Raw genomic sequence first — 72,089 nt, 5'->3', positions numbered from 1 at the left:
CCTAGGGACTTCCATTTAATTTCATTTGATTTGTTTTATCGTCCTTTTCAAGAATATATATGGTTTAGGGGTGGGGATCTGAACCGTTTACAAGATAATAGTACATTCTCAAATTGAACGGGGTGGGGGTGACCCCCAGGAACTTTTATTTAATTTCATTTGATTAGTTTTATTGTCCCATACAAGAATATATATGGTTTAGGGGTGGGGATCTGGACCGTTTACAAGTTAAAAGCATATTCTCGAATTGAAGGGGGAAGGGATGACCCCAGGGACTCCCCTATATTTCATGTGATTTGTTTTATTGTCCTTTAATCATTTCTGAAGACTACATGTATCTATCACTTACAGTTTTCAAGTTATATTCATTTGAAAATTTTAGAAAATAAAATCCCATAGGGTTCTATAGTAAACCCCTCCCTTCTTTATGCCCCTCAAAATACCCCTTCATAGACCCCAATGCACAAATGAACGATTGATGGCTCACCTAGACATATTAGTCTAACATTTTATGAAACCCTAAGTAAATCTGACAAGTAGTTTTGGAGAAATGCTGCGGACAAGTTCATTTTTAAAGTGGCGGAAAAAGAAGAGGAAGAAGAGGAAGAAGAGGAAGAAGAAGAATAATAAAAATAATAAGAACTGAGCAAAAACAATAAGTCTCCAAACTTTGTTCGAATAGGTAACGAATAGGGAATAGGGAATAGGTAACGAATAGGGAATAGGGAATAGGTAACGAATAGGTAACGAATAGGGAATAGGGAATTGGTAACGAATAGGTAACGAATAGGGAATAGGGAATAGGTAACGAATAGGTAACGAATAGGGAATAGGGAATAGGTAACGAATAGGGAATAGGGAATAGGTAACCAACTTGACGTCCATGAATGTGACAAAGAGACAACAACCCGACCATAGAAAAAAACAACAGCAGAAGGTCAATAGTACGAAAGTACATGTATTGGTTTTGGTACACATTTGTTTTTGTTCACACCAGCATGTGTTTTAGAATACCTGTGTATAATTGACTACATAATAGAATTATGGCCGTTAGAAATGGTGAATACCCAAATTTGTCAACACGAGAAGGTTATTTCATTTAGAGAACATTCCGAAGAGAAATATATGTTTAGGGTTGAAAATTTTGGAAACACAAGTAAACGTTTGAAAATAAATATATGTCTTAAAATTTCTTGTATAGGCCTACATGTACAACAAATGTAGAATCTTTTTGTAAAATATTGATGGCACTAGATGGTGTTTGTTAATAATATATGATATGTATAATATTACATTGCGGGTATAAATCTCCGAATTAATCTGTAATTATAGGCATCGTATTGCACGTACCCATGGAGTTCTGCCTAAAGCTGAGTAGTATACTCCGTACAACTGTCTTGCTTGTAATACTCTCACCAACCGCATCCCCACTTCAACCCCTAATCATAACAGTCTTATTTTTTTGTGAAAAGTGATGGCTGAGTTTTGTAGATAACATATAAAGTAAGATCACAAAAATACTAAACTCCGAGGAAAATTCAAAACGGAAAGTCCCTTATCAAATGGCAAAATCAAAAGCTCAAACACATCAAACGATTGTATAACAACTTTCATATTTCGTAGAAAATGGATGATTGAACCTGGTCTTATAGCTAGCTAAACCTTTCACTTGTATGACAGTCGCATCAAATTCCATTAGATTGACAACAATGCGTGAACAAAACAAACAGACATAATAGGTAATAAATGTCAAAAATGCAGCAGTCAACATTTGTTATAAACAAAATGGTAAATAGACCAAAGCATATTAGCAAAAAATTAAAGACAAGAATATTTCATAAATTTACTATAGGACAATATAAACACAATCACGAGATGTATAAGTACAGAGCCACGTCATATATGAAACAAAGAACCATCAAAAGGCATATAGACAAAGCACATAACAAAATGAACGACAAGCATCATACAAGTTTTACAATAGCACAATAACGGTACAGAGCCACGCGATATGTATCGAAGTAGCACCGAAAGGCATATAGACAAAGCACATTAGCAAAAATGAAAGACAAGAATACGGGAATATCATAAACAATAACATAACAACAGAATGTACAGGTATCTTAATCACAATAAAAACAAACAAATATTTCACAAAGAAACACAAAAAGATGTATGCATGCAAATCCACCTAAGAACGATCGAAAGACCTTAAGCACAGGGGCCGAATGACGATATTAACATTGACTCTAACGCAGAACCGCGCACTTGATGTCTTTCTTCTTCTTTGTATTAGCTTCCTATAGACAGGAACACCTCTAATAATATTAGAGTATATATAAGAGTAATTGTTTGGAGAATTTTACATTTGCTTTATATAGCTATGCACAGCACACAATTTGTAAGGTTGTTAATATATATATATGTTGTTTTTGTTTGTTGTGACTTTTGAAGTTATATATACAGATTGCTTTTAACTTGTTTATTCTTATAAGCATATCTTATTTACATGTGACGATGATGTGTGTATCTTATGCATGTCAGTGCCAATAAAATTATATAAATAATAGATGCTTATATGGGCGTAATTTACATAGGGAGTTTATGATGTTAAAAAAATGCAGCTTGGGCTTACATAATATGAGGAAGGCGCTACCTTAAATGCCAGCTTTATACATGTACATATTTATGATATACCTATAAGCTGTATTGCTAAGTATCAAATAAATACTAAGACAATGTCCTATATATTGATTGATTGTTGGTTGTTTAACGTCCAGTGGCAAATATTTCATGCATGTTCAGAACGAATGTCCCAGGCTACATTAACATATTGTTTATGTCTAAAATAAAATTATAATTTCATATGGAAAATGTTTAGGGATCGATCATTGAACTTGAAAGGGCAGAAGGGGTTATGGTATTGTTCCTAAAAAAATATCCTGATTCCCAAATTGATAAATAAAAAATCTGTTCAAGCAGAGGACAAAAAAAATATTTTGAATCCAGACCTTCACCAAAAATGATTTTATCTTTCAGATATGCAAAATAAATTTAACTTTTATATATCTAAAAACATTTAAAACTTCCCAAACCGCACAGATAAGTCTGTACACAGTAGTATTTTAGGTGATAATGGCCATATTTAACAATTTGTTATGATAAACCTTAATACTAGTGTTAAATTTTGACTAAATAATTTTAATTGATAGTGCTGAAAAAGGCTTCCGTGAAAAAAATCTGACTCGAATAAAAAACATTTGTATTCCTGATCATGTTGAGTTTGTGAGTCTCGTGTATTCAGAGTCAGTTTTATGTTATTTCTTGCATATATGTTTTTTTTTGTTACATGTACATGATGTAGCTTACTTTTCAAGTTTTTATATATATGACAGCAGAATAAAATTGAGAATGGAAATGGGAAATACAAGCATGTCAAAAATTTGCTTTCGAGTAATGCTTAATCATGTCATAGTTGTTTTCGAGAAGACTTATTTGGTTTCCACACAATAACTTGAGAATTAGTGAATGGATCTCTATGAAATTTTACTAGAAGGATCAATACACAAAAGGAAGATTAGAATTGCTTTTTTGGTTATGGTACAACATTTTGGGGTTGGTTTTTTTTCAAAATTTTGGGTTTTTCTTCCAAAATTTAACTTAATTACATTGATTTTACTGGTCTAGTATATATACATGTAGATGCAACAAATACTGATTTGGCAGGAGATGCACACAAAATAGGGTGTTTTAAATATTTTATCTGTAATTGGTGCATTTTTCCTATGATGTGTACTTCTTGATAATGTCGACGTGAGTATCATGATAAAGAAAATATATTTGGTAAGTATATATATATTCACAATTGATATGCGCCAGTGCGCTGCAAAAGGATCTTCTTTCCCTTTAATTACCAAAATTGCACATGTTTTTTTCTCTCACAGAAACACATGAGTTATTTGGTAAATAAAACACTTGTCATTGTTTGAAACTTTCAGTAATAAAAATTTAGTTTAGCCTGTTTGAATGTTTCACTTATTGTATAAAAATTTTAACAGAAAATGTACAAAACACTTGATAAAATTGCATTATCTGCAGAATTATTGATAACTTTCCTCACTATATATTCACAAGGACATATTTAACTAACATATTGTCTATGCTATTCTGATCTGAGTTTTTATTCATACATACATGTATAATGGCATGACTGGTGCTGTTCCAAGTTGTCTTCTTTTTCTGTTTGTTGAGAAGTATTTGTTTAACCTGTTCAGTCACTATAAAGTGTTACAATTCTTATTTAGACGCAACACATAAATAGTGACCAAAAAGGTACCGCTTTCACATGAGAGAAGCTAGAAAAAAAATTAAATGTACACATTTTCAATATTTTTGTAGGACTAACTATCATATGAAATTAAGGAGTTAAAGACTTCTGCTGAATAGAAATGTTTGAGGCCACAATTAAAAATATTTTGGTTTGCCCAAACCCTACCCAAGGTTGAGACAGTGTGTAGGTAGGTAGGCATTTTTTTTTTTTTTTTTTTTAAAGAAATTTACGTGTTGGATGTTTATTAGTCTTCATGACTATCTGATTAAAAAAAAAATTCTTCAAATGAGGACAATAAAAGATTTTGAGTAGGCAGCTTTTTCCTGGGTAGGTAGGGTTTGGGCAAACAAACATATATTTTTTATGGCCTGAGTTCACCTGATACCTGTTTTCAAATTAGTCCATATTGAAGTTTAAAGGGTTCAAAATTAAAATATGTTTGATTTCAACGGACATAAAAAATTTGGTGTTTTTTATATGCTAAATATACATCTGTGGTCGTATCAGGTTGTGCATGGGAAAGCATGCCTTTAGGTTTGTACTTTTTTTTTTTTGGTCATGAAAATAAATTTGCAGTTATGTTGTGAAGTTACTAACATGAGAATACCCAAATTGCACCAACTTTTTTTTTATGTACCAGGCAAAAGTTTTTTCTTTGCTTATTTTGTAGACTATCCTTGTTTACAATATAGTTACACCAATTTAATTTTGAGTCCATGTAGAGTCATAGAAATATAGGTTTGAAATGACCTCCAAACAATCCATGATACTGTAATGAGGTCAGTACCAAAATTCCATACATCATTACATGTATGGTTAATTTCAAATCCTTAAAACTGGAATATAAACAGATGTTTTGTGTTATTTATTCAAATATTTCAAACAATTTGACATTATTCCATGCTTCAACTATTATTTTTTGAAAAAAAGGATGCTGGTAACAAATTTAATTTTCTCATTTTAAAAAGATAACTTTACATGGTGAAAGAAAACTTGTATGATTTCTGCAGGTTTTTTTTTTTGCTGAATAGGTGCAATTTGGTAACTGAGTGCAATTTTGGTACTGTGAAGTTATATACATGTAACCATAAGTGTGTATTGCTAAATAGGTTGAAATATGAACCTGATAGTAATACAGTGATAAAGTACTTGGTAGAGTGAAAATGTTATGATCAGGTTTAAACTGATGCATAAAATATATACAAGGGACTGCTGCAGCTTGAATTTTAAAGGATGTAGCCCACATACTTCCAAGTAACATGTCTTGTATAATTATATACCTATCAAAGTCATGGTATTCTCATGGGTTATCATAATCTTCACATAAAATCCAATTTTGGACAATATGGGAGCATACAATATACAGTACTAAATGTACTACTCAGACTCAAGTCTCCTTTTATGATTAAACTTAGAGAGAGAAAACAAAACAGTTTCCTTCTCCTGGTAGATATCTGATAAGTGACATAATCAATAAAAAAATTTGTTGAGAGTTTGTCAAAGGAAGTACCGAATTAAAAGATTGTGAATTATTTGAATATTTTTTTTTTTTTTTTAAACTTTTATTATTTAAGTTGTGATTTAGTCTGTGGGCTACCATAAGCGGATTCAAAAAGGGAGGGGGGTGCTTTTTCGTGGGAAAAAAAATTGTTGATTATGTAGGGAATCACTGAAGCATGACTGGAGCGCCCTGTCAGCGTGCTCCCCTTATGAAAAGTTCTGGATTCGCCATTGGCTACATGAACTACCGTGATCACATTCAACAGTATAACCAACGTCATTATCACTGTTCCTTAATGTGTGGAATTATGTGGCAGATGAACATAAGTAGTCCTGGTCAATCAGTGCACCGGAGTTTACTCCGCATGCCGCATGGTCATAATTTAAAAAAATCCGAAATGTATTGCTTGCAGAGGTTTTTTCAGTGTTCCCATGGCTGGACGGAACTTTTACGCTAAATATGTTATCGTTAATTATGATTTTGTGACTTTCAAATGAAGTACCTGTGATTATGCAAGTAATTTGTTTTGACCTCACTGATAATGGAAAGTTGAAGCAGACGATACATGGCGTCAGATGATGTTGTCCTAACTTCGGTAATTTCCGTGGTACAATAAAATTTAAATAAGCTACACATTTTAACAAAATTTCTGAATTATTGTTTTTGTAAACAAACAAAAATTCATGTCGTATTTAACATCGAAATTATTCCGATCTGTCCCGTTTTTTCAAGCTCGCGTTGAAACGGTAAATTTGGCCGCCATTAAATAAAATAATCGTACGAGATTTAACGAGAGTGACGAAACTTTTCAGATGGGTCGTGTAGAGAGAGTTATCGTTCTTTATTCCAAAACGATGCTTCTACCATAAGTGCCAGCTAAAGCTGGCATATTAGATGAATTTGAATTTGGCAACTTGTTAAAATACAATGGATTACACGATAAAAAATTTCTAGTCAGTGTACCATAAAAATAGGATATTAGAAAGGATAAAAAAAAAGTGACTAAAAGAAAAATTAAGATTTGAGATGGTGATATTAAAAGTTAAATAAAGGCAACAGTAGTATACCGCTGTTCAAACTCATAAATCAATGGACAAAAAACAAAATCGGGGTAACAAACTAAAACTGAGGGAAACGCATTAAATATAAGAGAACAACGACACAACACTACAATGTAACACACACAGAAACGGACCAAGCATCAGACAAAATCCCACGAGAATAACAAATATAACATCAAAACCAAATACATGAATTTGGGATAGACAAGTACCGTGACACGTCTTATCGCAATGTGAAATAAGACTTTATCTGATTCACTTGTAGTTTTAAGATTACTTTCACAATAGCATGATCGCGCGTCGATGGTATATATTGTTGCTGTGCTTGTATACGGGTGATTTTACCTTCATGTTGATATTATTATCAGAATATATCATTCAATGTCCTTTTTTCCTTTTTAATAAATGCAATGTATGAGCGTTTGTTTCAAAACTATGCACTAGATTAACTGTCGCTTTGTATATATTCATTGTCACATATTATTTGTTGTTTAATGCATCCATTACTTCTATTCTCTTTGCATGAAGTTGGAATAATAGATTTCTAGCTTTTCCCTCTATCTTGGTTATGAGTTCACTACTTATGTTCAGCATTTCTTTGAAATTATTACAACCCAGTATCAGTCGTGTTATTTCCATCTTTAATTGGTTCAATCAGCCGGACAGCAAATCCCTGATTTGTCCGTTAAAAACCCGGATTTATTATTCGAGAATCAAGTGGAGATAATTTAAGAGAATGTCGTCAACAGATGTCGCTGCATAGAAAAATAATTCCCCGCGGAAGACGATCCGGCAGGAAATCGTGAATTTGTTAAATTATATGAAACTAAACGTATCACGAGCGGTATGCATGATATGATAATTTTAACAAGTATTTAAAAGATATGAGAAGTCAAATAATTTCATCGTTGAATCAGAAATTCAAGTCATTTATTTTCAGCCTTCAGAACCGCCATTTTTCAACATCGACTGTCATTGACAAATATTCAACTCTGGACGAATTGACACAAACCCGTTTTACTTAGGAAAAATAAATATGATAAGTTTATATTGATAAACTGGAGCATGGAGAACAGAACTGGGGTAGTCACATGACGTTACCCTTCCTTGTTTACACACGAGCACAATTCCAGTACACATCACAAGTTGGTAAGGCCCTGCGGGGACTCCCTTCTCTTTTTGATGAAACTGCTCTGCTCTTGACTAAAATAGCTCCGAAATATGACAGACTTGCCACTAATGAAAAGACAGTCAACATGTCATTTGAAATGAACAAAATCTGTTATTTTTTGTGTAATTTATTTCCCTTTTTCATGCCCCAGTACACAAAAATACTAAAAATGAACAACTTTTTTTTTAAACTTTTATATAAATCACACAAATGTTATGAATTAAGCGCATTAAACATGTAATAAAATATACACAAACCTCCCAATAACATCCTTTTAGCAGTGCATTATTTTTTGGGAAGTCCAGGTGTAAATTATTGTGACACTTGTGAGGTTTGTCCTGAATCAGTGAAAGAATGACATGTCCAGTGTAAACATTCTGAGATCAGATATATCATAGATAAATAACAGAGGAAAACAGTTTGAAGAGAGTCAGATCCTTATTTTGTAGCTTTCAGATGTAATTTCAAATGAATGAAGATGATATCACTTCATAATATAATATTGCTTGTGCTTGTTCCCTATTCATCTTCCAGGTTCTAGCAGTCATTCAATAATTGTTCCATAGATGATTGTTCAATCTGCATCCAGTTTACCTATTAGTAAATTAATCTCTATTAATGGATACTTAGTCTAGTTCATTCTGTTTTTTACAATTATTAAGCTGCATGCACCTGCATTTGATGATTGAGGATTTATATATCAGGTCAACATGGTATTTTTTTTTAATTCTTCATTATTACACATAATTCAGTCTATATTTATATGTTACCAGAAATGGGTTATATATCATATGTCTCATATGGTATATATTATTTGAGAACATTTAATATGTCAATATATATTATACTATATATACTTTTTTAATCAGTCTCTCAATACAAAATGAAATAAAGCCCTGATTTTGTTTTTATTATTTATTATTTTTTCTAAATTTTTATTACTTTGTAATATTGCTACTTACAAACACATAGAAATTACATTTTTGGTAAAGCCTTCTTATAGAGTACTTTGATTAATTCAATTTTTAATCAAAATTGTCAAGGGTATATATGATATCCTATCGCCAGTGACTAGAAGTTGTTACATTTCAGTGTTCATCATTAATAGGCCTCACATATTAAAATAATTACTTGCATAGATAAACATATTTAAAATGGAAATAAACATTTAATAAGTTCACAGATATAACTGACATTGGGTCTTAACTTAACAGAAATTCTCTAAAAACATTATTCTAGAATAGAATATATAACAGCAAAATTGTACATTTTATACCCATAATCTTTATAAAATATATTTTTATGTAGATCTACTAAGAAACAATATGTTTCTGCATCACTGAATGCTGAATCAAAATGAAGAATTTATGTGTATTCAAGAATAATAATTTATGATTCTTCTAAAAAGTATGCCATGAAATAATTATTTCCATCAAAGTATATATATATGACAAAATAGAGGTATACACATGCAATCAGGGAATATTCTGCAACATTCCCCCCTTTAATGATGGAATTTTAACACCAAAGCTTTGGGCAAGTATTTTTTTTTCTAACAATTTACTGGTCCAAAACACCTCACTTAATTTATGTAAAAAAATAACCATATAGAAAACTTGTTTTTATATTTCTTCTGAAGCTGTACTGTAGTAATATATCATGTATATAATTTTTTAAACTGAATATGTAATAATATTTGCAATTTCCCCGATTTCTAGATGATTATCAGATATTTTTATGCAATATGTAATTAAATAGTGATTTACCAAAGCAGACATACATTCTATTATACTTTCTCTCACTGTTTGGGTCTTGATACCTGACAGGTGCCCTCATTCCAATGATTAATTGTAATATCCAAGGTATTTTTCATATTTACACATTTTCCTTCGCACACTGATAAATTATTGGATATTTTACCCTAGAATGAACTCTTTCACTTACTAAAATTGAGCGAAACGATTATTTTCTCTCGTTTCTGATCAGCCGTCCCTTCAACAACTTTTCATTCGAGTTATCTTCCTTTGGCCGGTCGCTAGTTTTGGGCCTGTTGAATTGACACAATACCGTTTTACCTGGCGAGTTTTTGTATCAATAGGCATTTCATGTTCATAATATCAGGAGGTATCATCCCTATAAAGGAAAATACGTTACCATTCCGTGTGTCATTTCAATTTACATTTATTTACCGAGAAGTGTCACGGCCGCGGCACGTTTTTTCACCTTTCCCAATCAAATAATCAAGGAAATTCTATTTTTTCATTCTTAAATGAATAACGTAGTTAAAGTTTGAAACCTGCCGTATTTAATGATGTATTTGGTTAAGCATGCTAAATACACAAAATAGCTTTACGCCGTCGATTTCGTGGCGTCATTGCCGTTGCTAAAAAATGCCATTTTTTGAACTGAAAATCACGTGACCAGAATAATAAAATCGACGCCATTATGAGATTTGCTGTCCCGCTGAATACTATCCAGTATTTCCTTTTCCATTTCTACATAATATTTCTCTCTTACAGTACTTAACACTGGACCAGAGGTACCCATATGAATACATGCTGGTACAGGATTGGGGAAATGTTCGGTAACGTTCGGTAACGTTCGCCGAGTTCGGTAACATATCTGAAAACTACTGAATTCAGACTGTTCGCCGAGTTCAGTAACATGTACAAACACTTATTAATTGCTTAATTTAGTATTATAATATTTTATCTGAACACTACTTTGTTCGCCGAGTTCGGTAACTTCAGTAACCTATCCGAACACTAATGAATTCAGTCTTTTCGGTAACTTCGGTAACCTTTCTGAACAATACTTTGTTCGCCGAGTTCGGTAACTTCGGTAACCTATTCAAACATTTATTAGTATGCTTTATATTGTATAATAGTATTTCATCCGAACACTACATTGTTCGCCGAGTTCGGTAACTTCGGTAACATATCCAAACACTTCTGAGTTTGTTTAATTTGGTGTAAAAGTAATTCATCCGAACACTACCTTGTTTGCCGAGTTCGGTAACTTCGGTAACATATCCAAATACTTCTCAGTTTGCTTTATTTGGTATAATAGTATTTCATCTGAACACTACATTGTTCGCCGAGTTCGGTAACTTCGGTAACCTATCCAAACACTTCTGAGTTTGTTTAATTTGGTGTAAAAGTAATTCATCCGAACACTACCTTGTTCGCCGAGTTCGGTAACTTCGGTAACATATCTAAATACTTATGAGATTGCTTAATTTGGTATATTAGTATTTCATCCGAACACTACCTTGTTCGCCGAGTTCGGTAACTTCGGTAACCTATTCAAACATTTATTAGTATGCTTTATATTGTATAATAGTATTTCATCCGAACACTACCTTGTTCGCCGAGTTCGGTAACTTCGGTAACATATCCAAATACTTATGAGATTCCTTAATTTGGTATAATAGTATTTCATCCGAACACTACCTTGTTCGCCCGGTTCGGTTACTTCGGTAACATATCCAAACACTTCTCAGTTTGCTTTATTTGGTATAATAGTATTTCATCCGAACACTACCTTGTTCGCCGAGTTAGGTAACCTATCCAAACACTTCTGAGTTTGTTAAATATGGTGTAAAAGTGATCACAACACCTAATAAATTTTATATTTGTACATTTGATAAAGTGTATAAGCACTTAAAGTTGCTAAACATTAATTGCTGAATTAAAGTGTTTTTCATATGGAATCTTTCCTCAGTTATTTTTTAAAATTTAAATTAATTTTTAAAGTAAACAAAGATTATTAATTTTATGAAAAGAATTTTATAGTAATTATAAATACATTAAAATAAGACTTACCAAATAAATCCCAGTGATTACGTTATATTTACTGTACCTCTTTTATTACTGCCATGCTGTTATATATCTGAATCCTTTTTTAAATATACACTAGTGCTATTTATTTATGACTTATTTGCACTTTATGCATATTCAAAAAAATATCAGAAAGTTAGATTTAAATTTAGAAATTAAACACTACCATGTAACATGTTGTTTGTTGTTGATTTATTTTTTATTATGACTCATCTTCCGGTTACAAATTTGGACATTTCGCCCCTATTTAAAATGTTATTATAACCCTCCTCCAGATTATATCTAAAAATGTTTTTTTTTCTATTTATGTCCAACAATTCTTTGCTCATTCTTAATAATTGTATCGTAAATGCTGTGTGCTTAGTGTTTGGTGAAGTAGCAAATACCTTTTATAAGTCTCTAATTATTATTATTAAAACAAACTAATTTTATTTTATCGCGAAGTTGACTGAGTTGTGAACATATGTATACGTACTTCTATTGTTATTTTTTTATTTTTAATCCTACTCAGGTATTCACTGATACTTTATTATTTTAAATATGGCACTGGCTCCCCAAAATATGTCCACATAACTGAAAACGATGCTACTTTTATTCTCTCATTGAAGTACGTAAGGCTCGACGTAAGGTTAGCATTCACGTGATTTCACGTAAGGGGAGCCAGTGCCTTTAAAATGTAACATTTAGTTCCGTATACGCTGTCAATTGATGCCACTGAGTGGAGGATTCAGGCGGAGGGGGTTCTGTGGGTTCGCAAATCCCTTTATTTTTGCAAATTAATGCATTTTTATAGGGTCACATGTTTTGCACCTCACCACGTCCTTTGGCCATGTGTCCCCCCTTAGAAAATTCATTCTGTGGGTTCGCAAATCCCTTTATTTTTGCAAATTAATGCATTTTTATAGGGTCACATGTTTTTCACCTCACCACGCCCTTTGGCCATGTGTTAACCCCCCCCCCCCCCCCCTTTAGAAAATTCATGTATAATCCCCTGGACGTGTTCACTTTAGCGACGCATATATGTTGTGGCAAAGAGTTATTTAATGGCGCAGTAGGCTGTGGTCAAAGAGTATCGATACAGCTTTGTAGGTTGAGTTAAATATGAACTTCTTTTGTGTTGTTGGGTTGGTTTTTTTTTGGGGGGGGGGGGGGGGGCTTATGAGACTTGATGCAATTCAAAAAGGACCAGTTTGACTGACATACATTTCATAATTCATAGTTAGCCTGGTTCCTTTAATTGCAGTCAAAAGTGTGAAAACTCATACAGCATACGAGACTAACCTTGTAGTCATAGATAACTCTATATTTATTTCTAAAGAATTTGTTAATGGTAATTTATTCAGTTTCACATTGAAAGGTATGTCACTGCACATGTTGACTCCAGTGTCAGAAGGAGTATATATATGTACTTTAAAATAGTTGTGCGGATAAGGCATCAAGCAATTGTATATCTTTTAAATAGTTATTAAAGTTTTGACGATGTGAATTTATGCATGGATGAAATTTGGGTACTCCTCGTACAGAATAATGGGTAGTTTGGAGATTGATTCAAACCCATTTTTGTATGACTCAATATGGATTAAAAATCTAATTGGTGTACCTATACAATAAAGAAGGATTGGGCTACAAAACAAAGTATGGACATTTTTTTCTTGATCATAAAAATACGTAGGTCGAAAAACTGTCAAAATAGGTGCAATTTGGGTACCGTCACGTTAAGTGACGAATCCGGGTCTGTTCGCAGATGGCAGTTAGGTCCGCTGCTGTATGCCCTGAGGTAATCGGTGCCCTCAGGTAATCGTGGCAATAGTGCCCATATGCCGCATTATTATGCGTAGTAATAACATGATCTAAAAATAGAATAAACTAAAAATACATCATTGTACTTTCTATTTCGACTGACAGTATATGTGCGAAAAATAGGAGAAAACAGGAACACATACAATTTTTTCAATTAGTTACGACAAATAATTCACGAAAAAATCCAAATATTTGGTTTATTTGTGATCATTGCAACGTGAACAGAAATTTATTTAGTGAAACGTAAATGACTTAAAATAATTAAAAAGAAAACACTTTTTTGAATGGCTTTTAAACTTTTATAATAATAGTTGTCAAAAACTGGGTTCATAGAGATTTATGTAAATAAATGTATATACAATTATTTAAACTAACTATTAAAGAATAAAAGTTATCCACACATGCCTAAGGCGCAAACATTTGATTTTCTGGGGGGGGGGGGATTTTTTTCCTTCGGCGAAAGACAATATTTTTTGGAGACAGGTCGAAAACATTTTTTTCTTCCATTTCAATTTTAGGATTACATATAGTGGCAGAACAATTAGTAACAAACTTAAAAAAAAAAAAAAAACCCATAGCCCCCCCCCCCCCTTTAAATGAAATGATTGCTGCCTAAGTTTCGTGAATGTCCTATTGAAACTTTGACTATCATTGTGTTTGGTAATATATGACACTTACATATGGACAGATTACGCATATATTGATTTTGGTTACTTCTTTTAAAGTAACATAAGTAGAAAATGATAACATTTAATAGATAGGTTATTAAAATCAGTCTATCTTGTTCGACTGCATGAGAGGCAGTGGCGGATCCATTCATTGTAAAAAAAAAAAAGGGGGGGAGTCCCCAATCCAGGACACAAGGAGGGTGTTCCAACTGTATGTTCCCTTTCAAATGCATTGATCTAAAAAAAAAAAGGGTTCCTATCCTTAGAACACCCCTGGACCCGCCACTGTCCATTGTTCAACTACTAAATTGTCTGTTTTACTTACTAGTACACTTGGTAAAATAAAAAACCTGATAATAAATTGTTCAAATAAGGCCTTTGAAGTAACATAAGTAGAAAATGATAACATTTAATAGATAGGTTATTGAAAATCAGTCCATCTTGTCCGACTACATGAGGGGCAGTGGCGGATCCATCCATTTAACAAAGGGGGGTTCCCAATCCAGGACACAAGGAGGGGGTTCCAACTATATGTTTCCATTCAAAGCATTGATCTCCAAAAAAAAGGGTTCCTATACCCAGAACACCCCTGGACCCGCCACTATCCATTGTTCAACTACTAAATTGTCTGTTTTACTTACTAGTCCACTTGGTAAAATAAAAAAACTGATAATAAATTGTTCAAATAAGGCCTTTGAAAATAGTGGAATTAATTACTTTTGGAGTGTCAAAAACTCGTTGGAAGTACTTGATAAATTGCATGCATATATTGGTGATTTTAAATCTGTTCAAAGTTTAGATTTTTCTACCCTATATACCACTTTGCCTCATATTCTTATTAAGAAAAAAATCACATCCCTAATTAACTGGGCATTTAAAAAGTCGGAATGCGAGTACATATGTTCAAACTCTTTGCGATCATTTTTTAGTAGCAATAAACAAAAGAACTATGTCAATTGGACATGCTTTGATACTATTTATGCGCTTGAATTTTTATTTGATAACATTTTTGTTCGCTTTAGAGATTCCGTATATTGTCAAGTTATTGGAATTCCAATGGGAACTAACTGTGAACCAATTATTGCGGACCTGTTTTTGTATTGTTATGAGTTACAATTTATGACTTAAATTAGCAAAGACCCTTAAAAACAATATTTGATACAAAAATTTAACAATACTTTCAGATATTTGGATGATATATTGGCTCTCAATAATAACGACTTCCGTATGTATACTAAAGAAATTTATCCTGTAGAACTTACTTTAATTAAAGCTAATGATAACAATGACCACTGCCCTTTCCTCGATCTTGATATCTATTTCGTAAACGGGAAGATTAATACAAAAATTGTTGATAAGAGAGATGTTTTTTTTCATTTCCTATTGTTAATTATCCATTTGTAGATGGTGACGTTCCCTTGTCTTCATCTTATGGTGTTTATATATCGCAACTTGTACGATTCTCTCGTGTATGTAATAACGTATTAGAATTTAGAGAGAGGAATTTATGTATTACTAAAAAATTATTACACCAGGGTTTTTCGATATCACAAACTGGTCAAAAAATTTACTAAATTTTATCATCAGTATAAGGAAATAATTGGTAAATATAACTCAACATGCAGACATCTCATCATTCAGGTATTTCACATCCATTTTTTAAGGAAGTATTTTATATAAAGAACAAAAATGTCAGTATTCTCCTCAGAAACTAACGAAACCTTTAACTAGACTTATTAAAAAGGGATATAGTTACGATACTGTTGTCAGGTCATTAAAGATTGCATATTTTGGCTTTAATATTGATTCACTGATAGAGACTTTGAAACGGAACTAAACACATCTATTTCTAAAAAACAGTTGTTGGCATGACACGGGTTATGCTCTTCTCATATATTTTATGATAGTATGATACTAAACCACTAACGGGAGGGATTGTGCCTGATATTCATATGATGAACACATAATCTTTCAATCAGTTTAATTGAGGTCTGGAGCTGGCATGCAAGTTAACTGCTAGGAGTCTGTTGTTATTTATGTACTATTGTCATTTTATCTATTTTCTTTTGTTACATCTTTTGACATCGGACTCGGACTTCTCTTGAACTGAATTTTAATGTGCGTATTGTTATTCTTTTACTTTTCTACATTGGCTAGAGGTATAGGGGGAGGGTTGAGATCTCATAAACATGTTTAAGCCCGCCGCAATTTTGCGCATGTCCCAAGTCAGGAGCCTCTGGCCTTTTTTAGGCTTGTATGGTTTTAAATTTTAGTTTCTTGTGTATAGTTCGGAGTTTAGTATGACGTCCATTATCACTGAACTATTATGCATATTTTTAGGGGCCAGCTGAAGGAAACCTACAGCTGCGGGAATTCTCGCTACATTGGAGACCCTTTGGTTGCCTTCGGCTGTTGTCTGCTCTATGGTCGGGTGGTTGTCGCTTTGACATATTCACCATTTTCTTTTTCAATTTTAATAACTATGTTTCTGATCTAATTTTGTATTCTATAAACGGAATCTATATATTTACACTACAAATATACAACTCTCAGTCTATGGCTACACGTGCTGATCTTGTCTATATTCATGCATAATATTCATTAGCTATGTATGAGTATTAAAATCGTATCATACGCGATGATGACCAGCCAGTACACACTGTAAGGATTTGATTCACCAGTATTAAAAAAGAGAAACATTGCAGTACGAACAGTAATCTATTTTTTTTCATTTGACATTACTTTGAAAGTAACGTAGTTACAAGCACAGGTTATAAAGTATATAACTGCTTTTTTAAAATGTAAATTGTCTTAATCAATCTTATTTGAGAGATGTTGGATATTTTCAAGGAAAACCTCACATCTCCAGTGGACTTTTGTACATGGTCAGATAACCTTAGGTCATCTCTAAATAACGGTGTATTTCCTGTATCTCAGATCATATCTATGATTGCTCACATGGTGAGGTTACCTCAGGTCACCTCTGTATGATTGAACATTGTGAGGTTACCTCATATTACCTCTGTATTGCTGTACATGGTGAGATTACTCTGTATTACTGCACATACTCGTATTACCCACTTTGTATAAACTTTACAAAACACTATTTTTTTAGTTTTCCTCAGGGCACTTCTGCATTTCTATACATGGCCAAGTGTAAATGTTAACTAATGTCATTTCTTAACTACTGTAAATAAATATGTAACCTCAGAATACCTCTGTATGTTAGAATATGGTGAGGTTACCTAAGGTCACAACTTCATGGTCATTGTACCAGCTGCATGTTACCACAGTTAACATTTGCAAAACGCTAATTTTCTATAAACCTCAGGTTACCACAATTGAATGTTCATAACTCCCTTCGTCAGCTTAGTCAGTCCAGATTACATCTATTTTCTTTTTTTTCACGGAGAGGCTACCTCAGGTCATCTGTAAATTACTGTACATGACCAGGTTACCTCAGGTCATCTGTAAATTACTGTACATGACAAGGTTACCTCAGGTCATATGTAAATTACTATACATGACCAGGTTACCTCAGGGAACCACTGTACTGCTGTGCATGGTAAGGTTACCTCAGGGAACCATGGTACTACTGTGCATGATCGGGTTACTTCAAGGAACCATTGTTCTACTGTGCATGGTCTGGTCACCTCAGGGATCCATTGTACTACTGTGCATGGTCATGTTACCGAGGGAACCATTGCACTACTGTGCATGGTCAGGTTACCTCAGGTTACCTCAGGGAACCACTGTACTACTGTGTATGGTCAGGTTACCTTAGGGAACCATTGTACTACTGTGCATTGTCATGTTACCTCAGGGAACCTTTGTACTACTGTGCATGGTCAGGTTTCCCCAGGGAACCATTGTACTATTGACATGGTCAGGTTACTTCAGGGAACCATTGTACTACTGCGCATTGCCAGGTTACCTCGGGGAACCATTGTACTTCTGTGCATTGTCATGTCTCCTCAGGGAACCACTCTACTACTGTGCATGGTCAGGTTACCTCAGGGAACCATTCTACTACTGTGCATGGTAAGGTACCTCAGGGAATCATTGTACTACTCTGCATTGTCAGGTTTCCTCAGGAAACCATTGTTCTACTGTGCATGGTTATTTAACCTCAGGGAACTTTTGTACTACTTTGCATTGTCATGTAACCTCAGGGAACCATTGTACTACTGTGCATGGTTAGGTTACCTCAGGAAACCATTGTAATACTATGCATTGTCAGGTTACTCAGGGAACCACTTTTCAACTATGCATTGTCAGGTTACTGAGGGAACCACTGTTCAACTATGCATGGTCAGGTAACCTCGGGAATACATTGTACTACTGTGCATTGCCAGGTTACCTCAGGGAACAATTGTACTACTTTGCATGGTTAGATTATCTCAGGGAACCATTGTACTACTGTGCATGGTCAGGTTACCTCAGGGAACCATTTTACTACTGTGCATGGTCAGGTTACCTCAGGGAACAATTGTACTTCTGTGTATGGCCATGTCATCTTAGGAAATCATTGTACTACTGTGCATGGTCATGTTACTACAAGGAACCACTGTACTACTGTGCATGGTCATGTTACCTCAGGGAACCACTGTACAACTGGGCATGGTCAGATACTAGTAACCTAATGAAAGCATTGTACTACTGTGCAGGAAACCTTTGTACTATTGTGCATGGTCAAGTCTCCTCAGGGAATCATTGTACTACTGTGCATGGTCATGGTCCCTCAGGGAATCATTGTACTGCTGTGTAATTTAAGGTAACCTCAGGGAACCATTGTACTTCTGTGCATGGTCAGATTACCCCAGGGAACCATTGTACTACTGTGCATGGTCAGGTTACCTCAAGGAACCATTGTACTTCTGTGCATGGTCAGGTTACCTCAGGGAATCACTGTTAAACTGGGCAAGGTCAGGTAACCCCAGGGAACCATTATACTAATCTGCAGGGAACCATTGTACTGTGTATGGTCAGGTTACTTAAGTGAACCATTGTACTACTATGCATGGTAGGTAACCTCAGGGAATCATTGTACTACTGTGCATGGTCAGAATACCTCAGGGAACCATTGTACTACTGTGCATGATCAGGTTACTTCAGGGAACAGTTGTACTACTGTGCATGGTAAGTAATTATGGAATCATTGCACTACCGTGCATGGTCAGGTTACTTCAGAGAACCTGACTACTGTGCATGATTAGGTTACTTCAGGGAACCATTGTACTACTGTATATGGTCATGTTACCTCAGGGAACCACAGTACTTCTGTGCATGGTCAGGTTACCTCTGGGAATCATTGTACTACTGTGCATTGTCATGTTACCTCAGGTGACCATTGTACTACTGTACATGGTCAGGTTTCCCAAGGGAATCATTGTACTTATGTACATGGTCAGGTTACTGCAGGGAACCATTGTACTTCTGTGCATTGCCAGGTTACCTCAGGGAACCATTGTACTACTGTGCATGGTAAGTTTATCCAATGGAACCATTGTACTACTGTGCATGGTCAGGTTACCTCAGGGAACCATTGTACTACTGTGCATTGTCAGGTTTCCTCAGGGAACCATTGAACTTCTGTGTATGGCCATGTCATCTTAGGAAATCATTGAACTACTGTGCATGGTCATGTTACTACAAGGAACCACTGTACTACTGTGCATGGTCATGTTACCTCAGGGAACCACTGTACAACTGGGCATGGTCAGATACTAGTAACCTAATGAAAGCATTGTACTACTGTGCAGGAAACCTTTGTACTATTGTGCATGGTCAAGTCTCCTCAGGGAACCATTGTACCACTGTGCATGATCAGGTTACTTCAGGGAACAGTTGTACTACTGTGCATGGTAAGTAATTATGAAATCATTGCACTACCGTGCATGGTCAGGTTAATTCAGAGAACCTGACTACTGTGCATGATTAGGTTACTTCAGGGAACCATTGTACTACTGTATATGGTCATGTTACCTCAGGGAACCACAGTACTTCTGTGCATGGTCAGGTTACCTCTGGGAATCATTGTACTACTGTGCATTGTCATGTTACCTCAGGTGACCATTGTACTACTGTACATGGTCAGGTTTCCCAAGGGAATCATTGTACTTATGTACATGGTCAGGTTACTGCAGGGAACCATTGTACTTCTGTGCATTGCCAGGTTACCTCAGGGAACCATTGTACTACTGTGCATGGTAAGTTTATCTAATGGAACCATTGTACTACTGTGCATGGTCAGGTTACCTCAGGGAACCATTGTACTACTGTGCATTGTCAGGTTTCCTCAGGGAACCATTGCACTAATGTACATTGTCATGTTACCTCAGGGAACCACTGTACTACTGTGCATGGCCAGGTTACCTCAGGGAACCATTGTAATACTGTGCATTGTCATGTTACCTCAGGGAACCATTGTACTACTGTGCATGGTCAGGTTTCGCCAGGGAACCATTGTACTACTGTACATGGTCAGATTACTTCAGGAAACCATTGTACTTCTGTGCATGGTCAAGTTTCCTCAGGGAACCATTGTACTTCTGTGCATGGTCAGGTTACCTCAGGGAACAATTGCACTACTGTGCCTGGTCAGATTACTTCAAGAAACATTGTACTACTGTGCATGGTTGGTTTCCTCAGGGAACCATTGTACTAATGTGCATGGTCAGGTTACCTCAGGGAACCACTGTACAACTGTGCATGGTCAGGTTACCTCAGGGAACCATTCTACTCTTGTGCATGGTCAGGTTACCTCAGTGAACAAATCTTGCATCTTTTGGGGATATCATTCCAGGAAAGTAAAAATAGCAAACAGAAAGTAGAAAAAAAATGAGTTGACTTCAGGATTGCGTTACGTTTTATTCTTCGTGGCAAGACCCCCTTTTTTTAATTAAATCACAATTTCACTTTGGTACATCCATGATATGAACATGAATTTTTTTTCTAAGATCAGCTGTTTTGAATGTCAGCCTATGGAGCAGTCAATAACAAGACTGCAACCTTATGTTATTTTGATTTGAATCGATTATATTTGTTGTTATTTTTTGGGTTACCTGAGGTAATCCTGTTATGAAAGAATACTTCGTAGATACTTTGCTGGTATATGCATTTATGCTGTAATTACACAATGTCTGAATTTAAAATGTATGACTTCATAGATTTGTACTGTTTATGCGATTATATGTAAATGTTACACGAGTTCACTTGAGTTAAATGGGTTGTATTTGGTGTTATAATTGGACTTACCTGAGGTAACCCTGTCATGAATGAATACTTCGTAGATACTTTGCTAGTCTTTACATTAATTGTAATAAACCAACTTATTCATTTTGAATGTAGGACTTCATTGAAGTTATATTTTTTATGGGATATATATGTAAAGGTGATCTCAAATAACTTCAGGTAAGTGGGTTATATTTGCAATTATATTTGGGGTTACCTCAGGTACCCCTGTTATGAAAGAATGCTTATTAGATAGTTTGCTAGTGTAAACATTTATGTTGTAATCAAACAATTTCTTTAATTTACATGTAGGACTTCAAAGATGTAAATTGCTTACGCGATATTTAGAAAATGGAATCTGTCTTTACTCGATTTAGATGGATTATACTTGTAGCTATTTTATGGGTTGCCTGAGGTAACCCTGTCATGACAGAATACTTAATGGATACTTTGTTAGTATATGTATTTATGGTGTTCATTTTCAATGTAGGAATTCATTGAAGTTATATTGTTTATGTGATGTAAATGTAAAGGTGATCTGAATTAACTTGAGTTAAATTGGTTGTAATTGCTGTTATTACTTGGGTTACCTCAGGTAATCCTGTAATGAAAAACATATTAGTAGAAACTATGCTAGTGTATACATTTGAATTTAAAAATTTAGGACTTCATAGATTTGTATTTTTTATTTGATGTTATTGTTATGGTTACCCGAAGTTATCCTGTCATGTAAGAATACTTTGTAGATAGTTTTCCCGAATATACATTTAAGTTGTAATAAACGATTTACTTTTTTATAAATTTGAACTTCATAGATGTGTATTGTTTATATGATATTTAGGAAAGGCAACTTAAGTTAACTTTATTTGAATTGATTATATTTACTATTATTTTTGGGGTTACCTGAGGTAACCTTGTTATGAAAGAATACTTCGTAGATACTTTGCTGGTATATGCATTGATTTTGTAATTACACAATTTCTTAATTTAAAATGTAGGACTTCAGAGATTTGTATTGTTTATGCGATGTATAGATATATGTTACCTGAGTAAACTTGAGTTAAAAGGGTTGTATTTGTTGTTATTATTAGGTTACCTGAGGTAACCCTGTCTCTCAGGTAACCCTGTAATGAATGAATTCTTCGTAGATACTTTGCTAGTGTTTACATTAATTGTAATAAACAAACTTCTTTATTTCAAATGTAGGACTTCATCTATAAACGTCCCGGACGGCGCGTTATTAATGTAGGACTTCATAGATGTGTATTGTTTATGTGATATTTTGAAAGGCGACTTAAGTCAACTTGATATGAATGAATAATACTTGTTTCTATTTATCGGACAATTTCTTTATTTTTAATGTAGGACTTCATAGATGTGTATTGTTTATGTGATATTTTGAAAGGCGACTTAAGTTAACTTGATATGAATGAATAATACTTGTTTCTATTTCATGGGTTACCTGAGGTAACCCTGTCATGACAGAATATTTAGTAGATACTTTGCTAGTATATTCATTTATGGTGTAATAAACCAACTTCTTCTTTTTAAATGTAGGAATTCATTAAAGTTATATTGTTTGTGTGATGTATATGTAAAGGTGATTTGAATTAACTTGAGTTAAATAGGTTGTATTGTTGTTATTGTATTGGTTACCTCAGGTAACCCTGCTATGAAAGAATTCTTAGTAGATACTTTGCTAGTGTATACATTTGTATTGTAATCAGACAATTTCTTTATTTTAAATGTAGGACTTCATAGATGTGTATTGTTTATGTGATATTTCTGAAAGGCTACTTAAGTTAACTTGATGTGAATGGATAATACTTGTTTCTATTTCATGGGTTACCTGAGGTAACCTGTCATGGCAGAATATTTAGTAGACACTTTGCTAGTATATCCATTTATGGTGTAATAAATCAACTTCTTCATTTTTTATGTAGGAATTCATTAAAGTTATATTGTTTATGTGATGTATATGTAAAGGTGATCTGAATAAACTTGAGTAAAATAGGTTGTTTTTGTTGTTTTTGTTTTGGTTACCTCAGGTAACCCTGGTATGAAAGAATTCTTAGTATATACTTTGTAAGTGTATACATTTATATTTTAATTACACAATTTCTTAATTTAAAGATGTAGGACTTCATAGATTTGTATGGTTTATGTAATGCAAATATATTTAAAGGTGATACCTGAGTCTACTTGAGTTATATGGGTTGTATTTGTTGTTATTGTTATGGTTACCTGAGGTAACCCTGTAATGAATGAATTCTTTGTAGATACTTTGCTATTGTTTACATTAATTATAATAAACAAACTTCTTTATTTCAAATGTAGGACTTCATGAAAGTTGTATTGTTTATGTGATGTAAATATATAAAGGTGACCTCAGTTAATTTGAGTTAGATGGGTTATCTTTGTTATTATTGTTATGGTTACCTCAGGTAACCCTGTAATGAATGAATCCTTCGTAGACTCTTTGCTAGTGTTTTTATTAATTGTAATAAACAAACTTCTTTATTTTAAATGTAGGACTTCATGAAAGCTGTACTGTGTATGTGATGCACATGTAAAGGTGACATCAGTTAACTTCAGTAATGTGGGTTATATTTGTAATTATGTCTGGGGTTACCTCAGGTACCCATGTTATGAAGAATTCTTTTTAAATAGTTTGCTAGTGTAAACATTTATGTTGTAATCGGACAATTTCTTTATTTTAAATGTAGGACTTCTTAGATAGGTATTGTTTATGTGATATATATATGAAAGGCGACTTAAGTTAACTTGATATGAATGGATAATACTTGTTTCTATTCTATGAGTTACCTGATGTAACCGTGCATGTCGGAATATTTAGTAGATACTTTGCTAGTATATGCATTTAGGGTGTAATAAACCAACCTCTTAATTTTTAATGTAGGAATTCTTTGAAGTTATATTTTTTGTGTGATGTATATGTAAAAGTGATCTGAATTAACTTGAGTTAAATAGGTTGTATTTGCTGTTATTGTTTTGGTTACCTCAGGTAACCCTGCTATGAAAGAATTCTTAGTTGATACTTTGCTAGTGTATACATTCATATTGTTATTCCACAATTTTTTAATTTGAAAGGTAAGACTTCATAGATTTGTATTGTTTATGTGATGTATATATGTTTAAAGGTAACCTGAGTGAACTTGAGTTAGATGGGTTATCTTTGTTGTGATTGTTTTGGTTATCTGAGGTAACCATATCACGTAAGATAGTTTTCCAGAGTATACATTTAATTTCTAATAAACCATTTACTTTTTCATTTTGGACTTCATAGATAAGTATTGTTTATATGATATTCAGGAAAGGCGACTTTAGTTAACTTAATTTGAATGGATTATATTTGTTGTTATTTTTGAAATAACATGAGGTATCTCTGTTGAAAAATTACTTCGTAGATAATTTGTTGGTATATGCATTTATGCTGTAATGACACAATTTCTTAATCTAAAATGTAGGACTTCATAGATTTGTACTGTGTTTGCGAGGTATATATAAATGTAACCTGAGTTAACTTGAGTTGAATGGGTTGTATTCATTGTAATTATTGGGGTTACCTCATGTAACCCTGTCATTAATGAATACTTCGTAGATACTTTGGTAGTGTTTACATTTATTGTAATAAACAAACTTCTTTATTTTAAATGTAGGACTTTATGAAAGTTGTATTGTTTGTTTGATGTACATGTAAATGTGATCTCAGTTTACTTCAGTTAAGTTAAGTGGGTTATATTAGTAATTATGTCTGGGGTTACCTCAGGTACCCATGTTAAAAAGAATGCTTATTAGATGGTTTGCTGGTGAAAACATTTATGTTGTAATCAAACAATATCTTTATTTTACATGTAGGCCTCATAGATGTGTATTGTTTATGTGATATATCGGAAAAGCGACTTTAGTTAACTTGATATCAATGGATAATACTTGTTGCTATTTTATGGGTTACCTGAGGTAACCCTGTCATAACAAAATACTTAGTAGATACTTTGCTAGTATATGCATTTATGCTGTAATAAACCACTTTCTTCTTTTGTTATGTAGGAATTCATTTGAAATTATATTGTTTGTGTGATGTATATGTAAAGGTGATCTGAATTAACTTGAGTTAAATAGGATGTATTTGCTGTTATTGTTTGGGTTACCGCAGGTTACCCTGGTATGAAAGAATTTCTAGTACATACGTTGCTAGTGTATACATTTATATTTTAATTACACAATTTCTTAATTTAGAATGTAGGACTTCATAGATTTGTATTGTTTATGTGATGTATATATAAAGTTACCTTAGTTGACTTGAGTTTAATGGTTGTATTTGTTGTTATAATTGGGGTTACCTCAGGTAACCTGGTCATGAATGAATACTTCAGATCATTAATTGAACTTTTATAAAAAAAAGAAAAAAAGAAGGTTATAATTTTACCAGCAATCACCACCCTACACGTACATACGAAATGAATGATCGGTGAATACAAATAATAAAATCATTTGGGAAGTTTGTTGACATCTTTGGTATTTGGTCACATTAAAATTTGGTATTAAGATCTATCTAAATAAGAACTATATTTTCGTGCGTATTAAATCGATGGCGCATTACTGCGATTACCTCAGGGCACCGATTACCTCAGGGCATACAGCAGCGGACCTAACTGCCACCTGCGGTCTGTTCGCGCCCAATCACGTTCACACCCTTCCACATTCGCCCCCATTCACTTTCGCACCCCACATGTTCGCACCCAAATTTTGCGGAAAAGTTCGTTCGCACCCCACACGTTCGCACCTAATTTTACCGATTTTTTGGAGGTGTATTGGTATAAATATATATGTAACACTCCCAAACGTGTCCTGTCCCCCAAACGTGTCCGATTCCCCCAAACGTGTCTATTCTCCCTAAACGTGTCCGTAATATCCAATATTCCCCAAACGTGTCTGATTTTATAACCCCCAAACGTGTCCGATAATTGTTATTCGCCAAAACGTGTCCACTATTTAACGCCAGGACGTCTCACGTCTTTTAGCGCTAATACATGAATAAAATCAATAACGTTTACGGCAATTCTATAATGGGGGACACAGTTGATGAAATGATCATTTATTAGTATTAGTTGGTTCAATGCCGGTTGTTATTGCAAATTTAATCTGTAACATATAAATCGACTTTTGACTGAAATTGCTTATAGTCCAGTTGCAAGTATTATACTCGTTTAGAGCGCACAAACATGTACAAACAATTCTAGTTCAGTTGGATTAAGCGTTTACCATAGGATAACACCAAATTAAATTCAAATATAATATATTCAGGTTAAACTATGCCTATACATATTGTTTAAAGATGTCAGTCTTATTTACAAAGCTTGTATTAACAATTAAACAAACAAAGCAAGCAAGCCAAACAAAGTTTTACTTTGCAAGCATTAGGAAATCAGCTGTAATCCGTGAATACTGCACGGTAGGATTTTAAAAGAATTGACTTCCTTTTTTTCAACAGTTCCGATATTTTAAAAGATATTCAAATCATAAACTGTTTATCAGGTATTTTAATAAATTTTAGATTTCCAGCATCACTACTAAAGTGAAGACATACAAACAAGAGTCATAAGTCCAGTGCCAAATATTTCATGCATTATTTGAACGATATCATATTAACAATAAATACTATACATAAGTTTTATTATCATACCGGGGATTTAAGATTGGGCCTAAATTTGTTTACGTTTATTCGGGATAAACCTTGGTTAAACTTAAAAATCTAAAGAGCCAGTAAAGACCGATTTTTTTTAAAACATCACTAAGAAACTATTTGATTCTCTCAAAAAAATGGAAAAAAAAGCTCTAAAAACTATAAACTGGTAATAAGGTTTTTTATTATGAACTTTTAGTTTCGAGCATCACTTAAATACACGCAAACAATAGACATTACGTCCAGTGGCAAATATTTCATGCATGGACAGGACGACAACATACTTTGGATAAGTTATATAATGAGATGCAGAAGAATATTTGCCGGACTGACTCTTGGATTGTACCTTAATTATTCCGGGAATTTGGGATTAGGCCTAAATGAATTGTGTACAGTTATAAGAATTTACACTATACGGTTTTTAGGTATCTACACTAATCGTAACTCGGAATCAATTATATTTTTTTGGAGCGGAAAAGGACAGTTTTATTTTTACGAAATATCAGTGTAACAATCTTTTAGTTCACTTTATATTATAGGACAAGTTTGGGGGATTGGGCACGTTTGGGTGTTTATTAAAAAATGGACACGTTTAGGCGTTTAAATAATACAAATGACACGCTTTGACGCCCTTTTTACAACTAGACATGTTTTGCAGTTCAGTGACGTCGATGTGGACACGTTTGGGAGTATCGGACACGTTTGGGGGGAAGGACACGTTTCTGAGTGTTACATATATGCCATTGTTTCTAAATAATTCGAGATTCTGACAAGTTTTTTTGTGTCATGACAAGTTTATAAAAAAAAGTCCTTGTTTTAAGTCGGATTATGTTATTGTGGCAACAACTATTTCATTTGTGTGTTGAATAATTCTTCATCGTGTTTTGGTTAGTGTATTGAAATAATTTGTTTTTCACTGTTTCTAGTCAATTAAGTGCGAATCTGACAACATGTTGAACAACTAGTATGCATGGTAAGTGTATTGCTATAATTAATATTTATTTTATTAGTATTTACATCAAAGCAATTTAAAACAACAATCATGATTTATAAACAACAGTAAACAATAACACCAAATTAGGCTGTTTATAAATACCAATTAGCAATAATCATACATAATCAACATTTAATATGGCGTTGTCAGTTTGTTTTAGATTTATGAGTTTGACTGTCCCTCTGGTATCTTTCGTCCCTCTTTTAATAGTTAATCATCAGATTGATAAAAAAACAAATCTATTCAATAAATTTTCAAAATTTATTCAAATAGAATACAATTATTTGTTATATTCATATGAATATTTTCTAACAATTTAACTTAAATTTTATTAAAAATTGGGCGCGAACATGTAGGGTGCGAACGGACGTGGGGGGCGAAAATGTGAGGTGCGAACGTGTAGGGTGAGAAACTATATTGGGCGCGAACGGACCTGATACCTTAAGTGACGAATGTTTATGGGGCGATACTGAACACGTGATACAGCTGTTTTATGGAGTCCTATGGAAAAGCACTTCCGGTAATGGAGTGATGATGTGTAAAAAGTAATGGCTCATTGAAATCCACTATCATCTGCGTTATAAACATTCAGTTGTTGATGAAAATATGAAATTGAAACATGTTGGATATATTTTGACATCCTGAAGGTAACTTTCATTGATCATTGTAATATATTTACTGTTTATAAACTAATCTGAAAATGCCGCCAAGGACCGACCCTAAGAAAAAAACCAAATCATTCAATGAGGTATGTAGCAACTTTGCCGAAGCGTGCTCGGGCATTGAAAGTGATGCTAATAACCCAGCAAATGAACTGCTTGATTTACTGAAGGCCTCGACTGAGAATTCGCAGGCACTTAACGAATCCGAAATGACCGCAGTAAAAGTTATGCAACTATTGTTACCGGCCGTAAACGTACTTTCGAGTACAATGATTATAAAGAACTGTGCTGTGCAAGACGCAAAAATAGAGAAAATATATTCAGCAGTAAGGCTAAATGCGTATGCCATTGACAATCAAAACCAGTATAGCCGACGTGAAAACTTAAGAATCGCTGGAATAAATGAGGAGGAGGGTGAAGATTTATTTTCCGTGCTTGTAACAATCTGTGATGCAATGAATTTAAAGTTAAATAAGTCAGATATTGTAAGTTGCCACCGTGTTGGTAAGAAGGGGATCCAGAATAACAATCGCACTGTTATAATGCGGACAACAAGAGACTTTAAAGCAAAGATATTTGCCAACAAGAAGGGGTTGCATGGTAAGCCTGATTTTAAGAACATTTATTTTAATGATGATCTTACTACCTTGAAATTCAAACTCTTTCAAATAGTTAGAAAGCTTGACAATGTAAAAGCGGCTCATACCCGTGATGGAAAAATCCATTGTATTTTGAAAGACAATTCCAGACAAACAGTTGAGAACCCAGATGATTTATTTAAACTGGGTGTGGACTCCGTTGATTACGGCTCTCTTGGAATCAAGAATCTTGAATAGGTCAGGCAGGGAAGACGCAATTCTCAACATGGAGTAAATGGCGTACATGTTAATTCAGTCAAGGAGGGAAATTCATCAAACCCTGTTTCTAGTCAGGTTATTGTTACAGCTCATTCTAGTTTTGTAAATAGTGATAATGGCGTACATGTTAATTCAGTCAAGGAGGGAAATTCATCAAACCGTGTTTCTAGTCAGGTTATTGTTACAGCTCATTCTAGTTTTGTAAATAGTGATAATGGCGTACATGTTAATTCAGTCAAGGAGGGAAATTCATCAAACCGTGTTTCTAGTCAGGTTATTGTTACAGCTCATTCTAGCTTTGTAAATAGTGATAATGGCGTACATGTTAATTCAGTCAAGGAGGGAAATTCATCAAACCCTGTTTCTAGTCAGGTTATTGTTACAGCTCATTCTAGTTTTGTAAATAGTGATAATGGAGAAAATTCTATTGATACAAGTGTGCAGAATACAAAAAGTGAATCTGTGAAATCAAATAGCTGCGATTCTGTTAAAGTTCTAGCTTTAAATGTGTGTGATCTAAAAAGCAAATTAAAATCTCCTGAATTGGAGGTGTTGTGTAATAATTATGAAATCCTATGTTTCAGTGAGTCAAAGCTTGATCAATATGATGTGATTAATATCAAGCATTTTAAATCATTGCCGCCTCTAAATCGTAAAAATGCAAAACGTAAATCTGGGGGTATTATTGTGTTTGTTCGTGATTATCTATTTGAAAATGTTGAAGTGTTGAATAGTTCAAATGAAAATGTTTTGTGGTTTATACTTGATAATAATGTATTTGACTATGCTACTTTATTTGGGGCTGTTTATATACCGCCTGAGAGTAGTAATTATAGTAATATTGACATTTTCGATGTATTAGAAAGAGACATAATTAAATACACAGCAGAGACGAGATGTAAAGTGTGCCTGCTTGGAGACTTTAATGCGCATACAGGAACTAAGACTGATTTTACTGAAATTAATGATTATGTTCTTAATTCTGTACAATTAGAGGATGTTATTAACTCTGTAAATTTAGAAACTTTAGGTATTGATGTATCACGTAATAGTTTAGATTTGTCAGTTAATAATTATGGAAACAGACTATTGCAATTGTGTCAAAATATTGAATTACTGATTGTTAATGGTAGACTAGGTAAAGACAAAGGTATAGGTGCTTTAACTTGTAAAAACACCACTATTGTTGATTACTGTATTTTATCACCTGAACTTTTTCCTTATATATCAGAATTTGAAGTATTACCATTTGACCCAATGTTAAGTGATGTTCACAATGCCTTGCATGTTAAAATATTGTGTAAATTGATTGATGTTAATAAATGTATGAACTCTGGTGAACCCAGTACTATTGTAAAAGCAGTCTGGGATAGCAAAAATCTTCAGTCTTTTAATGACTGTTTGAATGATGAAAATATTGTATGTTTGAATGATAAATTGGATGCCATTGATATTGCAAGTGTAAGTAAAGATTCAATTAACAGTTTAATTGAAGAATGTAATAATATTATTATACAAGCTGCTTCTGAATGTGGTATGTTAAAAGAAAAAAATATTGTAAACAATAATTGTAATAGGAATATTAAAAATTGTAAGGTTAAAAAACCATGGTTTAATCAAGAGTGTTACACTAAAAGGAAAGATTATCATAAAGCCAAAAGTTACAATTGGCGGGTAAAATCTGTAGAGAGCAAGAATAATTTGATTAGATGTAGTAAAGCGTATAAAAAAGTTTGTAATTTACAATATAATGAATATAGAAAAAACTTCATTAAGAAGTTAAGAAATCTTAGTCAAAGTGATCCTAAATCTTATTGGTCATTACTTAACAAATCAAGTAATACAAAGACAAATGTACTAGAGAAGATATCACTTGAATGTTTTCATGAACATTTTAAGAAATTGAGTAATGTACAACATGATCAGAATGGTGATTTTACAGATGATATTGATTGTAATGCTGTAACTAATTTGAATTTTGAACTGAATTCTGTCATTACTGTAGACGAGGTTGTCAAAGCAATTAAGTCATTGAAAAATAATAAATCAAGTGGTACAGATTTGATATTAAATGAATTTTTGAAAAATTCATGTCAGAAAATGATTGATATATATGTAAAAATGTTTAACATTGTTTTTAAATCTGGAAAAATTCCTGACCTATGGTCAGTTGGTATTATATGTCCAATTTATAAGGGTAAAGGTGACATGGCCGACCCTGATAATTATAGGGGTATAACTATTCTGAGCTGTTATGGTAAACTTTTTACAACTGTATTGAATAACAGATTAAATTGTTACTTAGAAAATATGAATGTTCTCTGCGAAGAACAGGCAGGTTTTAGGAAAAATTATGGTACTTATGATCACATTTTTAATCTTCAATGCTTAGTTGAGCTATATTTGTATCGTAAAAAACCATTGTATTGTGCATTTGTTGATTACCGTAAGGCATTTGACTCTGTTAATAGAATAGCATTATGGCGTAAATTGTTGCAAAACTGTGTTGATGGAAATATGTTTGTTATTATACATGCTATGTATGAAAATGCTAAATCCTGTGTTAGGCAAGGTTCAAAGTTATCTGAATATTTTCAAAGTAATATTGGTGTTCGTCAAGGTGAAAATCTGTCTCCTGTACTCTTTTCACTGTTTTTAAATGACCTGGTAGAGTTTATTTCCAAAGCTTATGATGGTCTATCTGATGTATGTGATGCAACTCACCTAGTACTAGATACTGATGAAATTTCTGTTTATTTAAGATTATACTTGTTGTTATATGCTGATGACACTGTTATTTTAGCTGAATCCAAGGTAGAATTACAAACTGCTCTTCAGTTGGAAGGCAAACGCCTGAATCTGACAGATAGAGGTCAATTTGTCGACAAAAAAAGAACCCGTATGTAAAATGTTTACGCCCACAAACAGCGCCACCTATAATTTTTTCTACGGCATCTTTGAGAACGATGTCCCATTCTGTAGTAAATTAAAACATTAAATTAACTAAAACATAGAAAAGTAATTGTAAAACACAAATTAAAAGATATATTTGCAGATGACTGTTTATGCATGATACGCTGGCAATGTGCGCAATGTCCTTTAATCCAAGACTGAAAATTAGTTTGTTTCCTACGTCAAGATGGCGGATTTCAATGTTTACATTTTTTCACCTATTTATAATCTGACACAAATTCGTATCCAATCATTTATTAGCAATTTTATTATTGATCTTTAAATATCATCCAATTACATTTGCCGTTAGAAAGTGGCTACACGTTACCAGCCGTCGTTACAAAGTAGCCATGTGTTTTGTGGGGATACCTTGGGAATGTTGTGTATTCAAAAGTTACGGTAAAAATCAATGTTATCTTCCTTATATTTCCATGCATACACAATTTATAACAGCAAATCCATTCTTAACAGACCCCACAAGGTAAACGGACATATTTAACTGTCTGATTGAGCAACAATTCGTGTAAATAAGCCTGATGGGTCGTTTTGAATTCAAGCACAGCAGACAAACACGTGGTAGATTGTTTATGTTTGACAGTTTGTTTACCTGAATTACACGTTGATGTTACTATATACTTACCAATAACCTTTATCGTGTTATACTTTCAAGAGTAATATAATAAATCTTACTCAAGAAATACGTCTAGGTAGGCGCAGGGACTTCCTTTTCTTGGTCCTTAACTAATGAGAGTGTAATATTACATTACAGCATTTTTTTGCATTTGATATATTTCATGTACATGTACATTTTATGTACACAAAGAACAATAAAGTAAAAGAACGTACATGGGTTTAATTCCCACCCTAGGTATACGTTTTGACTCTCATAACAGGTTGGAACAAATAGAGCAGATAGCAATTGACAATAATGTAATGCTAAAATGCTGATTGATGGGGTCAAATCATCAACATCATTTTTTCTAGTATACATCAACTCCCCTAAGGATAAGTCATACTTTACTAAGAGTCCAGTGGCTAAGTCCTGTCTTTTTTGCCTCTGATATTTACTTATTTATATTTTAATTTCTAATATTCTCTTGTGCATGCAGTAAGGCAAAAGCTATTGTTACTCTTATTTTCCTCATTTGCCTTAAAACAATGGAATGTATTGATTGTTGATGTATGTAAAGTGACTTGTAATTTAACTGTCACTGCTAAAAGAGACTTGGACTCTGATGATAAGTGTCCAGACTGTTATCTCATTGGCAACTATATCATAAATGTCAGTTTCCCCTTTATAAGTTAAATTTTTTAAGAAAAGAATTTAATAATAATATAGTAACAAGTTGTAAAAAATTTTGAAAAGTTCAGCACAAGGGCCAAATCTTATTGGCTTTTCATTCAAGAAAACCTAGAGGCATTGAAAAGTGTTGCAATTTAAAATAAATGGTTTGAACTCAGAAAACTATCAATATATAGAGTACAGATATTGTTTTAATTGGGCCTTTGGGAATATTTGCCAGTTAATTGAAGATATAATTGTTATATGCCTTTTCAAATACATGTGTGGCTCTGCACTGGCTGTGGTTAAAAATCTAAGAATGAAGTTGGTTATCTTCATATTTATCTGATTAATATCAACATAATTGTTCCATTATATAATACATATATATATAAATCATTGTAATACATGTACATTACTTTGCTCTTCATATGCCCTATAACAGTGTTTAATTGGAATAAAGTATCTTGTCTTAACCACATTTCTTTATTTTAGTATTGACAGGTTAACTTTTAAAAGCATTTAAAGTCAGTGAGTGGATGACAAGCTCAGTCAATGATTGTAAATCCAGATAATGAGTTTTTTTATAAAAATAAATAATGTGATTAAACTGGTTATCTCAATTAAAAGAACTGGCATTCTGCTTTGATACTATGAGATTATTTCTGATATATCAGAATAATAAATTTCCCATTGTTGTCCTTTTTCAATAAAATTCTAAACATACTGTTTTTAAGTCAGTTTTGTTTTTGTCTGAGACTACTATAACATGGGAGGTGACCACAATCTCTATGTTATACATTGAAGTATAGTCTCAGGTTTTTGTAGTCCAATTGACTGCATTTTAGAGCAGGTAAATGTGAATTTGGATTAAATTTAAAGTCATTCAGTATATCTAATGACATCATACCACTATTTTATTTCATCAAAGCATTTTCAAATTTTATTTACTGGTCAGCTTAGGTTATCATCCAATCAATAATTTAATTGAAAGGACTTACAGTTGGCTAGTTGGTTGCAGGACTTTTGAATTCAAATATAAGAAAGAAGAAAAAATATAAAGCAAAACTTCAAATATTACATATAATAGGATTTATGATAACTGCAGGATAGCAGATTGCAATGCTGCTTTTGTTCAGTTATCTTTGTGTTGATTATTATGTTTTAAATCCCTTTCTGGGTCTTTGAATTTGATTTGAATGTTCAGATTTTTTTCTCTTGTCAGATTAAGACAAGCAACAGAACTTGTACAACTTATGTAGTTTCTTATCTCAGGGTGAATCCAGAAAATTTAAAACATAAGTGGTGATATTCTCAACCATAATAACAGGGATAAAAAGGTGGTTCCAACTATATGCATGATCCCATTGAAATACATTAATCTTCCATAAAGATGAGGTTCCAATCACCAGACTCCCTGAGATCTGCAACTGTATCTTAAAGCAGCTATAATAAAACAAAAATTGTACATGTACTTCTGGCCACTGCAGATTGATTTTATTTTCAATCTATGGTATTAAATGCTCACAATTTTGAAGACTATTTCCCTTTTTCCATATTTTTGTTTAAATGTAATCTTCTGCTTCTGCATCTATTGTAACACAGGTTCTTCTGACAAATGACTGATAAACCCATCTTGTATCCTTCTATCTACCAAAAGGGTGTTTGAGAATATATATATACAATAAGTTCAAGTATTTTGTCAAGAAAAAGTCAGTCTGTTATAAAATGTAGGTAATTGTCTTCTACACGGGTGTCATTCGGTTTATCGAGAGAAATGATCGTGAAAGAATATCTAACGGCGGTCAAGTATTGAGAGACGATCGTGAAAGTTCTGGTAACGGATCGTGAAAGACATTTAATCGAGAAGACATATGAAAGGTCAGTAAATATTCTAATTTAATTAATTACACAGACACATTTACGACAAAATATAACTGTCTGTCAAAATGGTTCAACATTATGATCAGTATGTCAGAATATCCAGTTTCAAAAGTACATAGTTATTACAAAACGACAAAAGGCAGATTTCTTCTCGACATTCCGATGACATAAAAAATGTAAACAAACACGATTTTTTCACAAATTCGACTAGATAAACTACTTTTATCAGAATAAGGGCATTGTATTTGAATTTATTAAACGGTTCTCATAGTTATTTTGTATAAATATAATCTGAAACTTGGTAAATAAAGAACTATTTACACAAAATTGATTTTTTGGATCGTGAAAGATCACGTACCGCATTTTTAAAGATCGTGAAAAGGATCGTGAAAGATCTGATGCTACGAAGACGTTCAAATTATTCTTCAATTATATGGCAATTGATATTTGTTATTGGTATTGAGAAAGGCTAGATAGGTCAACATCATCAATAGGTTTAAGCATTTCAAAGTATTAATATTTTCAGAAAATGAAAAGAAAAAGAAATAACAACTACGGCAATAAGAAAAGACAATGGGTGACAAAACGCCGAAAAAAAAACCAATCTAGTGAAGTTGAGCCAATGGAAGAGGTTGAAGATGCAGATAACGTTACATAAGATCTCAAAGAGGAGCTAAAATGAATTGCTACGCATTAAGACAATCCATATAACCGCTTTCCCGAGATATAAGCGGGGTAACAGGAAATTTTTATTTGTACAAGTACAAATAGTTATCAGGATTATAATTTATTACGCCAGACGCACTTTTCGTCTACATAAGACTCATCAGTGACGCTCATATCAAAATATTTATTAAGCCAAACAAGTTAATAGTTGAAGAGCATGGAGGATCTAAAATTCCAAAAAGTTGTACCAAATACGACTAAGGTAATCCTTAGTTTTTCGAAAAAATCAAAGTTTTGTAAACAGGAAATTTGTATCAAATGACCACATTATTGATATTCATGTCAACACCGAAGTGTTGACTACTGGGCTGGTGATACTCTCGGGGACAAAACGTCCACCAGCATTGGCATCGAACCAGTGGTGTAAATGGTTATCAAAGGTACTAGGATTATAATTTAGTACGCCAGACGCGCAAATATATTAAAATTATTATTTGGGCATTTGTGAACATGTTGTTTGTAAAATAGATGGATGATTGTAGGATGAAGCTTTTTATTGTCATGGGAAGTACTCCCTTACCACGAGTTAAAGGATACCCACATTTTGTATATTGGATCCTATAAACTACATGTCCGTCAGACAGGATTCACCTGACCCTGAATTTGCCACCTTTCATGGATGAAGATTCATTTTAGTGGTCAAGTCCGTATCGAGGATTCGTTAAGCTTTAGGATAACTGTCTGTTGTTATGATTGTAAGGTGTACATTTTCGACTTGTGCAAGGTTTCAACTAACATTGAACGCAATATCATGCATCAGTCGGCAATGTTTGTTTTATGTGGTTTGGCCTTTTGAATATATACCTGTATGCTATAGCGACAAGGTGTTTCGTGTATGGTGTACATGTATGTCTGCATGTTTCATATATGACCATGATGACTTCAATTGTGTTTGATTTATTGAATGATAGTAAGATGTCTATGTCTGGCTGTCGGTCAGGGTTCATATACTTTTGACCTTATGTTCCAAATTAATTGGCCAAGCATAACTTTTACATGTGTCAGTTTCTAAGGCACTGTAAGGATCGGAACACATATATTTGGTGTACGGGATATTTGTAGAGATCTGTTTGGCATGGTTCATCTGACCTTGACCTTGTTTATGACAATCTTAAGCGCATTTGACACTTCTAGTAAAACCCTTGATATTATAGACGTTCAAAAAATATACTATCATAAGTAAAGCAAACAAGACATTACAGCATTTGCGCTTTGGTATTCTATAGTATGTACTATATAGTTAAATCAATCCTTATCTGCGTTGTTTATAAAGAACTTAAAAAGTTCTGTTGCACAAAATGTTGGTTATCGTTCAATCCCAAATTACACATGAAATGTGCTGTTTTTGCTATGATTTTTTGTTTGATGGATAACATTTTGGTTTAAACGTTGCATATCCATATTATTGGAAAACTAGAGTCGGTCTGCCTGAAGTGCACTAGACCGATTCACAGAGCTGAATCTTTCTCACTTATTTAGACACGTTATTAGTTGTTGTTTTTTGAACTTTCGAGGTAAAGTGTTGAATAGAAAAAAAGATGACAGCTTTAATGTTCATCATAATAGTTACAGGCTTTAACCACTTGCAGATTTATCAAATGGTAAAAGAAATACTGATTTCTGATTACTAGTATTAAAGGGGCACTAGCTGTCAAATTCATGGTCACCGATTTGACTCAAATTCTCATATTTGATTTATAACAATGTAAAACGTTTATCCAAACTATCAAAAGTCTGAAATAAACAGTTTACAGAGCATGGGGTAGATAATATATAGGTGCGTTTCGTGTGTATTTTAGTCCAGACGCCATCTAATTAACTATCGATTTGACCTCAGATGACCATTTAAGCGATGTAAACATAAATAAAGATATGAATAGATTAAACCAACACGTGCAATTGGATTTTTAAAAGTCTGTTTGATTTTATTTTATAGATTAAAAATAGATGTTTCTCATTGTTTTAACCGTATAAGAATGATTTTATGTACATCGAATTAGTAATCAAATGATTTACCGTAGTTACACTTTCATTGTTGACATTCTTTTTCTTTAAATAACCAGTACACGTACAATGCATGCGTTGTCAATCTCCAGTTAGGGGTTAAATTGAAGTTCACATGAATACGGATTTAAAGAGGTCGACTCATTCACTTGCAAGTGAATAACTAATTATCAATGTTTCTTAACGTAATTTGACAAAATTGAACCTTTTGGCTGCAAAAGAAGCGAATTGTTATTTCACTATTTCACTTTCATTATTGATTGAACAGAAAAAAAATCAAACTTTAGATTTTGATATATCTCGTAGCTAGTGCCCCTTTAAGTCTGGTCACGCATTTTCTTTCACGATCAAAATAATACGTTGCCTGATCTTTCACGATCAAGTTTGATGGAAATTTAACAAATTCAAGGTTTTCATAAACAAATTAACGCTTTTAATGGAAGAACATACTTTAATTTTACTGTACTATCAGATAAACCAAAGATTAAATTTCAAATATATCATGATATTCTGAAATATGACCATTATAGGTACAAAAAGCGTGTTATTTGTAATTAATTTCATAGACACGCATTGCGCCTTTTGTGTTTTTTTCAAAAAGTACTTCATATTTTCTTTATCTTCTTTCACAGTTATGTTGAGAAAGTTAAACCATTTTGACAGACATATTTTTTTGTTCGGATTTGTTCCGCGTTTTGAAAATTAAGCGATTTTTTCAAAGATTCTGAACTAGAATGTACATTAAATGTCTTTCACGGTCCGTTACCAGAACTTTCACGATCGTCTCTCAATATTTGACCGCCGTTAGATATTCTTTCACGATCATTTCTCTCGATAAACCGAATGACACCCGTGTTCTATGGAAGTGTTCAAAAACCTGTAAGAACTTGAAAAAAAATGTCATATTCAACCTTTCCATGGCTATTTTAATGTTCCAACAGTAGAGGAACATAGAATATTGAAAGGTATTCAAGAACTCGTCGAAATAGATCTGCAATCATTAATTTTACTCAAATTTACTGTTGTGAACTTGCAATATCATACGATGCGCGTACCGAGTTATCTCCCTTTGATCTCCGCTTCGCCACGAATAAACTGACACAATTGCGTATCCGGGGTTTTTGTGATCTGATATTGAAATAGTAGGAGCAAAAAATGGTTTTACTTCATATTTTATACCCCTCAACACGTTACCAAACCTATTTAAGGATTTATTACGGATTTTCCGTGGACCTACGCAAATTTTCAGAAAAAAAGTTTCACTTCACTCGTGAATTTATAACATTTTAACAATACTTTTTTATTATAATTATATAAAATAAGAAAGCTTATTCAATCTAGAATGGAACACTTTGGTTTTTATTAATGTACGAGTTCAAATAAGACGATACGAGTCCAAAAACCACGAGGCATGCACGTTTTCAAAAAAATCGTAAACTCTGACCTTTTATCACGTGACCAATGTCTTGAACTTAGAAGCCATTAAATCGTTTGCCGTTCAACTGCTTAACGCAATGTACTTGTATTGTAAGACATGGAATTTAGAAATTAATGCTTCAAAGACAAAAGTTGTTATATTTAATAAACGTAAAATTATTGACAAACCTGTATTTACTTTAAATGGTGAAATTTTAAATGTTGTAGATGACTTTGTGTATTTAGGTATAATTTTTATGTCAAATGGATCTTTTTCCAAAAACAGAATTAAATTGTTGGATCAGGGTAGAAAAGCAATGTATAGTATGTTGAGAAAATGTAGATCCTTAGGTTTACCTATTGATATCCAACTTAAAATGTTTGATACTATGGTTTCTCCAATTCTACTTTATGGTTGTGAAGTGTGGGGTTATGAGAATAATGCTGCTGTTGAATCTTTGTTTTTACAATTTTACAAAATTATACTTGGTGTTAAAAAGTCTACTCCTAATTGTATTTTATATGGAGAATTAGGTAGATATCCTACTGACATATTTATAAAGAGCAGAATGATAGGTATGTGGAAAAGGCTTGTATGTAATAAACAAGACAAGATATCTGCTATGTTGTACAAATTGTTGTTTAATATGCATAAGAAAGACTTTTTCCATTCTAAGTGGATAACATATATTGAAAATATCTTGAATGATTGTGGTTTTTCTGAATATTGGATTGCACAAAATGTACCAAAATGTATAAATTTATCAAAACTTGTTAAACAGAGATTATGTGATCAATTTAAGCAGAATTGGTTTACAACTATTTTTAACTCACCAAAATGTCTTAACTACAGAATTTTTAAATATAATCATGGTTTAGAATTTTATTTACTTAATTTACCAGATGATTTGAAAAAAGCCTTATGCAATTTTAGATGTCTAAATCATCGACTCCCTATTGAAAGGGGTCGCTTTTGGGGTATAGAACGTGACGACAGAATTTGTGACATTTGTAACAAAAACCAATTAGGTGATGAATATCATTATTTATTTAATTGTACTTTTTTCAATAATGAAAGGAAATCCTTATTACCTTGTAATCTTATTATCAATCATAATACTGACAAATTTTATGAATTATTTAATTCTGACTCTTACAATGTTGTTCTTAAAATTGCAAAATTTTGTAAAATTGTACTATCTGTTGTTAATTAAACTAATATTGTTTCAACCATTAATATGTCCATTTGAAGTTTACTGTCTTCCTTTAAATGCATTACTTTTTCAAATGTATATATGTTAATGAATGTTTATAATGTTCACTGCATTACTTTGATACTTTGTTATTTGTTATATTATGAATACTTATGTAGTATTTGTTATTGTTCACATACCCCTGTTGGGGTCTTTGAGAAATAAAAAACTTGAAAACTTGAAACTTGATTAAATTCAATCTGAATCCGGAGAAACTGGTTGAAAATGAGGAATTAATGAAGTTTTCTTTGACCTGGTAGCTAGAAAATAGTTTACATGCAAGTAGGTACTGCACACTTAAGTATAATATTTTTTTAAAAATTGCCAGATTAAAAAAATAAACAAATTTCATAATATGTAAACAAACTACCATAAGTTTACATTTTATAAATAACCACAGTGGATTGTTTACTTAATTTATCTATTGGTTTACATTGTTAGTTTACCCTGAAAGCAGTAACAGGTGCCTGAGTAATAACCCCAAACATAAATTTTTGAATTTACGACAAACCCTGTATAATTATCATGATTATTTCACTTATTTTTTAACATGTTTAAGATTTTTGTTTTCCTTTTTGAAAACTATTTATGGGCTATTGAGTGTTTTATACTATAGCACTATTTAGTTTTTGAATAGGTTGCATTTTATCAACTTGATATTTTTCAATGAAGAAGGTAAAATATTTATTGATGTGATTGTTTTAATATTGTTTTATTTGTTTTATTAATAAAACATCAGTTAAGTTTGCAAAACCAGGGTACTGATTAGAAATCTAACCAAAGTTACCGAACTTGCCAAACTGGGGTATAGATCAGAAATCAGAAATGTTTGCATAACAAGAGTACTGATATGAAATGTTACCGAACGTCCGAAGTTACCGAACCTACCGAACTGGGGTATAGATCAGGATCAGCAATGTTATCAAACATGCAAAACAATAGAACTGATTTCAAATGTTACCGAAGTTACCGAACCTGCCGAACTAGGGTATAGTTCAGATATCAGTAATATATGTAAAACAAGAGTTCTGATATGAATTGTTACCGAAGTTACTGAACCTGCCGAACTGGGGTATAGATCAGGATCAGCAATGTTATCAAAATGCAAATCAAGGGTACTGATAAGAAATGTTACCGAAGTTACCGAACCTGCCGACTTGGGTAGAGTTCAGAAATCAGAAATGTTTGCATAACAAGAGTAATATGAAATGTTAACGAAGTTACCGAACCTGCCGAACAGGGGTAACGTTCAGAAATCAGAAATGTTTGCATAACAAGAGTACTGATATGAAATGTTACCGAAGTTACCGAACCTGCCGAACTGGGGTAGTGATCAGAAATCAGAAATGTAATGAAACATGCAGACAGGAGTACTGATAAGAAATGTTACCGAAGTTACCGAACCTGCCAAACTGGGGTAGTGATCAGAAATCAGAAATGTAATGAAACATGCAGACAGGAGTACTGATAAGAATGTTACCGAAGTTACCGAACCTGCCGAACTGGGGTATAGTTCAGAAATCAGAAATGTTTGCATAACAAGAGTACTGATATGAAATGTTACCGAAGTTACTGAACCTGCCGAACTGGGGTAGTGATCAAAAATCAGAAATGTAATGAAACATGCAGACAGAAGAACTGATAAGAAATGTTACCGAAGTTACCGAACCTGCCGAACAGGGGTAGGGATCAGAAATGTTACCGAAGTTACCGAACCTCCCGAACAGGGGTTGAAATCAGAAATGTTACCGAAGTTACCGAACCTGCCGAACAGGGGTAGGGATCAGAAATGATACCGAAGTTACCGAACAGGGGTTGAAATCAGAAATGTTACCGAAGTTACCGAACCTGCCGAACAGGGGTAGGGATCAGAAATGATACCGAAGTTACCGAACCTGCTGAACAGGGGTTGGTATCAGTAATGTTACTGAAGTTACCGAACCTACCGAACAGGGGTAGGGATCAGAAATGTTACCGAAGTTACCGAACCTGCCGAACAGGGGTAGGTATCAGAAATGATACCGAAGTTACCGAACCTGCCGAACAGGGGTAGGGATCAGAAATGTTACCGAAGTTACCGAACCTGCCGAACAGGGGTAGGGATCAGAAATGTTACCGAAGTTACCGAACCTGCCGAACAGGGGTAGGGATCAGAAATGTTACCGAACTCGGCGAACCTCGGCGAACGTTACCGAACTTTTCCCCAATCCTGTACCTGCCTGTATGAATAATATCTTCATTTTCTGTATTGCTCAATTGACATAACGGCTCTGCTATAAAGTGTGTGAACTTGTGTTTGTCAGACTGTAAAATATATGATCCCGTCATCATTCTGGCTTTTGTAATTGCTTTTCTTGGATGTATATTTTGGTCAAGAGCCTTATCCATTAAGATGATATGCTGTACGACACCAAATGCTGATTGTACGTCAAGAACAGATAAAAAGAAGTTTTCAGTTGATTTTTAGCTCACCTGGCCCATGCATTATTTTTTAACAAACTGCAGAGATGGTATTACAAAAGAAAATGTGCTGTTTCGACCTGTTTAGCCCATTCCAGCTTCTCTTTTCATGATGAGGGTACCATGATAAACCATGTAAGTTTGATTTTGTGAAGCAATTTGAATCTAAAGTCTCTTCTTTTGGCATTTTATTAGGGACTTCTCGTTTTGAATGTTCCTCGAAGTTCAGTTTTTTTTTGTTATTTTACTTTTTTCTGCACTTTTCATGACCTTGAAGCTGATTATTATAAAAAAAAAATATGTTTCAATGCTAAACTGTAGCGAACGCAAAAGAAGACCTTATTAACCGATACGGCACAAAACAAACTGTAAAATCTGTTGAAAGGGAAAGCAGCACAAAAGAATGTTATAAACGGTAGTATTTTGCCTGACTGGAAGAGATTCCTGTATGATAACGAAAACACACCTTAATCTCTTTTTTAGTTTAATAATTCTACAAAATTGTGACAACCCCCGCATCCACCCACCCCCTTTAATTCCACCAACCTTACTTAGCCGGAAAGTTTAGAAATCTTGAAACTGTCAAATTCGTTTCATACACTACTGTTAAGCACTGTTGTTAACGACCCTGATACTATGTTATTACTATATATATAACGAATAAGTCTGAAGAACTTTGAAGGATAAACAAAATAATTTCAGTGGTTCGCAGAGCTTCGGAAATCCCGTAAAGATGAATCACTTCTATTTGAATTAATGTTGATCGCAAAGTTTTATGATCAGGAAAATATGAATGAGTTCTTCGTGATATAAATAAAATGCAAAAATCTACCTTGCCACCAGTAAAGATGTGGTATAGTTAGGTTACTTACAGAGAAGCAGCAATGAAACAGGGTGTTTTAGGTGCCTCTTTTTAAACTAAGATTTTGACAGCAACACACATTGTTGAACACCCTATTCCTTCACTGTTGGAGAACATATGTCGAGGTGATAATCATACATCCCCCGTGTATTTTAAATAAATGTTTATATCAGAATTCTTGCAAAATCTAACGTGTTCATGTAAGGGGAAATATCGGTGTAAAAAGTCATGTGCACCTGTAAGGGGTCAGAATTATACAGAAATTCTTGTCATATTCCTTGACAGATGAAAAAGAATAAACTCTCTTCTGAATTATGTTGTTTTGACCTCATCGGTGATATTTGCCGTATTGTTATTGTATTCGAGTAATTTAGTGGTTTTGAAAATCATGCATAAGCTTTTGCAAAATACGCATTCAAGGTAATAAGCTACAGTCAAACTCATAAATCGAAAATAAACTGACAACGCCATGGCTAAAAATGGAAACGGAGGGGATTGTAGTTACGACCTTACGTCGTCACTACAATCCCCTTCCCTTTCATGAATTTGACCTACTGAATTAGACTATTTACCGGATTTTTTATTACATAAGCAACACGACGGGTGCCACATGTGGAGCAGGATCTGCTTACCCTTCCGGAGCACCTGATATCTCCTTTAGTTTTGGTGGGGTTCGTGTTGTTTATTCTTTAGTTTTCTATGTTGGGTCATGTGTACTATTGTTTGTCTGTTTGTCTTTTTCATTTTCAACCATGGCGTTGTCAGTTTATTTTAGATTTATGAGTTTGACTGTCCCTTTGGTATCTTTCGTCCCTCTTTTACATGTCGATGATTAAACCGATTAGTTAAAAGAAGCTATTCGGTTGCTTTTTATGTAAACATTGAGAGTTAAAACAGTCATAATAAAAAGTCAGCCCTCACTGTAACGTTGATGTGTAGTGTACACTGAACTCTGTAAATGTTGGTGTCTTAGACAAAACAATCAGTTAATCATACAAACGTTTAGAAATTCATCTAAAAGTATATGTTTATACTAAAGCTATTTACCTTTTCAACCAATATTAATTGAAAATACATCTTGTGTAGTCAGAACGAAACGTAACAAACGCAAAATGTATATTGCTGATGTGAATGAGAAAAAGATATACGATAGATGACCAATGTTTTATACTGCAGATTGAGAACATATTGATTTTTAAAGGCAGTGCTTTAAGGCCTGACTTTCAAGTCATGAGGTTCATCTTTCCTTACGCAAATCTTTGCTGGGGGTCATTTTGCAAGAAATAGATCCGGAAATGTTTAAATTTCTCCTCTACTTTTTGTGGTATGTATTGGTTTTTGTTCCTTTCATTTACATTGGGAAATAAAGAAACGATCAGTGTGTATTGTTCGTTTTAAAAATCTGTTTATTAATGTGTCTTTTGCATTATAAGCAGTCAATCTGATTACAAACTATCATTATTCGAATTCCGTGTGGAAAGAGGTCCGTTCAATTTCGAGTACTATTTGCGATCTAAAGATATTTTAAAATCATTTCACTCGTTGATATAACATGATATTATAATTAAAAGTCGACTGACCGTGAATTATATTGCATAATATACAATTTAAAGTATTTCTGTACGTGAAGCCGTATGACGTTATAGTTATTTCGGTCTCAGTTATGTAAAATATGAAATTATCGTTCCTGAATAGGGTTCCACTAATTAAAGACAAGAAGCGTCAAAAAGTGATAAGAAGCGACAATAAAATTAAAATAGCGATAAGAAGCGACAATATAATTAATTTAGCGAGAAGAAGCGTCAAGAAGACTATATAGCGACTATACATCAATAAAAAAAATGTCATTGCAACAACTTATTCCCCAAAGATATTAAAAAAAACATGCATTATTTTTTATTATAGGGGCGGTTATAAAACATTTTTTATATTACTGTACATTGATAGATAAAAATATGTTTTTATTAAGAAGAAAGGGATTAGTTTTTATTAGATATAAAAAAAAATATAGTTTATGCACACGCTAAAAATTGGCCATCAAAACAAAAAAATTTCAATTTCCTTTTAAAGAATTTATTGAATCAAAACCATGCAATATCATTTTCTTTCTAACAGTGAAATTCTTCTTTTTCATAGGGACATATTTGATAGGTGTAGCTTCACCCTATCACATCAAATGAGAATAGCCTCGTGAGAGAATTACGATTCGCTTGTCCCTTGTTAGTTATTGTCGCTTCGTCACTAAATTAAACTTCTTGTCGCTGTTTGTCTCTAAAATTCTTCTTGTCTCTTATTAGTGAGACCAGTCAGTTCCGTCCTTAACTTCCGTTTTTGCACTGCAAAACAATCACACAATTAACGATGCCTAGTCCTTGTTGGTGTGTACCTGAGTGTCATTTAAGAGGAGGACTTGCATTTCTAAATTACTTAATAAGAAGGAAAAGTTGGATCAACGCCATGGCTCAAACGTAGATTGTCATGTGCGATGCAATCGTAGAACCCATATCAATCAGCTGTTGTTTGCAAGGCACATTCTACTGAAAACGACTACGTTCAGGAAACTATTCATGGTAAAACTTTATTTTCTTTAAGAAATATATACTGTTATTTATATAATCGCCATGCAAGTAAACCAAAGTCTGTTTGCAACCGCAATTATCGTTTTAGAATAAAAAGGGGGGCGAATTCAAGACGTCATAACTTTTGGGATTACGATTCAATATCATCTGTTTGACATTTTTTGGTTAATACTACAATTGTATGGTTTTTCTACAAGAGATATATTATACTGATAATTATTTTAGCAGTAATTATGTAAATTTCGGTTGTAATGACAAGAATTCATGAGCTATCATGCCTCGGGCTTTCTTGAAAAATATCAATGACAATGTAAACAGGAACAAAAAATTGACATGAATGATGCTCTCCACCTATGTTATAGTTATTTAGGTATGTGTGTTGCACCAGTCTTTCACAAGTTTCAAAAAAGCTAATGTTATAAAACTTTTTTCAGGGCACATACCCACTTTATAGAGACTTGTCTACTGCCATGCATTCCCATCCTATTTTCATGCACCATTTGTAAGCAAGAGACTGAATGGTTTACAAAATTAAAAATCAGGACGGTGTCCCGTTAAACCAAAAGAACTAAACTGGATGAATATTGTAGGAGAAATCTAGAGGAAAGTTTTGATTTGTGAAATTGGTTTTCCTGAACAGATGTACATTCATCCTGCAGGAAAGATTTATAACTGTCCACCACCAACTGACGAGCTAATGTTGAGCTTCACAGATGGAATTACTCAAACACCATAAATGCCTATGTTTTCAGCACAGATTTCACAAATCATGACACAGCTGTGCATTTTTATGCCCCACCTACGATAGTAGGGGGTATTGTGTTTTCTGGTCTGTGCGTCCGTTCGTCTGTTCGTCCGTTCGTCCGTCCGTCTGTCCCTCTTCAGGTTAAAGTTTTTGGTCAAGGTAGTTTTTGATGAAGTTGAAATCCAATCGACTTCAAACTTGGTACACATGTTCCCTATGATATGATCTTTTTAATTTTAATGCCAAATTAGAGTTTTTACCCCAATGTCACGGTCCACTGAACATGGAAAATGATAGTGCGAGTGGGGCATTCGTGTACTGGGGACACATTCTTGTTTATACCTGTTAAGAGTCGAAAACTAAATATTATTTTTATATAAATAAACATATATTGTGTCATTTTAGAACTTACATTTTTCCAAAGGATGCATGAATGAAAGTAGTGAAATTCATTTTGCTTTGATATATAGATTTGAATTACAATTGTTCATGTTATTGTAATGCATATAAAAATAAGGAGATGTGGCACAATGTAAATATATGATATTCTGGGAGTTTATCAAACTAAAGGGGATAAGAAATGGGTATAAGCAGTTACAGGACTGTACTACTGTACAATCTCCAACAATGAGAAAAACTCATACTGTAAAGAGAATTTCATATTTACAAGTAAGTTTTGTTTTTGCATTGAATAATTTTCTTCTATTGTCTTAAAAGCAAATATGGGAAGTGGTTAAAATGCTAATGAGACAGCTTTTATGGCCACCAGATGTCATTGTTACCTTGATTAAAAACTCCTTTTTAGCTCACCTGACCTGACTCATCATTTGGTTTCGTCGTCCATAAACTTTTACAAAAAATCTTCTCTGAAACTGCTGTGCCAAATTTAACCAAACTTAGCCAAAATCATCATTGCGGTATCTAATTTAAAAAATGTGTGGTTAGACCCGGTCAACCAACCGAGATGGCCACTATGGCCAAAAATAGAACATACAGGTAAAATGTAGATTTTGGCTTATAACTCTGAAACCAAAGCATTTAGAGCAAATCTGACATAGGGTGAAATTGTCTCTTCAGTGAAGATCTATCTGCCCAGGAATTTTCAGACAAATCTGACAACCCGTTGATGGATTGCTGCCCCCAAATTAGTAATTTGAAGGAAATTTTGCAGAGTTTGGTTATTATCTTAAATACTATTATAGATAGAGATAAACTGTAAACAGCAATAATGTTCTGCAAAGTAAGATCTACAAATAAGTCAATATGACCAAAATTTTAAGTTGACCCCTTAAAGAGTTATTGCCCTTTATAGTAAATTTTTAACAATTTTCATAATTTTTTGTATTTTTTGTTAATTTTTAAAAAATATTTTCAACTGTAAATACTGGGCCATGTTTATTATAGATAGAGATAATTGTAGCACCAAGAATGTTCAGTAAAGAAAGATCTACAAACACATCCCCATCATCAAAAACACAATTTTGTCATTTTATATGTGTCCGTTGTTTAATATGCACATAGACCGTCCAAGGTGAGCGACACAGGCTCTTGAGAGTATCTAGGTCATTAATACAGGTAGATAACTTTATCATGTTTATACTGAAAAATAATTTTGCTTGGAGGGATAATTTAAAAAAAGTTCTGTCTTCAAAAGAGTTGACATGTTACTATGTACATTAACCATTATGTTACTTGATGTTCTAGCAATACACACAGAACGGAGACTAGTTAATCTTTGTGAATTATTTTCCATAGGATAGGAGTAATTGAATATGTGTATATAATCAATAATTAAAAATAGTTTTATTTACATTAAAAAGGAAAAGTTCTTATGTCTTAAAAATGCATTTCATGGCGAGGTACAGAAAATATACTGTAAACAGTAGACTATAGATATAGGTGAACTAGGTACAAGAGAACTCTAAATCTTAAATACTACAAACCACCTCTGTTCTATGGAAGATAATGATATAACTGGACTAGAAATACACACAACCTGTAATTAACTGCCTTTACAGCGCTTTCGCGCTTTGATTTGGTAATTATGTACTAATTTATAAAAAAAACCATCAAGCTCTCATAATAAGTCTGTCGACTTCAAACCACCATCACGCGTCTAATAGACCATTGCACATCAGCAAAAGGACCATTGCAGTTCAATGTCCCTTTCGTACCTCCGAGTCCTACATATATAGCATGAACATAATTCTTTAAGTATTGAGTTATGAAAAAGGCAACAGTAGTATACCGCTGTTCGAAAATTTTAAATCGATTGAAAAAAAGCAAATCTGGGTAACAAACTAAAACTGAGGGAAACACATCAAAGAGAAGAACAACGACAAACACTAAAATGCAACACACACAAATTCTCTTGTCACCATCTTATGGTGTTTATATATCTCAACTTGTACAATTTGCTCGTGTATGTAACAATGTTTTAGATTTTAACGAGAGAAATTTATGTATTACTGAAATATTATTACACCAGGGTTTTCGATATCACAAACTAGTCAAAACATTTACTAAATTTTATAATCGGTATAAGGACATCATTCGTAAATATAGCTCAACATGCAGACTTCTTATACGTTCAGGTATTTCACATCCAATTTTTTTTGGAAATATTCTTTATAAAGCACAAAGGTCTCAGTATTCACCTCAGAAACTAACAAAACCTTTGAATAGACTTATTAAGAAGGGATATAGTTACGATACTGTTGTCAGGTCATTAAAGCTTGCATGTTTTGGCGTTAATATTGATTCACTTATAGGGTCTTTGCATCGGAACTAGACACATTTATTCAAAAACCAGTTGTTGGCATGACACGGGTTATGTAGTTCTCATATATGTTATGATGGTATGATACTAAACCCCTAACGGGAAGGATTGTGCCTGATGTTCATATGATGAAATCATAATCTTTCAGTCAGTTTATTTGAAGTCTGGAGCTGGCATGTCAGTTAACTGCTAGTAGTCTGTTGTTATTTATGTATTATTGTCATTTTGTTTATTTTCTTTGGTTACATCTTCTGACATAAGACTCGGACTTCTCTTAAACTGAATTTTAATGTGCGTATTGTTATGCGTTTACTTTTCTGCATTGGCTAGAGGTATAGGGGGAGGGTTGAGATCTCACAAACATGTTTAACCCCGCCGCATTTTTGCGCCTGTCCCAAGTCAGGAGCCTCTGGCCTTTGTTAGTCTTGTATTATTTTAATTTTAGTTTCTTGTGTACAATTTGGAAATTAGTATGGCGTTCATTATCACTGAACTAGTATATATTTGTTTAGGGGCCAGCTGAAGGACGCCTCCGGGTGCGGGAATTTCTCGTTACATTGAAGACCTGTTGGTGACCTTCTGCTGTTGTTTTTTCTATGGTCGGGTTGTTGTCTCTTTGACACATTCCCCATTTCCATTCTCAATTTGAACTCTATTATAAAAATGGCAATTTTCCTGACTTGGTACAGAACATTTTAAAAACAAGTTGTATGGTGAACCTGGTTTTTGTGACTAGCCAAACCTTATATTGTTTTATGGCAATGTTAAATATAACATTAAAATAACTACAATTCATGACAGAACTACAATACAAATAAATGGAAGAACATACAGGACAGAGAAAACACAAATTAGCAATATAATAAGCTAATTGTTATTAAAAGATACCAGGCTTATAATTTAATACGATTTGACTCACCACTGACGCCCAGGTCATAATATCAAGGACAGCAAAACAAAGACGGAAACATGGGTGACTATGAATTCCAAAAAGTTGTGCCAAATACGGCTAAGGTTATCTAAGAAAATCCTTAGTATGAAGAATAATTCATACTTTTGCAAACAGTAGATTTATTAAAATGACTATATAATCGATATATATGTTAACACCGAAGTAGAAACTAATTGCAGAAAACAAACAAACACGATTTTTTTTTTAATTCGGCACATAAAAACAACACAGCCGAACAACCTATTATATGTTAGCCAAAAAAATCGACAAACAAAAGTGGCGTCACATTTAAATTTCTAAAAATTTCCACAAAATAGGATAGAGTTCAATATTAGTTTTGTAATACTGATATAACATGTATTCGTTCGCGACCGAGAGTTAAAATCATTCCTCAGTAAAGGACCTAAATATCGTCCCCCGTCAATTATTAATTGGAATGAGTGTCGTAATATCATCCACGACTCACTCCGTACCTACTGTTTGAAATGGGTAAAAAAATATCATTATTGTTTGACGTAAATTTTATATAAAGGTTCTGCAAAAGGAAATCAGAATTCAACAACATTCCAATTGACTTCATTTTCAGAAAACGACATCTGTAACAAACACAAACTTTTAGTTACTTCTTTACAAGCAGAACCAAAAACAATGAAAGTCCCAACTTTCGAAGCTTCACAAAAAACCTTACAAATATAGATTTATTTCATCTTCAAGCCATTGTTCTACTACTAAATTGTCTGTTTTACTTACTAGTACACTTGGTACAATAAAAAACCTGATAATAAATTGTTCAAATAAGGCCTTTGAAAATAGTGGAATTAATTACTTTTGGAGTGTCAAAAACTCGTTGGAAGTACTTGATAAATTGCATGCATATATTGGTGATTTTGAATCTGTTCAAAGTTTTGATTATTCCACCCTTTATACCACTTCATATTCTTATTAAGAAAAAATTCACATCCCTAATTAACTGGGCATTTAAAAAGTCGGAATGCGAGAACATATGTTCAAACTCTTTTAAGTCATTTTTTAGTAGCAATAAACAAAAGAACTATGTCAATTGTACATGCTTTGATACTATATATGCGCTTGAATGTTTACTTGATAACATTTTTGTTCGCTTTGGAGATTCCGTATATCGTCAAGTTATTGGAATTCCAATGGGGACTAACTGTGCACCACTTATTGCGGACCTGTTTTTGTATTGTTATGAGTTACAATTTATGACTGAAATTAGCAAAGACACATCGAAACAACATTTGATACAAAAATTTAACAATACTTTTAGATATTTGGATGATATATTGGCTCTCAATAATGACGACTTCAGTATGTATACTAAAGAAATTTATCCTGTTGAACTTACTTTAAATAAAGCTAATACTAACAATGACCACTGTCCTTTCCTCGATCTTGATATCTATATCATTAACGGGAAGCTTACTACGAAAATTTATGATAAAAGAGATGATTTTTCATTTCCTATCGTTAATTATCCATTTTTAGATGGTGACGTTCCCTTGTCACCATCTTATGGTGTGTATATATCTCAACTTATACGATTCGCTCGTGTTTGTAACAACGTACTAGATTTTAGCGAGAGAAATTTACACCAGGGTTTTCGATATCACAAACTGGTCAAAACATTTACTAAATTTTATCACCGGTATGAGGAAATAATTCGTAAATATAACTCAACATGCAGACATCTTATACGTTCAGGTATTTCCATCCAATTTTTTATGGTAATATTCTTTACAAAGCACAAAAATGTCAGTATTCACCTCAAAAGCTTACAAAACCTTTAAACAGACTTATTAAGAAGGGATATAGTTACGATACTGTTGTCAGGTCATTAAAGATTGCATATTTTGGCTTTAATATTGATTCACTTAGGGACGACATCAAAAGATCAATGTAAGATAAAAAAAACTTAATTCAAATAGTTTGGGGGGGGGGGGGGGGTTGAACTAATGCAAGATTTGGTTATCCGACATTGATTTTTACATATATCCATATGGGTCAATCAATTTTTCCCAAATTAAGTTAAGACGGGGGTGTGGGGGTCAGTGAAAAAACTATGTGAATTAAGTTTTTTATCCTTCATTGAACTTTTGATGTCATCCCTTATAGGGTCTTTGCATCGGAACTAAACACATTTATCACTGTATTAGTATACATATTTTTTAGGGGCCAGCTGAAGGACACCTAAGGGTGCGTGAATTCTCGCTACTATAAAGACCCATTTGTGGCCTTCTGCTGTTGTCTGCTCTATGGTCGCGTTGTTGTCGCTTTGACACATTCCCCATTTCATTTCTCAATTTTATTAATAACAATGACATATTACTGGGTAATTATTTTCAACTGTTCCATATAAAACAAGAATGTGTCCCCAGTACACGGATGCCCCATCCGCACTATCATTTTCTATGTTCAGTGGACCGTGAAAATTGGGTTAAATCTCTAATTTGGAATTAAAATTAGAAAGATCATATCATACAGAACATATATACTAAGTTTCAAGTTGATTAGACTTCAACTTCATCAAAAACTACCTCGACCAAAAACTTTAACCTGACATGGGACAGACGGACGAACGGACGAACGAACGAACAGACGGACGGACGGACGCACAGACCAGAAAACATAATGCCCATAAATGGGGCATAAAAATCGTACATTGACGGAAAGAAGCTATTTTTGAAATTGAGATATATCTAAATATTACCTCCTGACACAAGACACCCCCTTTTGAACCTCGATCCAAAGGCATTCAGACGAAGGCTATCCTGCTTTATTTGAACACAGTCTTCCAATGAATCTGGTTCATTAGGAAGACAGAGAGTGCTACTAATCTGTTGCTGAGAACCGTCCCATAGGGAAATGCCATTTTGTTTAGAACCACCTACAAACAAGTCATCTGTAAAAACACAAAACAAAAACAAATGTGCAGCATGTTTTAAAGCTAGTATATGAATAATTATTTTTTATCTCTAGTGTCTTACGCTGTTTTTATTTTTTTGTTTTCAATTCTTTTCAACTTCCGAATTCATTTGGTCTACTAACTGTCTTTATTCTAGCACCACTGCATGATCTCATGTAGCATGATCGTTCTGTTATATTACTTTATTTTACAGACCTGGAAAGCTTCTAAACCTGAGACTACTATAACAGTTATAGTAGTCTCAGTTCTAAACATATGACCTGCTTGGACTGAAACCAATATTCATGCGTACAATATAAAAAAAGTTGTCATGTATACATATATATATATATATATATATAATTAGTGAGTCCTGAGGATTATAATTTAGTACGCGAGACACGCGTTTATTCTACATTAGACTCATCAGTGACGCTCATATCAAAATAGTTATAAAGCCAAACAAGTACAAAGTTGAAGAGCATTGTGGATTCAAAATTCCAAAAAATTATGCCTGGGATAGAAAATCCTTAGTTTTTCGAAAAAATCAAAGTTTTGTTAACAGGAAATTTATAGAAATGACCATATAATTGATTTTCATGTAATGATATTGCTGAATTATCCGGTTCCGCAATAGTTTTTCCGGGTATTTTTCCGAGCTTGTTACGGCCATTAGTTTTCATCCGATATCAACTTCCGGGCAGTTTGAGGTAAACAATGACAATGCTCGATAACGATAACGAGATAAATGTCAAATGGAGAACTTCTAGTGTCCTGATTGATTTCTTAATATAGTAAGTATGAACAATATATTTCTGGCTGTACCGTTACTCGTTGTTACTCTAGAAAAAGTTAAATGAAAAGGTGACTAAACAGATTTTGGTAAAATAAGAGGCCAAAAATATGCAGAAATCTTGCGGTTTGCCGTTCGTTTCTTGTTGTTGTTCTTGGTAACAATGCCCATGAAATAGAATATAATCGAGTGTGAATTATAGTCATAACTGTTTAAGGTATACAAATAAAAGCAAACAAGATATTGGAGTGGAAAAATATATGTGATAAGATAAGAAAACGTTTTTTTGATTCGGCATAAGTACAAATATGTGATGTAGACGTACTTTCGAATTCGAGGATACATAATTTGTAATTTGTATAAATGTAGGAAGATGTGGTATAAGTGCCAATGAGACAACTCTCCATATAACTGTATAAGCAGAGACATATAATAATATTGTATTATAATGTATATGTCTCGGATCCAAGTAACACTTTATAAAAGTAAACCGTTATACTGTTAGAGGATCGGTCAAGGTATGGCCTTCAACACGGAGCTATCACTCACACCTAACAGCAAGCTATAAAATAAAGGGCCCCAAAAAATATTAATGTGAAACCGTTCAAGAGGGAAAACCAAAGGTCTAATCTATATAAAATTCTATAATTCATTTTCCTCTGGGCTGTTGAAACCCCCCACCGTTATGAAAAGTTCTTGATCCGCCACTGGTCAGTGGTAATATCCTCAGTTTTCAACTATTGTTAGCAGTGCATTGGGAATATGAAATGATCATCCCCCTACACTTCTATAAAAACAAACAAGATTTGTTTTCTTCAACCAAAGATGTCAAATATTAAACATAGGCCCCCCCTTACGTAAACATGCTTCCAAACCTAATAACTCATATTCTATCTGCATGTATATAAAGACTAAAGTTATTTTAAAACACTGAAATCTTGAACCTATAACATTACACAAAAATTGACTTTCAATAAGGTTGATACTGTACATTTATTTCCTGTGCCTGAGGCAGATGTGAAGATTTGTTCACCCAAGAATATTAATATTTCACGAGGGCTCTGCCGGAGGGAAATATTATTTTTTGAGGGTGAACACATCTTCATATCTCCCGAGGCCAAGGAAAATAAATGTTTTATTCCACTGATTATGCTATATAAATGTTTACTATCTGAAATGTTGAAACCTCAATGAGACCCACTCTACATGATATTTACATAGTTACTATTTGCTTCATCCCTTTCAGATGTCGAATGCAAGTGATTCAGATTCAGAAGATGCAGAGTGCTTCCTGTCTGTGCAAGAACTTAAAAATTGGAAGGTAACAGATCTGAGAGAATGGCTTCGAGCAAAAAATTAAAAAAATTAGTGGAACCAAGGAGACTCTTGTAAACAGGGTATATAGAGCATTGACATCTGGTCAAGAATCTGGTGAAGATGATGGGATAGATGCAGTCACATGTAATATTCAGGATTTTGAATTACTCAAAGATGATTGGAAAAAAATAGACACACTTGATATTCCACCTCTACAAGTAAAGGATGAAGATAACCACTTTCACTATCAAAAGAATCCTACAACCGGGACTAGAATAAGTTTTGACATGTTTGATAAACACATGATTAAAGCAAAAAGATCTTGCAATGAAAATTTCAGTTAATGATATATTTTATAATAAAATAGATGTAGACAGTGATCATTGTTATTTTAAGGCCAATGCTTGCCATCAATGAGACTAAAGGTTCAAGTTGGAAATTCTGGCCAAATGTACACCTTTTACTCATTACATGTGTGTCTTTCAAAAAAGACACGGTATATTTTATCGAGACATTGCAATTGCAAGGCAGGTGATGCTGGTTTTTGTGCACATGTTGGTGCTCTTTAATATACAACAGAGAAAACAAAAAAAATCATGTACCAGTGATGCTTGTCAGTGGGATCGTCCCAGACCTATAGCAAGAAAACCAAGTCCAAAAAGAGTCAAAGATATAACATTTGCAAAAAACGATAAAGATAAAACTTATAAAGTAAAACCATATCCTGGAGCATATAAACCAAGTTTTTATGACAATGATGAAAACGAGTTCTTAAGTGAAATATTAGATGGACTAAAGGATATTTATCCCACATGTGTTTTATGAATGCTCAATTGATAAATTTTTAGATACTTACAATCCTCAATTTGTGTACCGTGATACAGTTGACTTAAAGTCTGAAACTTGCAAAAATGTTTTCTCAACATTTTTTAATGATATGGTCATCACCATGGATACATTAAAACAGTTAGAATTGTCAACAAGAGATCAACACATCAATATTAACTGGATAAATGCCAGATCAAAATTATTAACTGCCTCTGTATTTGGAGATGTTTGCAAAAGAATAACTGACAAACCAGACTGTTTAATTCGCCGTATTCTAAATTATGATGTGTCACAGCAAAATTTGAAAGTTAAGAGTTTGGAATGGGGTCGCTTAAAAGAGAGGGTAGCAGTTAAAGAATATCAAATTAATCACCTAAAAATTTGTCAAAATGTTACAGTGGAAAATAAAGGTCTACTTGTGAATCCTAATTATCCATATCTTGGAGCCAGTATTGATTCTTTTGTATCTTGTCAAGTTTGTGGTTGTGGCATAGTTGAAATTAAGTGCCCTTATGGTTCAGACAAGGATGAAACACATTGGAGAAAGAGGCAGCCTCAGCAATGTGCACTCGATGTAAAATTCTGCTGTGAATTAGAAAATGGGGAGTTAAAATTAAAAGGAAATCATAAATATATGTTCCAAGTTCAAGGACAAATGTCATTGTATGAAGTACCATGGGTAGACTTTGTTGTATGGACAACAAAGGGAATTTCCGTTGAAAGAATATCATTTGAAGAAGCTTTATTGAAAGATATGCTTTTCAAGCTTAATCCCTTTTATTTGAATTCAATTATCCCTGAATTCTTTTCATGCAGAGTTAAACGAGGAAAAACACTTTTTCCTAAATGAAAAATTATTAAAGAATCATATACTGATTTAAGGGTACCTAACACTTTCACTAAAACTAATTTGGCTCGTTTAATTTTAATAAAATTTTGACAAAGTATTTACTTTGACCTTTTAACAAAAATATAAAAAATTAAAAAAATTTGAACCAACCGTTTTATCAGAAGAAATACACTGGTTATATAGCAGTTTGACAAGCACCAATTTTGATCATTAAGAAGTTAATATAATTTATAATCCTGGTACCTTTGATAACTATTAATATTCCCTTTACAACACAACGTAAATAACACGTTTAGCTGACTTTACAGAGTTATCTCCCTGTAGTGTTAGGTACCACCTTAAAGTGTTCTGTATTGATGATTAAAAAATGGTAACCTATTAATTGACCATTTATTTACTATCAATTTTGTGTGTTTGTACCAAATATCCTTTTTAGGCTCATATGTCCAAAAAGGACAAGTTATTATTAAAGTTTTTGCAATCACTTGGCATCCATCTGTAGTCTGTTTGTGGTAAACTGGTTTTTTTTCCTCCTAAATCTGCTCCTTTGAAAGTACCAAAAAACTAAAAAATATATCAAATGAATATCAGACTTTAAAATTACAGGCCAGACTGGCTTCTGGTAAACACTAGAGGCTCACATTCATATTTAGACCTTTTATTCATGGTCAATTCAGGATGTTGTGTCTGTTCAGTGGTAATATCCTCAGTTTTCAACTATTGTTAGCAGTGCATTTGGAATATGAAATGATCATCCCCCTACACTTCTATAAAGACAAACAAGATTTGTTTTCTTCAACCAAAGATGTCAAATATTAAACATAGGCCCCCCTTACGTAAACATGCTTCCATACCTAATAACTCATATTCTATCTGCATGTATATAAAGACTAAAGTTATTTTAAAACACTGAAATCTTGAACCTATAACATTACACAAAAATTGACTTTCAATAAGGTTGATACTGTACATGTATTTCCTGTGCCTGAAGCAGATGTGAAGATTTGTTCACCCAAGAATATTAATATTTCACGAGGGCTCTGCCGGAGGGAAATATTATTTTTTGAGGGTGAACACATCTTCATATCTCCCGAGGCCAAGGGAAATAAATGTTTTATTCCACTGATTATGCTATATAAATGTTTACTATCTGAAATGTTGAAACCTCAATGAGACCCACTCTACATGATATTTACATAGTTACTATTTGCTTCATCCCTTTCAGATGTCGAATGCAAGTGATTCAGATTCAGAAGATGCAGAGTGCTTCCTGTCTGTGCAAGTACTTAAAAATTGGAAGGTAACAGATCTGAGAGAATGGCTTCGAGCAAAAAATTAAAAAAATTAGTGGAACCAAGGAGACTCTTGTAAACAGAGTATATAGAGCATTGACATCTGGTCAAGAATCTGGTGAAGATGATGGGATAGATGCAGTCACATGTAATATTCAGGATTTTGATTTACTCAAAGATTCTATATTTTGTTTTTTCAAGGAAAGATGTTATGAAAGTACTTTAATTATTGTATGGATTTTGCTCATTGTTAAAGATTTTAGGTGAATAAGATGCTTTAAAACTAAACAATTCATACATAAAGAGGAAAGTGCATACTCTTTAAAATATCTTGCATGCCTTACTAATTTATCAGTACCCTATCAACAATATTGGTCTTGAATGAATGTTTATATGTACTATTCAACAAGAAAATGTGTCAACCAATACACAGATGGCCCATTTGAACTAAATATAAAAAAGAAGATGTGGTATGATTGCCAATGACAACTATACACAAGAGACCAAAATAACTTGGAAATTATCAATTATAGGTTATCGTACAGCCTTAAACAATGAACAAAGCCCATAACACATAGTCCGCTATATCCACATGTGGAGCAGGATCTGCTTACTCTTCTTGATCACCTGAGATCACCCCTAGTTTTTGGTAGGGTTCGTTTTGTTTATTATTTAGTTTTCTATGTTGTGTCATGTGTACTATTGTTTGTATTTTTCATTTTTAGCCATGGCGTTGCCAGTTTATTTTTAGATTTCCGAGTTTGACTGTCCCTTTGGTATCTTGTGTCGCTCTTCTATAAAAGACCCAGAAATGACAATGTAAAACAATTCAATTGAGAAAACAAACGGCCTTATTTATATTGAAAAAAGTGAACGAAAAACAAATATGTAACACATAAACATGATAAACAAATGATAACCATTTTCTATAAGTTTATAAGGGTTTTCATACGTTTTCTGTCCATGGCATTTTTTCACAACAATCGTTCAAAAAGGCTAAACTAACTTTTTGGGAGCTTCAAACAATGACAAGTGTTTCATTCGCCAAAATACTCGTGTGTTTCTGCGAAAAAAATCACGCGCAACAGGCTCTCGACTTGGGACAGACACATACATAAAGTCTGTATTATTTACTATGTTCAGTGAACCATGAAATCTGGATCGAAACTATAATTCAACATACAATGTAGAAAGACCATGTCATAAATAAAATTTCACCGAGTATCAAGTTTGATGTGACTTCATCTTCATCATAGACTACCTTGGCCAAAATCTTTATCCGGTGAATGTACTGTTTTACACAGTCATATTTTAAAGTTAAGTGAACCATATAATTGAGATAAAAAATTAATACAATAAAATTTTGTTATATTTTATATTCATATACATCATGTACATGTATACATGTCTGACACGAAAGAAATGAACACAAAATTGCATGTCATGACAACAGCTGTTTCCATAATTTAAGAGCATATCCAATAGTTTCAAGTCATGCAAGTGAAGACAGGTAATAAGAGTCACTAAATGATTGAATATATTATATATATATTTTACTGAAAATTTTGTCAGAAATTCAAATGTCACAATGAGATTTTGTTGGACATGTCACTTGTTTATTTTTGACAATAGGACATTGCAAGTTTGACACACATTTCGTTGGTTTAATTTTGACCTACATTTTGTACATTATTTTTAAGCAAATATTTGTTCCATGGTAACAGTATGTGCTGTAAACAATATTAACATGACTAATGTAAAAATAAAGAAATTATCACTGTCAGAAATATACTGTTGGATATGCCCTTAACGTTAAAGTTATTGCCGAAGAGGAGGCAAAAAGTTTGTCCAAGATATACAAATTATAGCTATTTGTTCAGCCAGATGTGCTTCTGAAAGTGGTAAAATAGAATTCAAAATCTGAAAATTTACACTTGCTCCATTTTCATCTCGACAACAATTCTAGCTGAGGCAATATAAATGTTAGCTGTATTGAAAAACTCTGAGGAGGACATCTGATGTTTTGTTGATACACGAGGTGGAACATTTAAACCAATGTCTGGGGAGAGTAAGTCTTCAATAGTAAACCCCTTATCTGCCATTATAACATCTCAAGGAGACAATATAGGTATCAACCCATCATGTTCAACTATATGTCTGTCCGAAACATTTCCTCCCCATAATCTTGACACAAATGCTACCATTCCATTAGGTGTTACTCCTATTAAGATTTAAAATGTATTGTGATGCTTATATTCAGACCATGTCAGCCACTGTGACACCAGAGAAGGTCTTTCAGTAAAAAATTCTGTGCAATCAAGTACAATTCTTGTATTAACATGATCATTAAAATGTTGAGGTAGATTCGCAAGTATTTGTTCTCTTGTAGGCCAAGCAATTAAACCTTTGCTATGGTCATATATAAAGTTAACCCAAGTATTGAACGTTCTTGAAACTGTTGTTTTTGAAATTCTGAATATGTCGGCCAAATGTTCTTGATTCAATCCAAGTCTCAATTTCATACATGTTAAGAGAAATTCATCTATTGGTCTTAAAAACCTTTTTTTTCCCTGGCTTGTCATAACTTTCCTGGTGGTACAGCTTATCCCCCATTGATCTTTTTTCACCTTCCCAATAGTTTAGTTTCTCTGCACCATGTTTAGTTAGTGCCAAGAAGAACAGCCAAAACTATTTAAAAGTTGGGAAGCCTGTATAAAATTTTACTTTGCTGTCATCATCTTTTATATCCTCGTATATCATTCTAGGTAAGTCGCACTGTATTCCTATGTCTTTCACATCTTTTGTGTGGCCCACTTGTGTTTCTACGTGAACATATTCAGATGTTGCATTCATACCTTTATCCACTGATGTACTTTGTGTAGCAATCTCCAGTTTTTCAAAGTTTTGCATAGCATGTACATTCTCATTAAAATCTTCTAAAACGCTTGTATCATTAACAAGGCTCATTTGTGTACTGATGTTATCAGATGGAGGAATGTTATTATTGTTATCAACATTTAATTCATACTTTAAAAGAGGTCTTCTTGTTTTAACTTCCTTTTGAGGCTTTGATTGACATCTTGTTGGTAATGATTGGTCTGTGAATGGACCCTCAAAATGATCACTGCAAATTCTTGAACTATCATTCACCACGAAATTAGCCCTTACATTATTTACTCTGGTTATCCAGTGCCTCTTGATGTAAGATTTCTTTTCTGACATTGGAAATCTGTGGAGATTCACCTTTGAGCCATTTTCTGAAACAGTGTCTGATGTATTGTGACAAAGGGGGACACAGCAATACTTCTTCCCTATACTGCAAAAAAAAAGGATGGATATTTATAAATTAGATATACAGGTAGGAAGTTTTCGTATGAGTGCCAATGAGACAACTCTCAATCAAAGCCACAATTTATAAAAGTAAACCATGGCCATGATAAGTCAAGGTAGTCTTCAACACAGAGCATTTACTCGCACATAACAGCAAGTTATAAAGGGCTTAAAAAATTACTAGTGTTAAACCATTCGAATGGGAAAACCAATGGTCTAATCTCTATAATAAAATGCTCTGCAGACCACAGCTTGATACGTTCGCAGAGGTCAAACCCCGAACAGTTGGGGCAAGTATGGACACAGCATTCAAGCCTTACAGCTCTGAATTTAGATTCGATTAAATAGTTGACACAGCATTTGTTTCTGACACAGAATGAATGTGGTCTAAGAACTTCAAAATTTTAAATTTGACATATACATGTACCTTTTATGGTCTAATATCCAAAATTTAAATACTTGGTTAGATTCAGCATATCAAAGAACCCTAAGAATTCAATTTTTGATGAAATCAAATAAAGTTCAATTTTCGACCCTTTAGACCTCAATGTGGACCAAAAGGATAACGGGGCCCAAATGTTGAAAATCTAAATACATGGTTAGATTCAGCATATCAAAAAACCCAATGTATTCAATTTTTGTTGAAATCAAAAAAAGTTTAATTATGGACAACGATTTAAACCAATTTGAAAACTTTGCCCATAATCAAAAATCTAAGTAAATGTTCAGATCCAGCATATCAAAGAACCCCAAGAATTATTTTTTTGTTAAAATCAAACCAATTAAAATTTGGACTCTTTGGACCTTGATGTAGACCCATTTGACAACAGGACCAAAAATTAAGAATCTAAATACACTGTTTAACCCGTTAGATTCGACATATCAAAGAACCCTAATAATTTATTTTTTGATGAACTCAAACAAAGTTTAATTTAGGCTCCTTTTACAAATTCTGAAACTGTTGTGACCAAAACTCCCAAAATCAATCCCAACCTTCTTTTTGTGGTCATAAACCTTGTGTTTGATTTTCATAGATTTCTATTGTCTTATACAAAAGTAATGGTGTGTTAACCTAATGTCTTCTTACGACGATTATCGTCACTAAAACAAAGGAAAACCTCTGAACATCAGATTACTGGGGGACAATGAACCATAATAATTGATAATAAGGTCAAGATCAGATGGAATTGGCAACAGAATGACAGATAAGCCGTACATAACATTGTTACTTCTATAAACCAAATAAAGTAGCCTTTTCAATAGTCGTCTGGCGCAAAAAGGACGATAACTCAATTTTAGAATTTAATATTTTTGGAGACGGTCAATTTCCGGAATTCCATACTTGATCATCCCGATTTTTTCTTTGGCCGTTGACAACAGAATTATTGCTGCATTCTTTGACAATGAGGTATATTTAACAAGGCAGTATTATCAATGTATTATCTTGGTATCAATATATGTTAGAAATGTTAGATATCTGAATTATTTGTAACTTTGGCAAGGACAATTCATTACGTCCCATGAAAACATGATTTTGTAAAATATCACTTATCGGCATCTCCGGGCGGCAAGCCAGATTAATTTCCTGATGATCTTTACTACAGCATTCTGATTGTTATTAATTGCTACATATTACCGCTTTTTTGTAAATCGATGTTTGTTTACATTATCAACAAATGTGAGGAACATTCTAGGTCGAGTTGTCGTTCGTGGTGTATAGTTTGTTCCAAACCATTGTTTATTTCTGGTACAGGTTGGCAGTTGTTTATCAACAATAAAGTTGTTGCAACATAAACACATGTTATTTTCAGTGTGTATGTGTGTTATGTCTTTCTTTCTAATTAGTTATGATTGTTTATAAAAACAAAATGTTTTTAAATTATTTTGGAAGACAGGAGTGTCATGTAATTGTTATTTCCTTTGTTTAAAAATAGAAATTGCGTGTTTCTATATTTAACGATTTACATGACACTAATTAGTACATATTTGTTAAATAATATAGATATTGCTGTTTTGAATTCATTGTTAAAGAGAATTATATGTGTTCTAAAATTCAATATTTGCATCGTTGCTTATCATTTATAACCTTTGTTGAAAGACTTAATCATTTTAGATAAGTTGTTTGAAAATATTGTTGGTTACAAACTTCCATCTGTTGTTTGATTGAAAGCAGTCAATGGCGCTTTTCATGGACTGCCAACGCTAATGCTGTATATGGTTGGTAACAACATTGAATGCTTGAGATGTTTATGAACTGACATTCAGTCCGACCATGGGAAGCTGTGCTCTTCCGGATGCGTGCTCAATTATTGGAGTCAATCAATGCTACATTTCTCTACTTTAGGTCTTCATACTAAAAATTGTACTTATTGAAAAAAAATATATATTGTTTTCATTTATTTTATTTAGATAGCGCTATCACATTCGGCATCCATCGTATTTTTATTTATCAGTTGTCAAATTAGACCAATCTGTGGTCTGCATCCCCTGCATAATTGATCCTTTTACATACACGTCAGACCCCACTCCTTTATTTCTTTAATGGCTTTCAGTTATTTGGTGGACACAGGGAATTGATTCCCAGTTCCCTCCCCAAACTCCTACTTCACTCCATATTATGTTCCTCTGCACTCTTATGTTTTCATCAACAAGAATTATCCCTGTTTTATCAAACTTTTCTCACGATTAAGACCACCCTGCCTCAAGCTTTCATCCATCAAATTCTCATTTCTAGTCCTCTTATTCCACAGTTCCAATATTTCTGTCCAACCCCTTTAAAGTGTCACAATGACTCGCACCCATTAACAACCCATTATTCGACAAATTATATTAAACAACCTGATTTGTCTCCTATATGCAAAAATTACGAGTCAGGCTTTTTTACTTTAATATAAATGGCCATTTTTTTTCACACATCTCGTTTTTGAACTCCCATGCGTATTTGTTACTATCAACTACATGGCATCAATGCACACAGTTCAAACTATCTTTTCACAAAACCACAAAAATTGCATAGCAAATACATTCTCAGGGTTTTTAATAAAGTTTACTTTGCGAGTACAAAGTGAGGAATTAATTATAAAACAATTTGGTAAAGCAAAATAAATATCTAAAAGATGTTTTAAAAATAGACTATAGTGGATGAGCTACCCCTTCGTGTAACAAGATTTATCTCTCCTGGGATTTAAACACATTGAGATTGAGATTGAATTGTTTCCCTTTCATAACAACCAGTTCCAAAGCAAGATTATTTGTTTGATGATTTTTAATTGATTAACAATATTTTGATAAAGGAAAAGGATAATACTTTCAATTTCAAGGTCTCACAAAGGCTTTTTCACCTTCTATTCTAATTTTACATTAAAAACCCAAATTTAGATGAAAAGGCTAAATAAAGTTCACCTATTCCTTATAATATATACTAGAACACACCCGTGATATCACGGGTCCGTGACTGAATTAAAGTATATAACTATGCGTACGCCTTATTTTAGTATTGGTATTGTCATCTGATAACGTCATGCCGATTATAAGATAAACAGTTTTCTCTGCTTTCAAATCTTTCTTCTTGAACACGTCGACCTGGATTATTTTTTAATCAAGACAACAGCATTGTCCTATATTAGATATAAATAAAGTTAAATTCTTTGATTCGCTGTTTTACGTCAGGCCCGCTAACAAATTGAAAACTGTACCTATACGCCTTATTTTAATTCCAGAATTTTAGTATTCGTATTGGTATCTTAGAAAGTCTTGCTGATTAAAATACTACAAAAGGGAACAATTTGACAATGACTGAATTTAATAGTGTCAACCCAGTGATTATCACCCGTGTATATAGCAAAATCCTAAATATACCGTTTGGTGGTGCGCCTATCAGATGCGGAACGTACAGATAAGGTAATAGGTAACAGGTGCATACACTATTGGTATCGGTATCGGATTCGACCCGGAACTTGTTAATTATTGGCAATATTAATTATGTGGAAAACAAAAGAGTCTGGAGTGGTGAAATTTTTAATTTACACCATTGTCCTATATTAGCTATATATGAAGTTGAATTCTTTGATTTGTCGTTTTTACCCCATGACGGCTGACAAATTGGACCTCGTTATTTTAGTATTATAGATACATGATATATGTATCAGTTCAAACAAGAAAAAAAAACATTGACAATAGTTCATATGCTTATAGTTTATAAAATATAGCATATACATGTACCACAAAAAAAAAGTTGTTCACTATTAAAAATAGGAAATGAGGTTGAGAGCAAGTGAAAACTGTATGACAAGCATGAGGACCTTGCAAGGTACAATGTACATTGATTGCAAATACCAAATAAAGTTACACATACATGTATAGTCATATATGCATGTATCCTGCTACTTATAATAAGAGTGACATACCAGCTCCTTTGGTCTAACAGGGGTGATCTGAGCCGAATCACTCCTACCAGATCACCCCAGTTTGAGTTTCTTTGTTTTGCATGCTTTCCTTTGTTCTTTTGTTCTGTAACATTTTGGCGGGAATGTCAAATCCACTTTAAAAGACTATCCATCAAAATTTACTTCGAAAAAATCCATGGTCTATGCTGGGATTCGAACTCAAGACCTTTAGCATATCAACCCACAACACATACATGTACATGTTTCACTACACCAGGACTACTCTTTTTGTTAGTAAGTAAGTTGTGGGACTGATTGTTCAATTTCATTTTACACTCTTTCAAAATGGGGCGAGTCGGTAAACGAGTGGGACGATTTTTATATAAAGTGACGATCTAGTGTGGGCTGATTGGCCAGTGGGCGAATTGACATTGTTTGATATCGACTCATCGGTTCGGGGGTCAAAAAGGGTATACATTACATGTATATAGTAATATATAAAATATATTATAATGATTGTGTGGCGTTCTAAACTACATTTTATGAATTGTAAATGGTTTTTCGTCTAATCTAATACAGTTATCCCACTCGGACTTTGGTGTGTCATCATGGGATAGCTATCAAAGAAATTATCATAACAAAACTTTTTTTTTCTACAAGTACTCACTTAACCATGAAAATGAAGTCTGACAAGGACAATGGTCATATGACAGACAGAAAGTTTGTAACATATACATGTATAAACAAATTCCCTAAGATATAACATTTTTTTACTGAATACTTCATCTGCTGACATATTATGTGACAAATTTGTGCATACAATACATATCTAGATACATGTATACTCAGTAAGTTATGTTGAGACATGCATAATTTTAAATAGTTTAAAATGCAATAGCAACATGTATATATATTGTCTTAAAAATAACATGTTATAATTCCGCTACTATTTTTTAAAACACATGTATGTCATGTATGTACAATTTGGTTACAATGCTGTGATATGAAATTAATCTACATGTGTACAGTATTACTTAAAAAATGAAAAGTGTTTGATATTCTACATGTAAAGTGCCTGCTAAATTTTTATTCTTCATGTTCTTAGGAAACGACAATTAAAAATCATTGAGGGATATTTTGTGTTTTTTTTAAATATGTATCAATGTCTATATGTTGCTCTCCAAAGCGATGATTGGCAATCATTTTGAGTATAACTGTGCAAATAGCACTTGTCAAATTATACCCTGTTCTGAACATGCTGAACACAAACATTTTGCAAAACATACCCGGTTCTAGACATGCTCAGAAAAAAACATACCCTGTTTAGACACACAGAGGAAAGTGTGATCCTGTTTTGAACAGTTAGGTTAAAGATAAGCCCTATTCTTACAAGCAGGACATTAAAATGACCCTATTTTGTGGCACACTCATTCTGGTAAACATATAGCCTAGGGAGTACTCAGTAGCCCTTATAATATAATACATTTACAATAATATAAATTAATATAAAATAAAAACAATGAATGCATCTTGCAAGGATATTTTTTTTATTTTTAGTTGAGGTTGGTGTCATATAAAAAAATAGCCTTGCAAGACAAGTACATCATACATCATATCATGGCATGAATGTCTAAGGCCTTTAAATAATTTGCTGTTTTGAATATAATTACTACACTGGGCAAATGGAAATTTAAAAAACAAGGTTATTATTGTTAATCCAAAAGTCTCATGTTTCAGAAAGAAAGTCCCAAGTACATTCTCTCTGCAACGCAAAATTTATATGTTTTGTCATGATTATAGATTTTGACAAATGTTTGAAAAGACCGCCAAAAACAGACATTCCATATAAATTTATCTTAACGCCATTCAAACTGTTTTGTAAACCAGTTCCAAGCACACGAAAACAAATCTATATAGATTACGAATAGTAAAAAAGATGTTAATTAGATGTCAGCAATATTTTGTATAGAATAACAAATTAAAAAAAATAATGCTACAACGCGATAAAGAGTTGGTTAACCGTTATTGCATATACGTTTCTCAGGTGACAACGGATATGTTCCAATCGTCGTGACTACAATCCCTTCCCCTTTTCTTGAAGATGACTTACTAAATTAAACTAGTCACCGGATTTGAACTTACATAAGCATGCGGACCATGATCTGCTAACCCTTTCGAATGACAAGAGATCATACCCAGCTTGTTTTGTATGCAGCGTTTTGTGAACTGTTGTTTGTCTGTTTGTCTGTCTGTTTGTTTGTCTGTTTGTGTTTTGTTTTGTAATGGCGCTGTCAGTTTATTTTTCGACTTATGAGTTGACATAAGACATTATAAAATGATCAAGTGAATAAATTATTATTAATTGCAGCTCAGCAGTCAAGGGAGAGTGGTATCATTAACGGATCGAAGACTCTTGTGATTAATTACGAAAGCCTTCTTACCCCAAATTTTATACATTTGTGAGAGATAAATCTGTTAAGTGTAAGAATATAAAAACTTTCTGTTGACAATGGGTTCTTCAGAAATATAACAATAGAATCGCGCCAGAAAATTTGTTTTTATGAGATATTTACAGAAACGTAGTTTTCATAGATACACGGTAAACTTTTTCGCCCCAATCTAAATGAGCAAAGAGTAAAATAGCAAAATAACCGAACTCCCGAGGAAAATTAAATCAAAACGTCCCTAACACAATGACAAAATCAAAGCTCAAACACATCAAAAGAATGAATAACAACTGTCATATCCCTGACTTGGGAAAAGTAAATTACCAAAATTGTTATATGTTCGTTTTACATCATACTATATATGTATTCTTACAAAAAAGTTAATTATCTCACATTTCATGGATGGACAAGTATGCGTGTATATCGACAGAGATATAGATTCAAAGACGAACAATCCATTGCCTAATAAAATATATAATACATTTACCACTGATTGGAGAATTATCCATTTCTTTTTTACTGTAAAATTCAGCTGCAATCCCTCCACTGTTCCGGCATGCACTCTTATTAACAAAAGTCAGGTTCACATGTAATTTACATCAAAGATTCATTGCGATAAGTCAATAATCAGCGTTTATCAGTTTACCAGTTAATTTAAAAAGAAATTATATTGAAAATTTCAGGATAACTATTAGTACGGTGACCAGACCCAATTTTTTAAAGATTTAAACGTCAAACATACTATATGGCTATATTATATATCATTGGATTCGGCAGAATGAGTACTTTTGGAATATGGATGTCGTCAAAAAGAAATGTGGTAACAGTTCTGCATATATTAAGGTCAAAGATCAACATAATGTTTTCTTGTTTTCCTTCTATGTTTTCAAAGTTGAAAGATATGAGAAGCATTTTGATTTGAATTTCAGATACAGACATTTTTTTCAAATCAATTGACAATGAAATATATCGAAAATGTAGAAAAAAAGAAAGTAACTACTTAGTAGTCGATTAATTCTGAAAATTGACGTTTTTCAAACACTTGTTCTCTGACTTATACAAGATCAATACAAATTTCGTTAAAGTTACTGTAGTTACCTTGCCGGGTGACATTCAACCTCAGCAATAAATGATAACTATTGTTTTCAATTGAAGCCTACTATCCTGAACGTTTATTTTGCAAAAGCTCATGCATGTAATTCATCACAACCAAAAACCACTTAATACCTCAAAAACAGTTACAATTAAAAAATCCTATCAGAATGATCCACACAACAAAATGCATCTAGGAGTATCTCCTGGTTCATCTGTCAAAGAATTTCTACATAATTCTGACCCTTGACAGGAGCAAATCTCCGTATATGTAAGATTTGTTTTGAACAAACACAACTTTTTCACATGGAGATTTCTCTTACATAAACACACAAATTCCTGCAAGAATTGTGTCAATATGCCCTTCGAAATACACGGGGTGTAATGAATTATTTAGTTTTCGGCAACCGTATTCTATAGGTGACGGAATAGGGTGTTTAGCAATGTGTAATGCGGTCCAAATATTAGTTGGAAACGAAGCACTTCAAACATGCTGTTTTGTTGCCGCTTCACAAGGAGGTAGCCTAACTTAACTTACAGCTTTAGTGGTGGCTAGTTAGACGCGCATTTTATTCATATCATGATGGAATGATTTAAAAAGATTTTTCGGATCAAACAGCTTTGAAAATAACTTTCTTGCACAAACAAGGGCTTCATCTTTGTCATTACTCCCGAGTTTCTGCAACTAAAATAGTCGTGCGTGTGCTTCAAAGTCTTGTAGACTGCTTTCGTACCTACTCCAAACAGAAATGAAGTTGTGTCGCATCCGGTAGGAGCATGTACCGCAGGCAGCAGTTTACAAATTGTTGGAGAAAAGCAAGCACATATTTGGTGAATGGGTAAAAAACTTTGCCCATTCTTTACACTGCTGATGTTCCCCATCTGCACCCACACTCGCATTTATGTGTCATCTGTTTGTAGTAGTTAACACACAGAATAATCATACCCTATCAGAGGTCTGTATGATTGTTCTGTCGCACTTTCCCAATTATCTAAACTTCATGTCAAAGTATAAGACATGGACTATCATACGAGTATTGGCCCTTGTTGAGTGCTAAACAAGTTACGACAGTCATTGTCAGTATTGTCTGTAAAACTTTGACAATCTCGGGATT

The 72,089-nt window shown here is 33.3% G+C and overlaps 2 protein-coding genes and 1 long non-coding RNA gene across 3 annotated transcripts; 2 read left to right on the top strand and 1 right to left on the bottom strand.

Annotated features, from left to right (window-relative positions):
• Window positions 1-46,751: 46,751 nt before the first annotated feature.
• LOC139501681 (uncharacterized) lies at window positions 46,752-48,385 on the top strand. The gene is made up of 2 exons (XR_011658628.1): window positions 46,752-47,232; window positions 47,676-48,385. It is a non-coding gene; the product is annotated as an uncharacterized lncRNA (long non-coding RNA).
• Window positions 48,386-57,699: 9,314 nt separating this feature from the next.
• Window positions 57,700-58,428, top strand: LOC139500543 (uncharacterized). The gene has a single exon (XM_071289292.1). The coding sequence runs from the start codon at window positions 57,700-57,702 to the stop codon at window positions 58,426-58,428; it is 729 nt and encodes a 242-aa protein (XP_071145393.1).
• A 3,980-nt stretch (window positions 58,429-62,408) lies between these two features.
• LOC139500542 (uncharacterized) lies at window positions 62,409-67,568 on the bottom strand. Its single transcript, XM_071289291.1, has 2 exons — window positions 67,504-67,568; window positions 62,409-63,036 (listed from the first exon to the last, which is right to left on the bottom strand). The coding sequence occupies exons 1-2, from the start codon at window positions 67,566-67,568 to the stop codon at window positions 62,409-62,411; spliced, it is 693 nt and encodes a 230-aa protein (XP_071145392.1).
• Window positions 67,569-72,089: the final 4,521 nt, after the last annotated feature.

This window comes from Mytilus edulis, chromosome 13 (genome assembly GCF_963676685.1).
Source record: "Mytilus edulis chromosome 13, xbMytEdul2.2, whole genome shotgun sequence".
In the NCBI taxonomy this organism is placed as follows: domain Eukaryota; kingdom Metazoa; phylum Mollusca; class Bivalvia; order Mytilida; family Mytilidae; genus Mytilus; species Mytilus edulis.
Note: the sequence above shows the minus strand (reverse complement) of the source record. Positions and strands in the feature narration are given on the sequence as shown.

What these genes read in the sequence shown, in the direction of transcription:
- LOC139500543 (XM_071289292.1), top strand. Translation starts at nt 57,700, where the DNA reads ATGGATACATTAAAACAGTTAGAATTGTCAACAAGAGATCAACACATC.
- LOC139500542 (XM_071289291.1), bottom strand. Translation starts at nt 67,568, where the DNA reads ATGTTACAGAACAAAAGAACAAAGGAAAGCATGCAAAACAAAGAAACT. An exon ending in ACTCAAACTGGGGTGATCTG is followed by an intron (nt 63,037 to 67,503) that starts GTAGGAGTGATT and finishes TTTTTTTTGCAG; the next exon opens with TATAGGGAAGAAGTATTGCT.